The sequence below is a fragment of the Lycium barbarum genome, chromosome 4, assembly GCF_019175385.1.
Source record: "Lycium barbarum isolate Lr01 chromosome 4, ASM1917538v2, whole genome shotgun sequence".
Lineage (NCBI taxonomy): Eukaryota > Viridiplantae > Streptophyta > Magnoliopsida > Solanales > Solanaceae > Lycium > Lycium barbarum.
This window is the reverse complement of record NC_083340.1, coordinates 141,748,488-141,818,203: the sequence shown is the minus strand read 5'-3', so window position 1 is coordinate 141,818,203 and position 69,716 is coordinate 141,748,488. Positions and strand designations below refer to the sequence as shown.

The 69,716-nt window shown below is 34.8% G+C and overlaps 2 protein-coding genes and 3 pseudogenes across 2 annotated transcripts; 1 reads left to right on the top strand and 4 right to left on the bottom strand.

Annotated features, from left to right (window-relative positions):
- Positions 1–14,192: 14,192 nt before the first annotated feature.
- On the top strand, positions 14,193–19,156 carry LOC132637943 (F-box protein At2g40925-like; annotated as a pseudogene).
- Positions 19,157–19,958: 802 nt separating this feature from the next.
- LOC132638749 (UDP-glucose flavonoid 3-O-glucosyltransferase 6-like) lies at positions 19,959–28,679 on the bottom strand. The gene is made up of 5 exons (XM_060355526.1): positions 28,269–28,679; positions 27,145–27,634; positions 26,771–26,772; positions 21,048–21,247; positions 19,959–20,420 (listed from the first exon to the last, which is right to left on the bottom strand). The coding sequence occupies exons 1-5, from the start codon at positions 28,609–28,611 to the stop codon at positions 20,055–20,057; spliced, it is 1,401 nt and encodes a 466-aa protein (XP_060211509.1). The 5' UTR covers positions 28,612–28,679; the 3' UTR covers positions 19,959–20,054.
- Positions 28,680–31,806: 3,127 nt separating this feature from the next.
- LOC132637941 (UDP-glucose flavonoid 3-O-glucosyltransferase 6-like) lies at positions 31,807–32,829 on the bottom strand (annotated as a pseudogene).
- A 1,384-nt stretch (positions 32,830–34,213) lies between these two features.
- On the bottom strand, positions 34,214–37,119 carry LOC132636721 (anthocyanidin 3-O-glucosyltransferase 2-like; annotated as a pseudogene).
- A 14,788-nt stretch (positions 37,120–51,907) lies between these two features.
- Positions 51,908–55,002, bottom strand: LOC132636720 (UDP-glucose flavonoid 3-O-glucosyltransferase 6-like). The gene is made up of 3 exons (XM_060353722.1): positions 54,500–55,002; positions 53,121–53,815; positions 51,908–52,459 (listed from the first exon to the last, which is right to left on the bottom strand). The coding sequence occupies exons 1-3, from the start codon at positions 54,840–54,842 to the stop codon at positions 52,046–52,048; spliced, it is 1,452 nt and encodes a 483-aa protein (XP_060209705.1). The 5' UTR covers positions 54,843–55,002; the 3' UTR covers positions 51,908–52,045.
- Positions 55,003–69,716: the final 14,714 nt, after the last annotated feature.

Sequence of the window (69,716 nt, the reverse complement as noted above, 5' to 3'; positions counted from 1 at the left end):
TTTTATTTTAGAACGAACAAGTAGCAAAGTTTACGGTATTCCCCTATTGCTGAAAAATGTCTCTATAAGTGAAATTGTGTTGAACTTATATAAAATTCAGTTTGTTTATTTGATTATTGTAAGTGTTCATGTGGATGCCATTTTGTAAAGATCTAAACACAGTGTAAACTCAAAATTACATAACTCAATTACATTATTCGAGTTGCTTTACAAGTAGCTTTTACAACTTAGCGTGTAATATTTTGTGTAGTAGAAAGTGTTATTAACGAGCTAACTGAATTGAACATTAGAACAATAAATGTCTTCGCCAGAAGTTTTTGAATTTTATTAAAACTTATATGACAGTATACTAGTAAGTGCTAGCTTATGGGATCTCTACTTTTGGGAACATCTGTTACAAATTATTGATCGATTTTATGATTAAAAAACGAATTCTCTATAGATGTTTCACTATAAATATGTATAAAGAAAAGACTATTTGATCTTGACATGAAATAAGAGAGAATTTTTTAACATGAATTGAGAGACAAGTTTTTCTTACATTTTAATTAAAGATAATAAGTTTTCATGAATAAAAACTATTTTTCGCTATGTTAACCAATTAAAGTAAAAAATTATGTCCTTTGTTGTTACAAAAAAAAATGTCCTTTGTTGTTCATATTTCACACATATATATTTTAAAATATGGGAATTGAGTATTAATTCGAATTTCAGCATAAATTTTAGAATTAGGTTTACATCACTGACGTCGCAAAATTTTTATTATATAAATAATTAGTTTTCACATTTCACATTTCATAATTTATTATTTTAAATATATTAAGCGGTATGATAAAAAATATTATTAGATTCAATAAAATTAATACAATAATGTGTTGCTTTGTAATCTTAGCCTGGAATCTGTGAGTAACTTATGAACTCAACTCTTAAAAAATTACTCCCTCCGTCCCAATTTATGTGGCACTTTTTGCTTTTCGAGAGTCAATTTGACTAAACTTTGAAGCTAAATTGGATTAGATTAACTTAATATTTTAAGATTAAAATTTATATATTTGAAACTACATGAAAAGTACTATAATTTGTAACTTTTCTCATATCAATTTGGTGAAAAAATACATCTTAAAATGTTGGTCAAAGTTCGTACATTTGAATCTTGGGAAACGAAAAGTGCCATATAAATTGGGACAGAGGGAGTATAACGGTTCATCAATAAATTAAACCGCTGAATTTTATTGCACATAACATAAGATTACTATAATTTTAGATGCAGGAAGTAATTTTTTTCCTGTGGATCGAATAGTTTAACATTCGCAGTTAATCAACTAATAAAAATCAAATCTGAAAACTCTAGATATATTGTATCTGCTTTTCTGATTGCAATTTTGAACCTTTAAATATTTAATAATTTATACAATGTGCAGATTGATGAGTTATAGATTAAAAGAGAGGAAGTAACTTTGTCTAACAAGCAAGTAGGGGTACCTTTTCTTCATAGACATTGAATTAATTCTCTTTTGTTTTTCTCTTCTTGTGTTATAAAAGTGAAATGTAGGAATAGGAATAAATATTGTAAGGAGTACATACTAACTCTTTATATTATATTTAAAGAGGAGTGATAGGCAAGGACATAAGTGAAAAACAAATAAACAATCGTATGATAAAGTACTTAAAAATGCAAATGCAATAAATATGAAACAAGAAAAATAAGAAGTATAAAAATTATACTGTAGAAATATATATACAAGGATAAGGCATATTCTAATTTGAGAAGGGAAGGTCTTTGATTTATGATCAGAAATATCATACTCTATAGATAGGGCCACTAATTGAAATTTTAATAGATATTGAATAAAAACAAATACAATTTAAATTCATATGTAGGTAATATCAATAATTAAAACTAAAATTCAGTATCTCAAATTGAAAACTAAATATAAGTAATTCAAAATCATTATTTGAATTATGGGTAAAACACTAAATAAGAAAATAATGAAAAATATTATAGTAAACAAATGCATACAAGAGGATAATACGGATTGTGTGAGATATTTATGATTTTGGTTAATTTGTAAAATAAATAAAGTAAATAATTAAATAATGCTAAAAGTTATTATTAACAAATTTAAACAATAAACTAAACTTATAAATTAGTTTATTTTTCATAAGTATTAACTATTATAACCTGTCAAAGTGCTAAATATGCTAACATTCCCTCATGTAAGCTTTATAGTATTACTTTACAACAAGGTGCATCTTCAAATTGTTCAATAAATCTGTATATTCGTGATTACGTTTATCATTTTTGGACAAAAGTTAGTTAGTTAGGTAATAGTTAGTTACTTTAGTTGTTGTTAGTTACTTTAATTATTGTTTTGAATTTTAATTTAAAAATAATTGGAAAGTTACCAAGTGATAATGTTAAAAACTGCAAAAAGAAAAATAAAAAATGATAAACGCAGGGAAAATTTGGTTCCACCAGATCAGGATTTTAGTCTGGAACTTCTAAATTGTTACTTAGGATTATATAATTTTCATTTTATTTTTATTTGTATTTGTATCTTTAAAAAAGGAAGAAAAAAAAAAGAGAGAAAGAAAAGAGAAAGGGAAAAAGACAAAAAAAACAAGAAGAAAAAAAACTAACCTTAGTGCACGTCTCTCACAAACACACATGCACGGTTAAAACTTTAAAAAAATTTAAAACATGTTTTTTTATCCTCTTTTAAGAAAATTTAATTTTCAGAAAATATAAACAATAAAAACACGTCTTTTGGAACATGGACCATGGAAGTTAAAAGAGAGATCGAAAAGTTTGAAAGATTATATAACTTCTTTTGAGAATGAGATTGAATTTAAATTAAAAGATAAAGTTTTTAATTTTTACATTTAAAAGAAAAGACAAAAGAAGAGAATGAAAATTTACTAACTACATAATGCACGTATCCCATTTCCATCCCACGTTCTAGGCGCACAGGCATGCACATAACGGACACAAGTACACATAAATAATATCAGAAAGATTTTGTGAGCATTTTCATCTTCATCTTCCTCTGTTAGCATTCAAGTTTCACCAATTTAAAATGACGCAGATGTTTCCTCTTCTCCACAATTTCATTTAACAAATAACATCGTCACCACTACTCTTCTTCTTCTTCACCGTAATCCAACCTGCATTCCCTTTCTATTGCCCATGTTTGTTGAGGTTCATGACACTTTCTTTATGTAAATATATCGTATTGAGTCGATAATTTATCATTGCTTCTTGAAAATATATTACTGAATATTTACTCTTAATCTTTATATATATATTTATCATCATCTTTAATGGAGTATGTTGATATATTTTGTTTCATTTTGACGGATGGATTGATCTAATGTGTCTCAAATCACTTTCAATGGCACACAAGAGGAAGAATTATTTGGAGTATTATAGCAGGCTTGAACATAAGCAGGAAATGTATTTTACTCTTAATCTTTGTATATATTAAATATTTATATTTTTTTAAAGAAAACATATATGCCATTGAAACAACTACTCCATGTATGCACAATGAAATCCTAAAACAGTGCGGCCATTATTCAAGGCACATTGAGGATTCTCTCTCTCTCTCTCTCTTTTGTTGTTGTTGTTGGAAGGTATCATATTTTTTATATTAACTATTTAAACTAAAAAATAAATTTTAATTAAACTAATCATTGTTGAATTTAAGTTAAAAGATAAATATTGAATCCTAAAATCGTGCAACCACAATCAAAGCCACGTTTAGGACTCTTTTAAAACAAAAAAAAATTATCAGATTTTTTATATTAACTGTTTAAGATTAGTCTTGAAGAAATAGGAGCTAATATAAATTCAAATTGTTTGATTGTTGTAGCTGAATAATTAATCAAACTCATTGAGTTTCCAATTACGACTTACAAGAATTTATATGTTGAAATAAAGTTGTCAAATAATCATCCAACAAAAGACTTATGACTTTAGTAATATAAGGACACACGATCTTTACAATAGATAAAAAGATTATAGGTCATATATATCAAATATCTCTACACAATTGTCAAGGTATATTGTTCATGCTTAATTTAACTTCTTTTTTTAAAAAAATTATCTTTTTATTGTTTACAATTAATACTACATTTATCTTTTGTCGCAGATAAAATTAAGGAATTTGAAGTTTCCGTAGATCTGATGTAGACAAATAGCCCACAAATGCGAAAGGAATATTTGAAATATCAACAAGCACAATGAAGAACCGAAATATATAAAGAAGCTTTACTGAATCATTTGTGTATTTGCGGAAAGAATGACTCTGAATATATTATGTATGTACATGACTCTTAGATGAGTCCACCGTGTGATGTTGCATATATATATATATATATAAAGATGTAGTGTATCTTTTTCAGAATTTTTTCAATCACAATTTTTTCTTTTACTAAATTTTTTTGCATAAACAGAGTTCCATCTTCTAGAATAAGTGTTATATGAAAATTAGTTTTTTGAATGGTAATACAAAACTAATTAAAATAAGAGTCTTACGTATTTACTATATTTTACGAATAATATTTTCTACTTTATTCCAATGTTGTTTCTTCTTCCTCTTTTTTTGATCATTATTAGTTTTATTTATGATTATCAATTTTTTTTAAAAAAATATTGGAGCTTATATTTGCGTTGAATGAAATTATGAGGACGTAATAAAAGAATAATCACAATCATTGATATTATCTCTAATTCAATTTGCTTTGTAATTATTTATTTATTACGTCAATTGATATAAAGACTTTATACTGTTTGAAGAATTGGTCAGTAATGAAGTAATAGCAGCTACATATACATAGACAATGTTAGTCAATTGATATAAAAGACTTTATATTGTTTGAAGAAATGGTCAGTGATGAAGCAATAGCAGTTATATATACATAGAAAATATTAGTCTGTAATAATAGTGATACTAAAAAATGAGACATAAAATTTGCAATATCACACATGATTCATATACATCTGTTTCTATTATTTCTTCACACTTTTTTCTTTGAAATGGTCCGCGCATCGCGCCGGTACATATAGTAGTATATAATAACAAGCCTAAGGGTATTAATGTTGAGAAGCCATTTAAAGAGCATAGTTTTAGATACGATTTGATTTTATAGAATATATATTTGAGGAACTTTTTATGGGGAGAGCTTTTGGCTGGATGGTTTTAAATTTTTTACTCCGTTAAAATGCCGTACAAATATTTTTTGACCCAAATTTGTTGATCACTCGTTGCCTCCTTTTCAAAAGTTTCCACCCTAATTATCAGAGTATGTTTAACCAATTTATTGCCTGGAACTAATTATTTTTAAATTATCAATTTTAATTATTTTCCTCTTGTTTAGCTACTATATTTTCTAACATGCACGTGCTGAGTATTTAATACCATCCCAATACTAGTCCTAGTTTAAAATGCAATAAACGACATGCATGCTCGCTATAATTGGCAAATAAATAAAACGATAATGGTCAAAAACACACGTGAACTATAATTTTTTTACAAATTTCACACCTTAATTATCAGTTGTTCTCTTTTTCCTATCTGAACTATCACCATCTATGTATTACAACACACCTCGCTGAGTAGATGTATAGTGATAGTTCATGTAGAAAAAGGGAACAAGTGGTAGTTGGTCTAGTCAACTTCAAGGTGTGTTTTAATATATAGATGGAGATAGTTCAGGTAGCAAAGGGAACAACTGAAAGTGAGGGTGTGAAACTCGTGGAAAAATGATAGGTCATGTGTGTTTTTGATCATTAACTCATAAATAAATCAAGGAAAAGGGGTTATTAAAAAAAAAGAAGAATAATATGCTGGGATAGTTTTACTAGAAGATAACTATTAAAACTCCTGAAAACAGACTATAAAAATGAAGTAAAAAAAAGGACAAGCAATAAGAGAACCCACTAAAAAAAACCATAAAAGTTATAGTGTCAAAAACGCAATAAAGAAATCGAAGAATTACATGTAGAGAAAGAGCAAAAAGAAATTAAAATTACACACCTACTCAAAAGAAAAGAAGGTTAAAAAAAGGAAGAGCAGATCGTACGTCTTGTTCTGGAGAGGATTATATGTACAAGAGATCAGATTTTCTTACCTGGTGAAAACTAAGAATATGTAATGCTCACCTCTCCTATCGTATATATCAGAAAGTTAATGCATGGTCCCAAATTAACTGTTACACCAAGATAATGCAATCTACTGGCTTGACTAATTTCAATTCGCGTCATACGCCCGATCAGAAGCAAGCTTCTAATTTGTTGGGTTAATGGTCAAAAACACATCCGAACAATCACTTTCTTGTAAGTTTCACACCCCATGCAACTATCAGTTGTTCGTTTCTTTTCTTATTTGAAATATCACAATCTATGTATTAAACACACCTCGAAGCTGACTAAGCCAACTATCAGCGGTTCCTGTTTTCTACCTGATTATCACCATCTACTCAACTAGGTGTGTGAGATGGTGATTGTTCATGTAGTAAAAAAGAACAATTTATAGTTGGAGTGTGAAACACGCTAAAAACGATGGTCCAAGTGTGTTTTAATTTGACCATTATCTCTTCGTTATTCCAAAGTCTCAAACTCGAACTATCTGTTTCAAGACAGATGAATCTTTATCGATCCATTCCACCACATTCTTTGATGGTGTGTAAAGTTATTTTCAGTCCCGTCCCCGTTGATGCTGACGTGGCAACGGATTATTGATCCTATCATCCATGGCCGAATTCTCAAAAACCTCCATATTAGATCTAGAAGAACTAGTATTCCCTAGTCCATGAAAAAAATTAGTTTCATCAATTTGACCTTGAGGGGGAGGAATACTTGTGTAGGGCAAATTTTGTTGTACGTGCTGCTGATTTTGTTGTACTTGCTGCTGAAACTGTATATTGTATACACTAGGATTAATATTCCTGGGCCTGAAAAACTGAATGGGCCCTTGTGGTTGATCAAACAGCCCAGTTTGATTTCCAGTGAATTGTTGAACCATGGCCCGGAAATTTCTTGTATCCGTATTGAATACTGTTGTTGGGTTTCGTCGCGAAGTTCGGGATCTTCTCCTAATGGGCCTAGAACCACGGCCCAATGGGCCGTGGGACGGACTAGTGGAGAAGGAAGTAGTTGGTGTGGTGGTTCCGCCACCGGAGACGGTGGTTGACGGTGGCAGAGGAGGTGGTGATGGTGATCTAGAGAGGGTGTGTTGATAGATATGTACCCAGTCAGTGGGATTTGGCATGTTGTCACTCATGGATATACAGAATGTATTAATTAGTTGAAGAAAGAATTAAAGTGAGCTAATATATAGCCTTTGAACTTAGAGACTTTTGGTTTTAAAAACCAATAATAAGTAAGAGAGTAAAAGATTAGAAAAATCATCATGAGTTTATAGATAGGATTATGCAGTCAAACTAAATGACTTGTATTATGGGGCGTAGCACAATCAACTCCGCACCAACACTATATTCTCTTGAAGAGAAGACTTATAAACTGAGGTGGTAACTATTTTTTTCTTTTTCTCAATCGGTGTCTGATGTTCATATTGAGATCCCGATCAACTTGAATTTTTGTCACATAAGTTTCATTAAAGAAAAATGTTCACTATTTAGTAGAATTTTTTCCGTATGTAAGACTCGAACTCAAAGCATCTGGTTAAAGAGAAGTAGAAATATTTTTATAGAAATATTCTTTATAGTGACTATTCTTATATTGTTGATTTTGGTTTTTAAGAATATATAAATTGTTAGAGAAGTTTTTTTTTTTTTATGCACGTTAACCATTTTATCGGTTACTCGGTGCTTCCCATAATTACAAATACGTATCAGGTAAATCCATCATGAGAGACATCGCCTGATACATATATATATATATATATATCGGATATCATACTTCCGCACGCATGTCTTCATATACTAGAAAAAAAAAATTAGTACCTGTAAAATTAACAAAAAACAGTCCAGCGATCAAATAATCACAATTATAGTTGCCATGGTTGTATGATTAACTCATATTATTTTGTTTGAATCTTACTATCGTATGAAAATAATAAAATAGAAAACCCCACTATTTTGACTATTCAAGAATGGGATGTGAATGTGAATTAGTGATAGGCTGCCAAGCAAGTAAGGCTTCTGGAAGTACTACTCTGATCTGCCAGCTTATTAGTCAAAGCATTCGCATGTATTGTGATAAATATAATAAAGAATTAATGATCAAAATTACATGAACTATTACCATCTATGTATTAAAATATATTTTGAGTTTAGGTATGTACTAAAACATAGCTCGATATTTTCTATCTGAACTATCATCATCTACTCAGCTAGATATGTTTTAATATATAAATAGTGATAATTCAGATAGGAAAAGAGAACAGTGGATAATGAAAGTGTAAAATTTGCGAAAAAATGATCATTCGGATGTATTTATGACTATTATCTTTATAATAAAAAATAATAATGTTATTCTTGGAGGGACCTGGTTCCAGGAAACAACATGTCCGATAAGGTGAAGATGAAAGCAATGACGACATAAGTAACTTGAAACAGAACATTGGCATAAATGGGAATCCAAATTCTAGTAGTACTATGTTTTACTTCCCCTATCCCAATCAAGGCGGTTCAATAAACTCAAATTGACAACTTAAAGCAAATTTATTTTTGGTTTCTCATTCGATATTTATATTGGGGTCTAACTAAATTTGAATTCATGTGAAAAATAAAGTGTTTCCTAACAAAAACGACTTCATATTCAAAACTCGAACTCAATCGAGATCTTTGGTAAAGGATGAAAGAATACTTATCACTCTACTACAACCTTTGTTAGTAAACTCAAATTTTAGAGGCCTTGCGTCTTTTTAAAATACTTTGAAAAGTGTGAAGTTCATATTTCTAAATTTTTGAGATGCAAAATCGCTACGTAATATAATTTTGGGTAAAGGTGTAAATATATCTCTCAATTTTACAATTTAGAGCAGATATATCTCTTGTTAAGAAAATGATGCATATAGATCCTTTCCTTACACAAATGGTGCAAATGTACCCTTGTCGTTACACAAATGGTACAAATATATTTTTTCTTTTTGCCAGAGATTTTGGAAAAGTCATTTAGTTTATCTTTTAATTAAGAAAATGTCATGTGACTTTAAACAAATAAATCTACCCATTTTTTTTAGTAGACTTATGTTTTTAAAACCACGAGACAATCTTTTTTCCAGTGGGTTTTCTCATTTGTTTAAGAAATATATCTCATTGGCTTAAAAAAAAAATAAGTCTACTCATTTTTTTAAATGAATTAGATCCGATCCACCGGAAAAAAAGCTATCACGTGGCTTTAAAAAATAAGTCTACTAAAAAAAATAGGTAGACTTATTTTTTTAAAACCACGTGACATTTTTTTAATAAAAAACAAGCTAAATATTTTTTTCAAAAATGTTGTCAGCGAAAAGGGTATATTTGCACAATTTGTATAACAACAGAGATATATATAAACCACTTTTTAAACGAGGGTATATCTGCTCTAAATCACAAAATTGAGAGATATATTTGCACCTTTTCCCTATAATTTTATATTAAAACTTGGGAGCCTAAAGCTTTTGCTTTAGTAGCTTGCCCCTTCAGCCGACGTTGATCCCAATTTATACGATGACACTTTTTTTAATTTGTCTCAAAAAATAATTTAAATTTAATTTTTCATTTTATCTTTAATAAAATAATTTATACTTATATAAATATTTATAGTTTGTTTTCAAAAGTCTTAGAGGGAATATTTTTTAGTTCCTCGTCGTTGTCAATCACTATGAGTGCGTGGTTGGTGGTTACAAAGATGACTTTTAACTTGGTCCTCATGACTTTTGTGGTCCTCATGACTTAATATTTTTGTTTTGGTATCCAAACGAAAACCGACCGGAAGCAGCCTTGTTTGGCATGTTTAGTTTGAATATGATCGGGAAAAATAATGATTTTAAAACTTTTCTGCAAACCTAAAAGCAAGTTTGACTCTTCTCATTATATTTCAAAGCTATTACTACTACTGTTTAAAAACTATTTAAACATAAATGATATATCGAGAATTATAAATACAGAAACAATTTCCAAAAGCAAAAAAAAAAAACAGCAATCATTGACTCATTAAGTGAAGTTAAAAAGAAGCTGAATCAAGACTCAATGGTTCGCCTATCGGCTCAGAAACAAATAAAAATTTAATCCAAGTCTCATCAATCTTAAAAGTACATCGCATGCATCAAAAGAATTAAGGATGTAACTAATTATTGTTTGTTGGCAGTTGTATGTTTTGATGATTGACAAAGTGAATGAACCAGGTCTATGAACATGTTCCATCTCAGATTCAAATGTGAGACAAAATGAATGAACCAGGTGAATGAACATGTTCCATCTCAGAGTCCTGCTATGAGTAGAACTCTTGAATTAAAAGATTCCGAGATAAGGACTTGGCGGACAAGATATTGGAGTCTTTGGAAGAATTATCTGAGATAAGCTTCAGACTACTAAGGTGCATTTATGAAGCTGTGTGACAAGAAAGAGTTTAAAATCAACTCAAACACTATCTCTCATCTTGGCCCTTATCAAGTAGGTGTTTTTGTTCAGCCGAATTACTACTCATCCAAGCTAAGGCTATATATATGCAAGTTCTCTTTGGAAGAAAGTCATGCACTTATATAAAGAGAAGCAGAATTCGAGCAAATAAAGTAAAAACAATATTTATGAGTTCTGATTCCTGAAGTGCGACCTGATAAGGAGAACAAGATTGAAGAACATGTTTCATTGAGTAATGTGTTACAATATTCAAGTCTAGAATCTTGTATTAGGATTGTTTATCGACTTATACCTTTCCAGCTTTCCTAGAAGCATTTGTAATAGGTATAAACACTTGTCAAATTCAGCTTTAAGTTGAGGGCAACTTGAAGAAGGCTCAATAGGCTGGGGAGATTATTGAGATAGGAATTAGAGTTAGTTCCTAACTTGCAGAGTTTATAATCTGAATTCCTAACTTGCAGAGTTTATAATTTGAATTTGCTAAGGCTTACAGTTGTAGTGGAGTTTTGAGACAATCTTGAAGAGGTGTAGTTCGTGGTTTTTTCACTCTTGTGAGCCTTGTGGATTCCAAGTAGAAATATTGTGTCCTTATTTTTGTTCTTTATTATTCCGCAAATGTATCTTGGAACACACAGAGTAACCTGGTCTATTCTCTAGGTGAAAATCAAACGTAATGGAGGATAAATATTTGGTCATGCAAAATATCATTGTTAAATCACAACTGAATTTGGATCATAATCGTATGTGTAGCCATCTATGCATATTAGGGCACGATTATATATCAGAGTATTCATCCCATTTAGGGATATAGTAGTGGCAGGGATGGAGCTAAAGTGTTGGCTATCAGTTCGATCAAATTTAGTAGCTTTAGTTCAAATTCGGTATTTATCTTAAAAATTAACTGAATGTGTACATATTATTAATTTAGAATTCAGTAACTTAAAAAAATTAGAATCTAAAACTCATAAGCTTCGAATCTTGACTCCGCCTTTGAGTAATAGGCTGGAATTGAAAGCTACTTTTTCTGAGAAGAGAATGCTCGCTGTTTGCAAGAACTCTACCGTCTTGCTTTTCCTTTTTAAACTATGCGTCCAATCAAAAGTGCATTATACAAATTGGGTTAGGAAAGTATAAACTATCGTTATAGTGGCAAAAATTACATAATTACTATATTTTACAATATATATAATTTTAAATTCTAATCACGAAAAGAAGGTCCGCTAGCTCCATGACAACATTTTTTTTTGTATCTCGTCACCCTGTATGCACTACTTAGCATACTTTATAAAAGTGAAAATCAAAATCTTTTACAGAGGTACTTTTAAAACAAGGCACTGATTTTTTTCTTTCTTATTTTCTCTCTTCTAATTTATTTGATACTCTGGTCATATCTCTATAAAAAAATATTCCTATATTTAGTAACAATTTAATTTTAAAATATATATTTTATCCTTAAATAAATAATATCTAGCCACATAAATATCTATAACTAATTTTAAACCACAAATTATAAAAATCTTTCTTTCTTTCTTCATTGTCGTGCTTAGTAAATCACCATTGAAAAGAGTTATCTTTTTGAAAGGAAGTTTTTGCTAAAAAGCAAAGGCTAGTACCGATTGGCAAATTAGGCACAAATTTAGACGAGTCAAAGAAAGTGGCAGAAGTAAACAAATACTAGCAAACTTCTTTGGTTTAGCAGCAGTATTTATGATACGGAAAAAGGCCAAATATGCCCTGTACTATCGAAAAAGGATCAAATCTACCATTTGTTAGAGTCCGGAATCAAAATGCTCCCCAAAAAAATATTTTAAATCAAAATATCTCAATAAAAAAAAAAGTATGGAAAAAACACTAAGTTTTATCAAACAAAACTTACTTCGGGCACCTTTTCAACCCCTAAAATGACGATCCGAACGTCTACGTATCCTTGATGTATTGGGCCTACATTATTGTACGCAGAAAAAAATATCAGGTTCTATATAAAATATTGATGTTTCGGAGTCTTGACACACGACTAATCATTGGTCAAAGTATGGAAAAAACACTAAGTTTTATCAAACAAAACTTACTTCGGGCACCTTTTCAACCCCTAAAATGACGATCCGAACGTTTACGTATCCTTGATGTATTGAGCCTACATTATTGTACGTAGAAAAAAATATCAGGTTCTATATAAAATATTGACGTTTCGGAGTCTTGACACACGACTAATCATTGGTCAAAGTATGAAAAAAACACTAAGTTTTTTCAAACAAAACTTACTTCGGGCATCTTTTCAACCCCTACAATGACGATCCGAACGTTTACGTATCCTTGATGTATTGAGCCTACATTATTGTACGTAGAAAAAAATATCAGGTTCTATATAAAATATTGACGATTCGGAATCTTGACACACGACTAATTATTGGTCAAAGTATGAAAAATAACACTAAGTGTTGCAAAAAATAAAGTTGGCCAATTTTTTTTTTTGTATTGTTTATATAACGCAGTATTTTACTGCGTTATACAAAAAAAAAAAATTGGTACTTCTATAACGCAGTATTTTACTGCGTTATAGAAGTACCAAAAAAAAATAATTTTTTTCTATAACGCAGTAAAATACTGCGCTATAGCACTTAACGGCTCCGTCTCCGTTAGTGCTATAGCGCAGTATTTTACTGCGCTATGCGTACTTTGATAACTTTTTTTTTGTTGGGATATTTTGGTTCAAAATATTATTTTTGGGGGCATTTTAGTTCCGGACCCCCATTTGTTATACTTCTGATTTAAATATACCGCTCCACAGTTAACGTTAATCCAAATTCTACATAGCATTATTATTTTATTACGTGACATGTCACCTCACTTACAAACTCAATTTTATCTCTCCCTTTCCTATCTTCTTCCAGCCCACCTCCACTCTACGACTACCGTCCTTCTGCGCACTGTTAATTAAATACTAAATAATGACGATCAGAGTAATCAAATCAAAAGTCCATATCACCTTTAAAAATAGCACTATAATAAAAGGAAGTCATAAATATACTAATATTAAGATTTTTTTTAATAATCGTGTCAAGCTTTGTCCTTAATAAAATCAATCTAAAAAGATTGGCTCTCTATGAATAGATTGAGATAAAACATATGCTGTGGGTTAAAATTTAGCAGCACAAAGGTGAGTTTTTTGAGATCTTGAGTACCATTTTTTTGTAATTATTGGCAGTTAAAGTGAAAATTTGGATGCGGGATTTTAAGTTTTCACACATCTGTATTCACAGGAAGTGTAATTTTGTGCTTTTGGCTATTCAAGAACTGAAAAAGATTGCGTTTTTTGCCCTATAGATGGTGGGTTTTTTACATTTCTAGTAATTTTTACTTTTTTGAGGTGTTTCTGTTTCTGAAAAAGATTGAATCTTTTCTCCTGTACACATCCTTCATCATGTCAAAAAAATAATAAACAATCGCAATGAAAGAGATGCCAAATGCATTATAAATTGATAGAGGGACAACTAAGTCAAAATCCAATTGATTCAAAGCCAAGACTTTAGCATTAATGTTGTGCATTTGAATTTTCAATGACTTAAGAATGGAAGGTCTTCTTCAGTCCTTGGTATATTTAATTAATGGTGGTGGGCATAAGGAGGGTGGTAGTAGAGGAGGAGGAGGTGGTGGTGGTGGTGGAAGAAGATAGGGAGGGGTAAAATCGGGTTTGTAAGTAAGGTGGCGTGCCACATAATATTTATTTTATTAAAATAATAATGTCATGTAGGATTGAGTCAACTTTAACTGTGAAAGAGTATATTTGAACCCAAAGTATAATGACAGGAATATATTTGGACCCAAAGTATAACAAAGGGTATATTTAGCTCGTTTTCGATAGTACAGGGGTATATTTGGCCCTTTTCTGTTTATGTCATGATAACTAAAGCAGTACTCTACTGTCCCAAATGAACTAACATTTTAGCATATGAAAATTCTTCCAAAAAATTATTATCACTTTAGAAATTCAAGACCAAAGTTAATAACTATTTTCAACTATATCTTTAATATTAATACTTTTCAATTATCAAAAAAGAAATTTGATAGTCAAGTTTTCAAATAGAAAAAATTTAATTTGTTTTATTAAACTGGATAAATTTAATAAACTATATATATTATATTTACTATTTTCTTAATTGTGAAAAGAGCTAAAACAACAGTTAAAATAGGAAAGAGAAAGTACTACATACCAGTACCCTCTTCTCCAGTTTACGTAGACACAGTTGACACAAGAGCTTTAAACAAATGAAGAATTTTTTAACTTGCGGTCTTAAACATATCGTAACATGCGTAGCTATAAATTTTTTAAAATTTGTGGCCTTAAATATGTCATAATATTTGTGTGGTTATAAAAAAATTTAATTATAAATAAAATAAAAAGTACAAATTTATTTGTTTTTATATATAGAAACTAATCTATCATTTAATAAAGAAATAAAATCATATAAATTGAAATAAATGGAGTAGTATCTTTTGAATTTAGAAGGTAGTCCGTCTCACATTTCTTGGCCCTAATATCGGGTAATCTCTCTATATAATAAGGCTGGGAATATAGCACAGGCTGAGTTGGCACCTCTCTAAGGCCTGGATTCCTATTTATCTTTTTTGTAGTTTTTTTTTTTTTTTTTTTTTTTGGCATTTTCCCTTAATTATTCCATTCTACTTAATATACACAGAATGCCAAAAGTCACGACTAATTAAAGCCAACTAACAGTCGTGTCAATCCCCTAATCCCTCAATTGGAAAACTCAAAGGGGTCATTTGGGTATAAGCTGGAACATCTCAGTACTAATTTTTTATATCATGTTTGGTAGAATGTATAAATTTATTCTGAGATAAATTTATACCATGCACCAAATAAAGTATAAAATGCATCCCATAATATAAGCTGAGATATCCCTTCTTATCCCACTTATCCTGAGATTATTTTATGGGGATTTTACATAAATGATTACACTTTAGGGTTTTAAAATTTGTCATAGCTACATTTTCAATATTTACATGGCAGAGCTATTTTTTTTTTGCCATATTCTTTTTTTTCTGCTGTATATAATTTTTTTTTTTTTTTTGCTGTATTCATGAATACAGCTAATTTTTTTCTTTTTTCACTGTATTCATGGAATGATTATCTGTATTCATAAACGGGCTCATTGTATTCATGAATATGGGGAGTAAAACTGAATACATAACAACATAGATACTCCAAAAATTAACAAATACACCCTAAAAAAATGAATACAATTTAAAATATTAACAAAAAAAGCTCAAAAAAGTGAATATAGTCGGCTTAATCGTGAATACAAGAACACCAACCACTACTTCCGGACAGATCTGTTGACGATGTCCGATCAGATCTATCAGAAATTTCACAACAACAACAATAACAATAACAGAAGTAACTCCTTAGCATAAAAGACGTAAAAGTATTTAAAAACAGTGCCATAACATGCAAAGCCGTAATATTCACAAGAATTTAATAAGAGTTAGAAATAAATTTATATTTATTTTATTTTAAGTCACCAGCCCAAGTTTTATTATGGGCCATGTATTTTAGCCCTTGTCCGGATTAACCCGTATTATACATTGAAATTAGGTCACTTTCTTATCTTTTTTTTGCGCGGATTGTCCTTCATTTGGGGTGGTCTTTAATTTTTACCCTTCAAATTGGTGGTCTTTAAGTTTTGCCCTTCGCTTAAAATCCCGAGGTTATAGGTTCGAATCCAGGCAGAGTCTTGAAGGCACAACTCTGCCTTATGAATTCAAACTCTACCTTGTGATTTTTTAAAATTTTTGACAGAGCGGGAGTTCGAACCCAAGACCAAGAAATTTTTAGCGAAGGGTACAAGTTAAAGACCACCAATTTGGGGACAAAAATTAAAGACCACCACAGCGAAGTGCAATCCTACAAATTGCCCCATTCTTATTTCTTTTATTCAACTCAGTTGCCTCTTGATTGTTAGTTGACAAATTAGATTTGTTGTTGTGTTTAGATATCTGATTTTGTAATATTTAAGTGGTGAAGATCATATTAGAAAGGTAACCCACCATTGTTGCAAGCTTGACGAAATGAAGTCTGAATTTCAAATCTAATTTTGGTAAGAATTTTGAATTAGTTTGTCTAGACTGTTTGAAAATGGTCTAATGAGATTGTCTACAAAATTTGAAGTTGTTTGGTGGAGATTTGTAACACTTTTGAACAAGAATTGTAGCTGAAAAATCGCCCAAAAAAAAAAAAAGTCTATGTAGCTAGATACGTGTTATACACTGTTATTCAGTACTTTATACAAGGAAGAAGATTTTTCATACATTACTACACACTCTTATTAGTTTATACAAGGTATATACATTATTTATATAAGTGTATCAATACAATATAATAATGTATAATGATGTATAAACATTGTAGCAAAAAAAAAAAAAAAAGTTGACTATGCAGGTGTTAATTAAAAACGTGGCTATGTGGTGCGAAGTGTTGCATTCAGCGGTATATTCTACCATTACCAAAATATATTGCATGAATTACACATATAGGATCTTCGAGTGCCACCATTTTTTTTATTTATTTTTTTTAAAAACAAACAGTGCAATAATGATTGTTTCACCAGAACATGGGGCAAATTCTTGGTGGGTTGCCACGAGTTCTTGTTTGATATTGGGCAAGATTTATCTTAACAAAGTGACGGTGATCGTTAGGATTTTGGCCACAAATCCCGACAAATCGCTAGTAATTCATTACCAATACCTGCCTTTCCAGCAAGTTAGGATAATTTCAGAATTTCGTCACATATTCTAATGGATCACAAGGATCTTTTCAGTATTTGTGGTTGAAATCCTGGCGATTCGTTAGGATTTGTGGCTAAAATCCTGAAGAACACTATAACTTCTTGTTTAGAAATTTCAACAACACATTTTTGCTTCAAAATTGATTCGATCCAACTCTAAATTTGAAATATGAACAACTACACTAGTATATATATATATTTATATAACTTTTGCTAACATGACAAAAAATTAAACACCAGTCTTTCAAAAGCGCTCCTGTTAAAGTTCCTCAAGTATCTGTGTAATTTTCCCTTCTATAAAATCAAATCGTATAAATGACCTCTCTCCATTACCCTTTAGGCCTGTTATTATTTATTGTAGGCCCTGCGGCTAAACCTAGTCCAACTCCTTTAATACCACACTTCCTATTTATACATACATACATACATACATATATATATATATACTTCCTATTTATACATACATACATACATATATATATATATACACTTTTTATTCTTTGCTTTCGCTTTTCACATAAAGATGCTATGGTTGTCTGCCACATTCAAGTATACATGGGAAGAAGAAGAATATTATTCTTGCCATTGGTAATTCTTGCCTTCCGGCAATTCCGCCCGAGCTTGTCTTTGAAACTCTGAAACCGGTTCCTGCCAATCTTTAATGCATTTTAAGTGCGTTTCAAGATCCCTTGGCTCCGTTATAGCAGAACCCTTATTTGTTGAAGCACATCAAAAAAGTTCTGTGGCTCAATTCCTTGTGAGTTGCATAGGTTTGGGTCACAACGATGTCATCTACTATAGGCCTGCAAAGAGAAAAAAAATCATCAAGATCGCTTAGCTTGTGTTACTTGTTCCATCAAGTACTTGGATGAGCCATGTTTTCGAAATCTTGATTCTTTGCAATCTATCAATGGCCTAGTTTGTATGCGGAAAAATGGTCAAAATGTTGCTATTTGCAATCCTTTCACAAGAACATGTCTTTCTTCCTAAACAATCCGCAAAAAAATATTATAAGTTCAATTACTCATGCTGCTTATTAGGTTTTGATCCCACCACCAAGAAACACAAAGTATTGAAGGCAGATTTGCAATTTAATTATGAAACTAGGGATGATACATATAAAAGTGAGTAACTGGATTTTCACCATTCGGCTGGACAAATCGTGGAGAGAGGTAAATATTCCCAATTTTTGCCTTATAAGCCAAAATTGTGTTTGTATTGACGGGGTCATTTATTGTGTCACAGTCAAATTAAACAATGTGACATAGTCGTATTCAGTGTTGGAGAAGAAAAACTAATTCGATCCATCTAGTACCCCGATGGGGTAAAAGGATACCCACCAAAAACAGTAGAAATAAAGGGGCAAGTCGCACTTTTGGATCACTCAAATTTTCGAGGCGATGGAAACATACATTTATATGTTCTTCTAAATAGTACTGGCGAAACTGAAACATGGGTGAAGCACACGATTGAGCTACTATCAGAGTTACCAATAAACACATACCCCTTATCCCAAGGGAGAGATTGTATCATTTTTGACTCGTGGGGTTCCGCCTATGTTCTTATATGACATTGAAAGGAAAGAATGGAGAATAGTTTAGATACATGAAACTTACGAACGAGAATATAGCCATGGCAGTAAGATTTGTGTTGCGCTAAATCTTTGTGGAGACTATTTGGTCCTTGAGATAATTTCTACTAAGGTTGGATGGTTGAGGAGCCTCAGCCAGGGCGGAGCTAGGGATGCATTAGGTAGTCGGAAAACCACACCAGGTCAAAATTATTGTTTATGTATATATAGTAGACTTTGAATTTCCTTGGCTTCTTCGTATGTTTACTTTTTTATTACATTTTGAATTTCCTGAGTGAAAATCTTGACTTCGTCACTAGCTTCGGTCCTCTTTATGGTTCAGAATGTTTAAGAGAAATAAATAAGGAGTGATTTATTTTTACTAAAAATATTTTGTTGAACTTATAGATAGATTCTACACATAACGCATACAATTATTTAGACTAGTATCATGTTAGACATCTTCAAAGGAATACACAAGTTTACATGGATAACTGTATCTCAAACATTACTAGGTTTCCTTTAACTTCAGAATGACATTGTATAACTTCCAAAAGAACGTCTATATACTGCATGGGAGTACATACGTTCTGAACAAAATTAGTTGCATGCAAATTTGACTTACTTTAACTAGGGGCAGCCCAATTAAATATGTGGTGTAAAGTCAAAACTCAAAAGAAACCTTAATGTCAATTATTGTAAATTATAATAAAAAATTGAAGCATGTGAGACGTGACGAAAGAAAATTTAGAAAAAATGTTACGAGTTGGTCGTGTGTTATAGTTTATTGGAGAAATAATAGGAGCCTCTAGGTAATAAAGTTTGTTAGTGTCACCTTATTTGCCATCCTCGAAAAAACCTTCTTCACTCACTGGCTTGAAATATGTGTGTCATGTGAAACAAATTGAGATCAGTAAAGATATTACAGCCATCAACAAAAAATTTGGGCTCGTGCACAGCACGGGCAACCTTCACTAGTAACTTAATAAACGGGGGTACATAACCAACTAAATCAATCAAATTACAAAATACACGTATATTGTATTTTTGTATTGTCTTAAATCCAATGCTATTAGCCAGAATCATATGCCTAATTATCGAGTATTCCCCATGATACACCGGATGAAACCTCCAATACAAGTGTAAGAAGAGCCACCTTCCATTGTTGTCGCTCTGCTCTTCTCCTTCATCTCTTTCACTTTCATCCGGATTTTATTCTCCGGGTCCATAAGTTCCCTCATCGCTTTTGTAATCTCCTCTGCTTTCACTATAATCTCTTGGCCCATCACTTTCGGATCCTTCCTGTAATCCATCTTAATCTCGACTGACATTCCCAAATCCTTAACCAATTGAAACGCATTCGCTTGCTGCTCCGTGTACATTGGCCATCCACAGTGTGACACAAAGCCTCCCACTGCTTTATGAGACAAAATTGCCAATCGAGGTGCCCATCCTATCACCTGTTAGGAAATGGTAGAGATGGAAATAAGAACTCTTGATAAATAAATTAATAAGATACAATGATTAGTACTTAATAAAGGATGAAATACTTAAGAAAAATCTATTTGAGGTACAGTATTGAAGGTGACGTCTTCGGAGTAGATTTTCATTACTATCTAGATAACAAAATGAAGTCCTACTTGCAAAATACAATGCACCGTCAAAGAACTTTATACACTCAAATAGAAGCCTCAAACACTCTTAAATCTTTCACCTATTTTTATAGGAATTTGGAGTGAGGAAAGAAAGAAAAGAAACTTTGAGGAGAGACAAACGATAAAATTATGAAAAAAGTAGATACTTCTTTTAAAAACAATGTTGTGCTTTTAAGCACACTAAGTTTTAAACCACTTAAAATAAATCAACAACCAGTAAAGGCCGTGGTGTGGTAGTAAGTACCCCTCCGTCCTTAACCAAATATTCCGGATTCAAGCCTTGAAAATGAAGTCATCTTGGACAGGGTGCGGTTTTACCCCTTAAAGTGAAACTTCCTAAGACAAATCTAGATAAGTCAATTAGTAGAGACACGAACACCGTGTGAAAAAACGAAAAATAGAAAAGAAAGGAAAAAAATTTAGAAACATCACCTTTCCAATCCCTTGTGTTCTTTGCAAGAACCCTTCTGGCAAGACTTCTTCAAAATTTTCATAGTCACTTGGAAATGCATCTTTCTCTGGTGGTTGCCTGAATGACCACAAAAACCGACACCCACTATTCCCTAAAGCATAGGCTATTTCCTTAACTTGCTCTTTTTTAAAACTTCCACCACTACCAAAACAGAGGAACACTACAGATTGAAAGATTTGAAGAAGACTGATATGGGAAATTTTCTCTGTGTATTTCTCATTGCACCGTTCATGTATTTATATAATTGGACTTGTACAAAAAATAAAAGGAAAATAAAATAGCTATTAATCTAGACTGTACACTTGTTCTATTCTGATTGTGCATTTCCTAACAATATCAAAACCTTATCATCCCAAATATTCTCTCATGTGCACCACACGTGAGAAGTGTAACAAATTTTCCAGCTGTGCACAAAATCATCCAACAGCCCACAATAACTTAATCCAACGGTTGATAGAAAATCAAGACATATTCGGTGTGATGTTTTGTGATGAACCCACGTGGCATAATATTTTCTTATCCTTGGTTTCATCACCTAAAACCCTCTCTTCGAAATAATCTTTTCCCTCTTGTTTCATCTTCTTCTTCTTTTGTTTGTTACTAACAACAACAATATCAATGGTGTTTTTCATTCCAACATCCCCCCTCAAGATGGAGAGGAGTGTCATGACCCCCATCTTGTTGAGAATTTGTTTATGGGAAGCCCCAGATAAGGGTTTCGTAAATAGATCTGCAAGTTGGTGAGAAGACGGAAGAAATGACAATGTAATCATCCCGGCTAGAAATTGTTGACGCACAAAATGACAATTTTGTGCGCACAAAACATGTAATTCAACATGTTTTGTGCACTCATGGAAGACCGGGTTGCGTGCTATATGTATAGCCGCCTGACTGTCGGAATGCAAAGAAATAGGGAGAGAAATTGGTGCAGATAAATCCTCAAGGAGACGAATCAACCATGTGAGCTCGGCAGTGACCCGTCGCATGGATCTATACTCTGCTTCAGCAGAGGAGAGGGAGATCGAAATTTGCTTCTTCGATTTCCAAGAGATCGGAGCTCCACCGAGAGTAATAAAAAATTCGCTTACAGATCGGCGAGAATCCTTACACGCAGCCCAATCTGCGTCGCAGAATGCCAACAAGGTAAATGATGGATCAGAATTCAATAATATTCCTTGAGCTGGATCGATACTGAGATACCGCAAAATAATTAAAGCAGCGGAAAAATGTGTCACACAAGGATTCTGCATATATTGGCTTAATGCAAGCACCGCAAAGTTGAGATCTAGTTTGGTGTGTGTCAAATAGTTCAGTTTTCCGACCAAATGTCGGTAAAGAGTCCGATTTTCCATTAACGGACCATCATTTGCACAAAGTTTGGAATATGGATCCAAAGGCGAAGTAACCAGAGGTAGATGGGAAACGTCAAACTCCTTCAATAAATCCAAGGTAAATTTCCTTTGACTTACTATGAATCCTTGTCTTTCCTGCAAAATTTCCATGCCAGGAAAGTAGTGAATATTGCCCAAGTTCTTGACTTTGAACTCAGAATTAAGAAAACACTTAATGTCTTCGATCTCTGATAAATTGTTCCCAGTGATGAGGTTGTCATCGACATACACTGCTAGTATAGAAATGAGGTCCCCTGATTGTTTGAAAAACAAGGAGTAATCATTTAAAGATAATGAATAACCTTTGAAACTTAGAGCACTGGCTAATTTAGCATACCATTGGCGGGAAGCTCGTTTCAAACCATATAGGGACTTCCTTAGAAGACAAACATGTGTAGGACTAGGAGGTTCTAGACCTGGGGGAAACTTCATATATACCTCCTCTTGAAGGTCACTATGCAAAAATGCATTGTTGACATCAAGTTGTGAGACACACCACCCTCTCTTTGCAGCAATTGTAAGTAAACATCTAATGATGGTCATTTTGACCACTGGTGAAAAGGTTTCCCCATAGTCAGTGCCTTCCCTTTGTATATCCCCCCTTACCACAAGCCTTGCTTTAAGTCTTTCAACACTGCCATCTGAAAGATGTTTCACCTTGTAAACCCATTTACAATGAAGTGCTTTCCTTCCATGTGGCTACTCCACCACCTCCCAAGTCTGATTATCCTGTAGGCTTGAATTTCTATTTCCATAGTTGTAACCCAACCTGGATGTTGAATGGCTTAAGAAAAATTACTAGGTTCGCTAAGACTGGAAATAGAATGCAAAACATATTGGTTGTCAGTAGTTAGGGCATTGAAAGAGAAAGCACTTGGTTTGTCTGTTTCACCTATGCAGGCATTGTCTAAATCTGCAAACATAATGTTGTTATAGATGTAGTCCTTGAGAGAGCTTGGTTGGTTTGAAATTCTAGTTGTTTTTCTGGTAGGCAAAATGGGAACAACTCTAGGTGGTATAGATTGATTTGGATTATCTGGTGGTGGAGTAATGGGAAAATTTGTAGTGCTGGAAGAAGGAAGATTTGTAGTGCTGGTAGAAAGTGAATTAGAAGTGTCATAAGGATTGGGTGTATTTATAGACTGAGAAAAAGAGTGATCTGGAGAATGGCTAGGTGATGAAGGTTGAATATGTGAGATGTCTGATGTTGGAGGCATGTCATCAAGGAATGAAAAAGCATTATCTGATGATGAAGTGAAATTGGGAAACATGGGCACATGTGTAGGTTCTGTTTCTGCAAAAGGGATAGTTATCCTCATGAAATACCACATCCCTTGAAATAATAACCTTCTTTGTGTCCAATTCCAGCAATTTGTATCCCTTTTGTTGTATAGGATATATCCTAGAAGGACACATGTCTTAGCCCTTGCATTAAGTTTATACCTGCCCTGTGCCAAAGTGTATGCATAGCATAAACATCCAAAATTCCTTAAATGGTCATAACTAGGTTGATGATGAAACAACATCTCATATGGTGTTTTCCCTTGGAGAACACGAGATGGCAACCTATTTATGATATGTGTAGCAGTTAAAATGGATTCTCCCCGATAAGAAATATGCAGATGTGACTGAAACATTAAGCCTCTAGCAATTTCCAAGAGGTGTCTGTGCTTCCTCTCAACAATCCCATTTTGTTGAGGGGTAGCAACACAAGATACCTGATGTAGAATACCTTCTGATGCTAAATAGGAAGCTTCTTGTGTTCCTTTACCTAGCTCCAAAGCATTATCAGATCTGCTCATTTTCACTTTGACCTTAAACTGTCTTTCAACCATAGAAAAGAAACTCTTAAGTATTGGAAAAGCATTGCTCTTAGTGGTTAAAATAAAATTCCATGTTCCTCTACTATAGTCATCTACTATAGTGAGGAAATATTTATGACCATTGTATGTGTTTGATTTATAAGGGCCCCAAGTGTCCACATGAATAAGATAAAAAATTCCCTTAGACTCGATAGTACTGACTGGAAAAGGGAGCCTAGTTTGCTTCGTTTTAGGACACATATCACATATAAAATTAGAATTTGAAACACAATGAAGGAAATGTAAATGTTTCATTGCTGAAAATGAGAGATGTCCCAATCTTACATGCCAAGATTTTACATTAGGGATAGAGTTGACATGTACAGAACTAGGAACTGAAACAGACTCTTGAATGAAATTGCTTCCTTTTGGAATTGAAACAACATCAGTGGTAAATAAACATCTAGACTTAGGACTAGAAGGCTCCAATAAATAAATTCCTTCTCTTACTTCACCAAAAGCTTGTGGGCTCATCTTTGAAAGGCCCTGCAATATACAACTACTAGATGTAAATAAGATGTCACAGTGAACTGTACACAGAACTTATGCACAGACAAAAGATTATATTTAAAATCTGGGACATGGAGGACATTAGTTAAGACAAGACCTGGCAGAATGGATATGCTTCCTGTATGGGTAATACTAACCTTGAAAGAATTAGGTAAACTAATGTTTAAAGGTACAAGAAAAGGAATTAGAAACATGAAAGAATTAAGATTGTAGCACATGTGTTCTGAAGCACCTGAATCTATGATCCAGGTGCTTGATGTTAGACTAGCAAAACATGAACCTGAATATTTTAAAGCAGTACCAGCAATTGCATTTGCATTAATCCCCTTCTGTGCCTGCTTTGCCTGTTTATACATGTGCATCATCTCTGTCATTTCCTCTTTAGTATACTGTTGAGTGATATCAGTCTCCTTACTCTCAACATATTGTAAGGCCTTATCTCCCTCTCCTTCTGTTGATATTATCCCGTTTGCCCTAGGCTGATCTTGCCCTTTTGTGAACTCAAAATCTTGAGGAAATCCTATCAGTCTGTAACAGTCATCCATAACATGTCCTGTCTTTCCACAATAAGTACATGTGGCATTGGGATTATACTTCTTCTTTCCTTTGAACTTTTGTTGTGGTTTTACAAACCTTTGTCCTGAATTGTTAAATTTTTTATTCATGTCTCTTCCTCTTTGTGGCTGAAATTTGAACTTCTGAGCATTTCTAGCTTGCCCAGCTGCCATAAAAGCTGCAAACTCAACCATCAACTGATTGTTTACAAACTTACCTTGACCCATTGCCATGAAAGATGCAGAATCAGCAGAGAACTGTGCATTTGCACATACCTCTCTCTGATTCTCATCTTGTAACAATAAGGAATAAGCAACATTGATGCTAGGCAAGGGATTCATCATAAGAATGTTTCCCCTTGCCTGTGTGTACACATCATTTAACCCCATCAGAAATTGAATTAATCTCTGATCTTCCAAAGATTTTGTGAGTTTCTCTTTGCCTTTACAAGTGTACACACACGAGCAACACACAATGACATTTAGAGAGTCTAGTTCATCCCAGATTCTATTTATCTTAGTGAATTATCCAGCTATGTCCTTGTACTAAGACAGATAATTCTTTTTGCAGGTGATAAAGTTTGGCTCCATTAGATTTGTCAAACCTTTGCTCCAAGTTGTCCCATAAACCCTTAGCTGTTGTGGAGGACATCACACTATCAGCTATCTCTTTTGATAATGCATTCAGAATCCAGCTAATCACCATATCATTCCAGCAATTCCATTGTTAAAAAACTGCTGAAGTTGGATCTGGAGATTTGCAACCTCCATATATGAAGCCAAGCTTCTTCTTGGCTGAAAGTGATAGTAAAATGGACCTCCTCCAACCCAGATACCCTTTTCCATCAAACACTGTGTTAACAAGAGCCATTCCGGGTGAATCAGAGGATCCCAAGTAATAGGGATGAGTGTGATCAATGGTTATTGTTTTTCCATCATTGGATGCTGCAGTTACAACAGTTTCAGGCATTTTCTATCCCTGAGTAAGCTGCAACAGATGAATAAGAAGAGAAAAGGTTTAGATCAGGCCTAAAGCTCTGATACCATGAAAGATTTGAAGAAGACTGATATGGGAAATTTTCTCTGTGTATTTCTCATTGCACCGTTCATGTATTTATATAATTGGACTTGTACAAAGAATAAAAGGAAAATAAAATAGCTATTAATCTAGACTGTACACTTGTTCTATTCTGATTGTGCTATTAATCTAGACTGTACACTTGTTCTATTCTGATTGTGCATTTCCTAACAATATCAAAACCTTATCATCCCAAATATTCTCTCATGTGCACCACACGTGAGAAGTGTAACAAATTTTCCAGCTGTGCACAAAATCATCCAACAGCCCACAATAACTTAATCCAACGACTGATAGAAAATCAAGACATATTCGGCATGATGTTTTGTGATGAACCCACGTGGCATAATATTTTCTTATCCTTGGTTTCATCATCTAAAACCCTCTCTTTGAAATAATCTTTTCCCTCTTGTTTCATCATCATCATCCTCATCATCTTCTTCATCATCTAAAACCCTCTCTTTGAAATAATCTTTTCCCTCTTGTTTCATCATCATCATCATCATCATCATCTTCATCATCATCATCTTCTTCTTCTTCTTCTTCTTCTTCTTCTTCTTCTTCTTCTTCTTCTTCTTCTTCTTCTTCTTCTTCTTCTTCTTCTTTTGCTGTTGCTGTTTGTTACTAACAGCAACATCATCAATGGTGTTTTTCATTCCAACACAGATGCAGGGGATTGATCATCTATCCACTTCAAAACATTCTTGTCTGATTCACCCAAGTTGTCAGTTTCAACATTATTAAGGTTCAATATCGGTCCGACAGGATATAAAGGCGGTATATTCTTGTCTCGTGAGAGCGAGTTGATTGCGTGGGGCTCGATTTCCACAAATGTGTTTATCATAATACCTTTGGTTTCTCGAATCCTTCTCGTAAGATCGAGATACATGGTGGAACCTCCTCCTTCCTTGTCTAAGGCTACAGAGGGCAAACATTTTACTAGAAATGGATTGGCATATGTTGATAGAGAAAGTTCTGCTTCAGAGTCAAGTTTGTAATTGGTAATATCTATTTTAAATTCATCACTAAGGATCTGTAAATGGAACTGAAGACCAAGATTGGCTACATTAGGGGTGTAGAAAACATAGGTTGGCAGCTCAAATTCATTGGCCACATCTATCATGGAGGTACAAAACAAGTCGATGACGATACCTGCCAGTTAATTTTAGTGTCGTCAGTTAACTTTATCCACTATAACAATAAAGTCACAAAACTATATCTTGTAACGTTAAAGTAAGTAAAAATCACTAAACTTTACCCACTATAATAGTAAAGTCATTACAATTTTCTTTTGGTTGCATTAAAGTTGCTCGGTGTTATCCATTATAACAATAAAGCACTGAATATTGCCCAGCATAACGATAAAATTTACCCATCAAGGTGACTCTACTTTTGTAGTCGGTAAAGTTCAATTATATTTATGTAACAAAACGTAATTTATTAACTCCACTATTATAGTAGGTAAAGTTCACCATCAACCTAAATACCAATTTGTTTGTCTGCAGCAGATAGGGGCGGTCTACACCATAAGTTACGAGTTCGACAACACCCATCAACTTATGCCTAAATTTCTGTGTTTGGATTAAAAATCGCTTGTCATGAAACCAACTGTTAATCTTGTCCTAAATTTAGAACTCTCAAATTTAAAATTCTGAATTGGCGTCTGATAGCAGAGTTCGAGGACGAGATATGTGCCTAACTCACGCATCATGGGTTATGATCTTACCACTAGACCAAAACTTGGGCACTAAAGTTCAGTAATCATACGTGAAATTAATCTGAATACCTGCTAGTGTAATATTTGATTGGGACTTGAGAATTTCAGCAGTAGCATCTCTAACTGCAGACTTAAGACCAGGAATAAAAGAGGTGAAAATATTCCCCTTGAGTAGCTGCAAAACAGATTCATCTTGACGGAGTTGAATGAATTTCAAATTTGTGCTGAAATTGGAAACTGATTTGATATAAGAACTAAGCTTGTTGTCATTAGGTAATTGAATAATTAGGACTGTAATGAACATGTGTTTTTCTCTAGTTATGAGTAGCTTTGCCATTTCTACTGTGGATACTAAATGACCAATTCCTGGACAAGGAATGAAGATCAACTCTATGTTCTTGGTTCCTTTCATTTTTTTAAAGTTTTTTTGGCTCAAAGGTTTATGCCAACTTGAAGTTTGATATTGGTAGAAACTTGAAGGAAAATGGACTTTTGTTTTGTTTGATGATGACTCTTGTAATTAGGTATTTATAAGATGAAGATGTAAATGTTACTTGGAGTAAGACGAGTGATTTGTCTCGTCACTGAGAATGACAATAACCTCACATCTAAGCAGGAGCTAATCTAGAATTTAATTTTTATAGATTCAATCTTCAAGTTTTTTAGTATTGAACTCATTATATTTGAAGTTATGAATGCATAGTTATTATTCCATTACAAGTCAAACTAAAAAAATCTTTAAGCTTTTTAGCATTAAACTCATTTATTAAACTTCGTGACTAGTCAAACTAAGACAATCTTTTTGGAACGGAGGGAGTATAGTTTTACTATATTTTTATACACAATTTTATCATATGCGTAAAAAATATTGAGTTCAGATGAACCCTATATCGTAACTTTGGATCCGCCTTGCATACAAGGGTGTGGCCTATATAGGTTAATTAAATGCATGTAAATATTACAGATCTGGATTCAAATTTTGGTAGAAACAAAAAAAAAAAAACTTGGCGATTTCTCCTTATTTATCTAACTTTTGATAGATAGAGTTACACAATAATTGTGCTAGTAAAAGTAAATAGATACTCGACGAAATTGTTAAAAGGCGCTCAAGTTCGATCCAGATATGAGTGTTATCTTACAAAAATAAGGGATGACAATGATGTGGCGTAGGTGGAAAATATTTTATATGGAAATATCTGACTAAAGAGGAGTACGTGCTGAAAACTTGGTGATCAAGAATGGCAATGATGTCATGGCATTGCTGGTTTGTCTTTTAATACTTTGAAATCAATTCATGTTTTGGTGTAAAGGGAGCTGACGGTCTTGACCAAATCCTTAGTGATTTCCTTGATAAGATTTTTTTTTAAAAAAATTGTAACTTTGCAAATATTGCATATTACCTGCTAATCTCCTATAGTAGATTAGAGCCACCTGTATGAACTTGATTCACTGGGCCAGTCCAGATCAGCCCGTGATTTGACATTTTTTTGCACGGATTGCCCATCTTTTGGGGTGGTCTTTAAATTTTGCCCCTCATATTTGTGTTCTTTAAGTTTTGCCCTTCGCTTGGATACCTGAGGTTCTGAGTTCGAACCCCCGCTCAAGCATAAACTTTAGTTTTTCATTAAGAATTTTATGTCGGATTCGGCGTACACTCCCTCCAGCCCTGACTTCAAGTAAATATTGATATGGCTTCGGTATGAATGCAAATATTTTGGGTACAACTGAACAAAATAACGATCTTGTAGGACCAAACCTTCTGCAAACTGAATAACTTTTGACATTGTTAACGCTTAACATATTAATAATTAATATCACTCGAACCAAATGGAGATATTATTAGCAAACTAAACAGTTAATGAGTAGCAATACAACTAGCTAAATAGAAATATTAACCTACCTTTGTTCCAATAGATGTCAATAAAATGCAAAATAAAATGACAATATTTTATCCATAAAGTAAAAATAAACTTCGCAAAGAAACTTTCATGACTCTTATGGCATATCCAATAGCAACACATCATCTTCGTCAAGCACATATGAATATGCTGGTGACAAGGTTGTCTTAACATATTCACTTTCTTTATATTTTTTTATATTTAATTAATGTTTTTTATTTGGCCCACGGGCCGACCCAACCCACGCGCACTCAAGCCCACATGCCAGTGGGCTTATTCGGGCTGGACTAAAAAGCCTCATTCTTAAATGGCTCCAAAAATTCAAGCCCAAACTTATCAAATCACGGGCTGGGTTGGGTCGGCCCATGGGCCATAGCCCACCAGTAGATATGATCGAGATGTAACTATTTGCAGTCCTTTCACAGAACATGTCTTTCGTCCTTTTTTTTTTTTTGCACGGATTGCCCTTCAATTTGGGGTGGTCTTTAATTTTTGTCCTCTGCATTCAGAAGGCAAAAATGAAAGCAGAATTTGCATGGACAGATTTGCAAAATTCTGCCTTAAGGGCCAAGGCAGAATTTGCAAAGGCAGAGGACAAAAATTAAAGACCACCAATTTGAGGTACCAAAATTAAAGACGACCCCTAGCGAAGGGCAATCCTGCAAATTGCCCTCTTTCTTCCAAATCAATCCAAGGAAATAATTATAGGTTCAATTACTCGGTGCTCCTTATTAGGTTTTGATCCCACCACCAAGAAACACAAAGCATTGAAGGCGGATAGGATTACTTTTGAACCTTTGAATCGTACATATAAAGTGAGTAACTGGATTTTCACTACGGAGCTGGACAAATCTTGCAGGAAGCTAAATATTCCTCCCAAGTTTTACCCTATGAAGCACAATTGTGTTTGTGTTTGTATCGACGGGGTCATTTATTGTGTAAATTCATTCGGATGACAACGTGACATAGTTGAATTCAGTGTTGGAGAGGAGAAGTTAATTAGATCTATCTTGTTCCCTGATGGGGCACGGGTATGCATTGATAATTTCAAATACTCACCAAGAATAGTAGAAATAAAGGGACAAGTCGCACTTGTGGATCACTCACATTTTCAAGGCCATGGAAACATGTGTTTATATGTTCTTCTAAATGGTACCTGTGAAACTGAGACATGGATGAAGCACGCGATTGAGCTTCCATCAGAGTTACTATTAAACATATCTTTTAACCCTTTATTTACCGCTAATCCTAAGGAAGAGATACTATCAGTTCCAACTCGTGGTGTTTCGCCCGTGTTCATATGACATTGGAAGGAAAGAATAGAGAAAAGTTGAGATACATGAAATTTACGAACGAGAATATAGCCATGACAGTAAGATTTGTGTTGCGTTAAATCTTGTGGAGAGTAATTGGTCCTTAAGATAATTTCTACTACGGTTAGATGGTTGAGGAGACTCAGCCGGCGCGGAGCTAGGGGCACATCAGCTTGTCGGAAAATTACACCATTAGAAAGTCAAAATTATTTTTTATATATATATAGGAGACAGTTTAATAAAAAAATTAAAGTTTTTTTTTTAGTTTTTTACACCACCCAATCCTCGCCGCCCCCCTCCCCTCCCACCCCACCCCAATCCAAACTATACTCCCCACCACCAAAAGTTGCACTCCGAATTCAATAGTGATTTTGCTTTGAGTATATTCAAATACTCTTAAAATGACATTTTCCTACTTCCGTACCAAACACAAGAAAATGAGTAGGAAAACCACTTATTTTCCGAGAAAATATTTTCTTGGAAAACATTTTCCTTGATACCAAACACACCGTAAATTAAGGTTGTGGTGAGGTGGCAAGTACCTCTCCATCCTTAATAAAAAATTTCAAGTTTAAGTTTCTGAAAATGAAGCCACTTTGATAGAGAGCGTTTTATCCCATAAAGTGAAAATTTCTAAAGTGAATTCAAATTAGTCAGGTCCAATAACAGAGACGTGTGTAAAATGCAAAAAAAAAAAAAAAGAGGAAAAAGAGAAACATCACCTTTCCAATCCCTGGTGTTCCTTGCAAGAACCCTTCTGGCAAGACATCTTCAAAATTTTCATAGTCACTTGGAAACCTTGCTCATTCTCTGGTGGTTGCCTCAATGACCACAAAAACAGACACCCATTATTCTCCAAACCATAGGCTATTTCCCTAACTTGCTCTTTTTTAAAACTTCCTCCACTACCAAAACAGAAGAACACTACAGATGCAGGGGATTTATCATCTAGCCACTTCATAACATTCTTGTCTGATGAACCTAAGTTGTCACTTTCAACATTATTAAGGTTCAACACCAGTCAACCAGGGTATATGGGCGGTATATTCTTGTCTTGTGAGGGTGAGTTGATCGCGTGGGGCTCGATTTCAACAAATGTGATTATCGTAATACCTTTGGTTTCTCGAATCCTTCTCGTAAGATCAAGAAACATGGTGGAACCTCCTTCCTTGTCTAAGGCTATGGAGGGCAAACATTTTGCTGGAAATGGATTGAGATATGTTGATATAGAAAGTTCTGCTTCAGGGTTATTTTTGTAATTGGTAACATCTATATTAAATTCATCACTAAGGCTCTGCATATGGAGTTGAAGACCAAGAGAGGCTGCATTAGAGGTGTAGAAAACATAGGTTGGTAGCTCAAGTTCATTGCCATATCAACTATAGAGGTGCAGAACAAGTGAATGAGAATACCTGCCAGTTAATTTTAGTATCGTTAGTCAACTGAATCTACTGTAACACCAAAGTCACAAAACTGTATGTGAATTTTAACTATAACTGTACAAGTTACTAGACTTTAAGCACCATAATAGTGAGTAAATATCTCAAAAGGTCACCCAGTATGAGAAATTATGTAACAAAGTCATTGAACTTTATTTTGTATCAATAAAGTCACTATACTAAGAGATTTTTTCTTATAAAATCACTCAATCAAATTTGTTATTAAAAAACTCCACTTTGCCCCTTTAAAATTTTGGGTTTGGGAAATAATACCCCCTTCACATTTTGAATGGGATAATAATCTCCTTGATCTTAAATCAATGGCTAAAAATGAGTTAAATTATTGCAAAATCCTCAAATTGTATATGGGATGATAATCTCCCACCCCAAATATATATTTTTAACCCTCAACTTTTCATTTCCCGATTCACACCAAAAAAAACTCAACACAATGTGAATAATAAGAACACATCTTTTAGCCCTTTATTTACCGTTAATCCTAAGGTAGAGATTGTATCATTTTTGACTCGTGGGGTTTCGTCCATGTTCTTATATGACATTGAAAGGAAAGAATGGAGAATAGTTGAGATACATGAAACTTACAAATGAGAATATAGCCATGACAGTAAGATTTGTGTTGCGCTAAATCTTGTGGAGAGTATTTGGTCCTTGAGATAAGTTCTACTACGGTTGGATAGTTAAGGAGCCTCAGCCGGGGCGGAGCTAGGGGCGCATTAGGTTGTCGAAAAATTACACCATTACAAAGTCAAAATTATTTTTTATATACATATAGTAGACTTTTTGAATTACCTTGCTTCTTCGTGTGTTTACTTTTTTATTATATTTTGAATTTCCTGAGTGAAAATCCTGGCTTCCTCACTAGTCTCGGTCCTCTTTACGGTTCTGAATGTTTAAGAGCAATAAATAAGTATTTTTTTTTTTGTTTTGAGTGAATATTTTGTTGAACTTATAGATTAGATTATACACACAAATAGACATCTTCAAAAGAATACACAAGTTAACATGGATAACTGTATATCAAACATTACTAGGTTTCTTTAAATACAGAATGAAATTTTATTACTTAGTGCATGGGAGTACATAAGTTCTGTACAAATTAGTTGCATGCATATTTGACTTACTTTAACTATGGGGGGGGGGGGGGGGGGGGGTCCCATAAAATATGTGGTGTAAAGTCAAAACTCAAAAGAAACCTTAAGGTCGATTGTTTTAAATTATAACAAAATTTAAAGCATGTGACCAAAGAAAATTCAGAAAAAATCGTTACAAGTTCGTCTTGTGTTATAGTTTATTGGAGAACTAATAGGAGCCTCTAGGTAATAAAGTTTGTCAGTGTCACCATATTTGTCATCTTGGAAACATGTGTATGTCTGAAACAAACAGAGATCACCAAAGATATTACAACAACCAACAAAAAATTTGAGCTTGTGGTCAGCACGGGCAACCTTCACTAGTAACTTAATAAATGAGGGTACAAACCAACTAAATCGATCAAAATACAAAACACACGTATATTGTATTTTTGTACTGTTGTAAATCCAATGCTATTAGCTAGAATCAAATGGAAAATTACCGAGTATTCTCCATGATACTCTGGATGAAACCTCCAATACAATTATAAGAAGAGCCACCTTCCATTGTTGCCGCTCTGCCCTTCTCCTTCATATTTTTCACTTTCATCCAAATTTCATTCTCCGGGTCCATAAGTTCCCTTATCGCTTTCTCAATCTTCTCTGCTTTCACTATAATTTCTTGGCCCATCACTTTCGGATCCTTCCTGTAATCCATCTTAATCTCGACTGCCATTCCCAAATCCTTAACCAATTGAAATGAATCCCTTGTTGCTCTGCGTACATTGGCCAAGTAGCCATTGGCACTCCGAAATAAATGCTTTCCAAAGTCGAATTCCACCCACAGTGCGACACAAAGCCTCCCACAGCTTTATGAGACAAAATTGCCAATTGAGGTGCCCATCCCATCACCTGTTAGGAAATGTTAGAGATGGAAATAAAAACTCTTGATAAATGAATTTAATAAGATGCAATGATTAGTAATAAAATATAAAATAGAGTTAGGATGTGAAAATATCTATTTGATGTATAGTATAGAAGGTGATGTCCTCAGAATAAATTTTCGTTATTATCTAGATAACAAAATGACGTCCTACTTGCAAAATAAAATGCATGGTCAAAGGATTTTGTAATGTATACTCAAATAGAAGTTCCAGATAACTCTTATATTTTCAACTATTTTAATAGCAATTTGGAGTGAAACAGGAAATAAAACCAACTTTGAGAGTGAAAAAGATGAAGAGCCAAAAGAAAATTATGAAAAATTAGATACTACTTCTTTTTTAAAAAATGTTGTGCTTTTTAGCCCACTAAGTTTAAGCCACTTAAATCAAATCTACAACCAATAAAGGTTGTGATGTGGTGGTAAGTATTCATCCTTTATCAAATATTCCAGATTCAAGCCTTGAAAATGAAGTCAGGTTTGATAGGGAGTGTTTTATCCCATAAATTGAAACTTCATGACGCAAATCCGAATTAGTTACATCCAACGCGGAGACACAAACGCCGTGTGAAAAACACGCGCACACACAAAAAAAAAAAAAAAAAAAAAGGAAAAAGGAATCACCTTTCCAATCCTTTGTGTTCTTTGCAAGAACCCTTCTGGCAAGACTTCTTCAAAATTTTCATAGTCACTTGGAAACCTTGCATCTTTCTCTGGTGGTTGCCTCAGTGACCACAAAAACCGACACCCACTATTTTCTAGAGCGTAGGCTATTTCCTTAACTTGATCTTTTTTAAAACTTCCACCACTACCAAAACAGAGGAACACTACAGATGCAGGGGATTGATCATCTAGCCACTTCATAATATTCTTATCAGATTCACTCAATTTGTCACTTTCAACATTATTAAGGTTCAACACGGGTCCAACAGGGTATACAGGCGGTATATTCTTGTCTAGTAAGAGCGAGTTGATCGCATGGGGCTCGATTTCAACAAATGTGTTTATCATAATACCTTTGGTGTCTCGAATCCTTCTCGTAAGATCGAGATACATGGTGGAACCTCCTCCTTCCTTGTCTAAGGCTACAGAGGGCAAACATTTTGCTGGAAATGGATTGGCATATGTTGATATAGAAAGTTCTGCTTCAGAGTCAAGTTTGTAATTGGTAATATCTATTTTAAATTCATCACTAAGGATCTGTAAATGGAACTGAAGACCAAGATTGGCTGCATTAGGGGTGTAGAAAACATAGGTTGGCAGCTCAAATTCATTGGCCACATCTATCATGGAGGTACAAAACAAGTCGATGACGATACCTGCCAGTTAATTTTAGTATCGTCAGTTAACTTTATCCACTATAACACTAAAGTCACAAAACTATATCTTGTAACGTTAAAGTAAGTAAAAATCACTAAACTTTACCCACTATAATAGTAAAGTCATTACAATTTTCTTTTGGTTGCATTAAAGTTGCTCGGTGTTATCCATTGTAACAATAAAGCACTGAATATTGCCCACCATAACGATAAAATTTACCCATCAAGGTGACTCTACTTTTGTAGTCGGTAAAGTTCAATTATATTTATGTAACAAAACGTAATTTATTAACTCCACTATTATAGTAGGTAAAGTTCACCATCAACCTAAATACCAATTTTTTTGTCTGCAGCAGATAGGGACGGTCTACACCATAAGTTACGAGTTCGACAACACCCATCAACTTATGCCTAAATTTCTGTGTTTGGATTAAAAATCGCTTGTCATGAACCCAACTGTTAATCTTGTCCTAAATTTAGAACTCTCAAATTTAAAATTCTGAATTGGCCTCTGATAGCAGAGTTCGAGGACGCGATATGCGCCTAACTCACACATCGCGGGTTATGATCTTACCACTAGACCAAAACTTGGGCACTAAAGTTCAGTAATCATACGTGAAATTAATCTGAATACCTGCTAGTGTAATATTTGATTGGGACTTGAGAATTTCAGCAGTAGCATCTCTAACTGCAGACTTAAGACCAGGAATAAAAGAGGTGAAAATATTCCCCTTGTGTAGCTGCAAAACAGATTCATCTTGACGGAGTTGAATGAATTTCAAATTTGTGCTGAAATTGGAAACTGATTTGATATAAGAACTAAGCTTGTTGTCATTAGGTAATTGAATAATTAGGACTGTAATGAACATGTGCTTTTCTCTAGTTATGAGTAGCTTTGCCATTTCTACTGTGGATACTAAATGACCAATTCCTGGACAAGGAAAGAAGATCAACTCTATGTTCTTGGTTCCTTTCATTTTTTTTAAGTTTTTTTGGCTCGAAGGTTTATGACAACTTGAAGTTTGATATTGGTAGAAACTTGAAGGAAAATGGACTTTTGTTATGTTTGATGATGACTCTTGTAATTAGGTATTTATAAGATGAAGATGTAAATGTTACTTGGAGTGAAGACGAGTGATTTGTCTCGTCACTGAGAATGACAATAACCTCACATCTAAGCAGGAGCTAATCTAGAATTTAATTTTTATAGATTCAATCTTCAAGTTTCTTAGTATTGAACTCATTATATTTGAAGTTATGAATGCATAGTTATTATTCCATTACAAGTCAAACTAAAAAAGTCTTTAAGCCTTTTAGCATTAAACTCATTTATTAAACTTCGTGACTAGTAAAACTAAGGCAATCTTTTTGGAGCGGAGGGAGTATAGTTTTACTAGATTTTTATACACAATATTATTGTTGACACCCAATTTTGTCCCGCCTCTCCTCCGAAATACTTATTTACGCTTCTAATATTTTTGGCAAATTAAAAAATATATTTTATATTTTTACTATAATTATTAGCCTCTTATCAATACCGGCGTTTCATTATTCTATTACAGTTACTAGCTATTATTATCATTTATTATTATTTGTTATTATCACCAATACTATCATAATTTGCGTTTCAGCATTTTTTTTTACCAGCTCACGCACACGCATCGTATTTATCTTCACATAATTAAATAATAGCGTTTATTTACTGTGAACTTTCGAAATATTATTGCACGGCTATTACGACGGCATATAATTTTATTGTCTGAGCACTAATAATTGCATATTTTATATTAAGTAATATTTTAACACACTTTAGTATAGAGTTATTTAAATAGGTCTTTTATTTAAAATGTAGTAGCCCAATCAACCCATACTATTTTGGATCAATTCATATATATAAAAAAAAAAAAAAAGCAGCCCAATGTTTTCATCCGCCCAGCCCACATTTTCAGCCAATTCAGCCCAAATAATTACCCAAACGGACCAGCCCAACTTAAACACTACTCGACCCGATTGGCCCATTTCATTTTAACAAGAGATGAAACCCCTAGGGTTTCATCTCTTCTCCTTCACGCCGCAACCACCCCACCCGCTCTTTCCCTTCCTCTCGTCTCCTTCTCTCTCTCATCTCTCCTTCATCTCTCCACATTCTCTTGTCCCCCCACGCTTCTGCCACCCCCACTTCGCCCTATTCCCCACGCTCCTTTCTCTCTTCTTCACAAAAAACCCTAGATTTCGCCCTATAAATAATCGTTTCCAAGTCATTTGAAGGGGAGGATTTTTCGATTCATAAAATTCCCCAAGATCTAGGCTTTCTTTTTCAGTCGCAAAAATCCCCAAAATATTGAGTTCTTTAGCCGCTGAATTAGTTTTGTGTTTTAGCAGTCATAGTATCGAAACGTTTTTCCTTTTTTTTTTTACTGCTTCGAATCCGAGTGATACCAACTCAGGAGTTTGTGGTGTTTCGAGGCAGATCGGAGATTCGTAGCCTCACTTCGCTGCACCCGAAGCAGGTGATTCTTCTTTTCTTTTTTGGTGTCTTTCATGTTATTTTAGGATTAATGGTTCTGTGTTAGTTCATTTTACTGTTTCTATGTGATTTGTGTATGTAGTCTAAATATGTGTATATGTGTTAGAATAGTTGGTCCGTGTTGAATCATATTCGTGTTCAATCTTGATTTTAGTTTGAAAAGGAATAAAGATTATATAAATCAATTTGATTAGTAATTTAATTAGTGATTATGTGAACTAATTTAATAGTGGTGATTAGTTTGTTGTTGCATTCATTAGGAGATATACCATGTTTAGTCTGTTCATATAAACATGCTTTAGAAGCCATTTTGGTCTAGATTGTTTATGCTAAGTGTGCATTATATATTGGTTGTGTTCTAGTTAATCATGATTTACAGGTTGTTTTGTTAGAATTGATTAAGTAGGCAGATTTAGATGTTGTTTGATCAAGCGAGCTAGTAAGGATTTCAATGTGTTGTATTAAAAGCTCAGGCTGTTAACTATGCATTGTTCAGTCTGTTTGGTTCTTTTTTAGTTCAAGCTACTTATATGGTGGTCTTTGTGAGCTTGTTCATGTCAAATTAAACCAGCCAAGCATGATAGCTAGCTTACTTAGGTGTACTTAAGTGTTAGTTCAATTCGGTTAGCCAAATAGCTGCTTATCTAATTTGTCCCCCCTGTATAAGTGAACTGGCTCTGTTGTTTATATTCTTTTCTTCTCCCTCATTTTTGACTGAACGATTGAAACAACCAGTTCCTATTTATTAAAGATGTTTTAAGTCCAAATGGTTTCCCTTAGATGTACTATATTTAGCCTGATTCGGTTTTAATGAAGAAAATATACATCACTTGACTTGGTTGTGGAAACTGTGATCATAGTCTAAGCTAGAAATGACATGTCGAGTTTGGGAATCATTCCCTTTGCTAGAATGGGTTTTTCATACCCCCCACATTCTGAAATTTGTAGATGATGTTTTAGGTTTCAATAGTCACTAAGATGTTCCTTTAAATGTGCTTAAGTGTATGGCAACCTTGACAAGCAGTCACTTAGTTCAAATTTGTTAAGTATAATTCTATAATTGATCTTTGCTTATTGATTGGCTAGCTGTAAATAAAGAGAAATCTGTCTGAGTGTTCCCTTTCCCTTATGTGTTATGGAACTTAAAATGGGCCTTGTATATCATTGTTGTCCAAATGTAGTCATGTCCACCTGTTTTCTTGAGGATTAGCATGTATCTGATGTCTAAGAATGTCTAAACACCTACTTTACTGATATATGAGAGTTGTCATATGTTGGAGATGTTTACATGAACACTTGGGCTTTGAATTTCTATTTCATCTTAAGTGTTGTATCGGTTTAGTCCTAAAACATACTAGATAAGACCATATTTAATGACATCACCTGTGTACTTCTGTGTTAACCATTCCTGTGATTTGAATACTTGCCCTTGTCTAAGTTAAATAGGGATCTTATAGGCCTATATGCTATCAGTGCTAGCCTATAATTTGCCCCTTTGTGAAATCAGTATTCCTCATGCCTATTCTTGCTCTACATTATGCCAAAATGTTTCCAGGATATAGATGCTCCGTTACTGAACTTTGTCTTGAATGAACCACTATGTATAAAGTGTTCAGATGATAGCATATGTTAAACAGTTCATCAATCATGTTGCTTTACATATGGTTAACTTGTCACGACCCAGCTCCGTGGGCCGCGACTGATGTCCTATTTGGACACCCCAAACAGACTTACATACTGACTCGTCATATTTTTATCTAACTCAGACTTTCGTATTAATCATCTCAAACAGATTGAAAGCAAATATTATCTTAAGTGGTCGTACGTGCAAAAATTTTCATATCATAATCAGAAGGGGCGGCGGAATACACATCGCCGAATATATACACACATAAACAAACATACAGGCCATTTAGGCCGCATCAAAATTTGATAGATTGGCGGAATGTACATCGCCAGATCTGTCTCAGACACATTTCAAACACAACCATATATGTACATATATATCAGAAGCCGACTAGGCTATCAAATGGCACAACGGCCCAAAACATATACAAATGCACGCCGACGAGGCTGCCATGGCGAGTGGGTTCACACAAACACACCTGAACAGAAGTAGGCACAACCCACATATACGTCTACAGACCTCTAAACAGACCAACCGAATCATATGGCGGGACAGGGCCCCGCCGTACCCCTGAACAAATACATACATATGTAGCGAACGAAGATATATACCAAAATGTAGGCTCCGGAATAAGAGGAGCACTCCAAATAGCAAAAGAGGGTGTCCTAAACTGGTGGATCACCAAACTGTGCGTCTGTACCTGCGGGCATGAAACGCAGCCCCCCGAAGAAAGGGGGTCAGTACGAAAGATATACTGAGTATGTAAAGCATAAAGTACAGAAATCCAAACCATAACTGAAGTGAAGGGTACAGAGAGAAAATACCGGATCAATATATCAAAACCTGTACTGAAGACATATATACATAATGCAAACAGAAATCATGCATGAGGCTCAGGAACGTGGTCACCACTCCGACGTTGGTGCCACAACACAGCATAACTCCAGAAGGTTTCAAATCTCCGTACAACCCCGTACATAACACATCATCACAACATATCACAACATAACTCCATAAACGGAACCCGACCCTATGGCGAGGTCTCGGGAACCGTAACACAGCATACTGCCGAATATATCATAGTGCGCACGATCACAAAACCGGCCCGGGAACCGGCGAACGATATTATAGTCATAGGCACGAGCAGAGTAGTGCGGAAACCATATGCATATACACAATTTAATTCCAAGACTCGACAAATAAGTACACACACACACACACACACATATATATATATATATATATTGAGGTCAGAAGGTTCAAAATAAGTATCGAGTCTGTCAGAATTAGTATACAAAATATGAGCCTTTAAATTTACAAAACTTTCAAAAAATACTTCATAAGCCATTTTCTGAAAATTTAGAGTCATTCACATTTAGGAGTTTTCAAATAACTTATGGAGCAAATCAAACGGAGCCTTAAATTCATAGACAAAAGCCCTCTTTTTATATCATACCAAAATAGCTCAAGTAAGGCAAACAAAGAAAATCTCGGGGCTAGCGGGCCCGCCTCGGGTCAAGTCGAGGTGGCGGATGTAAATTACGAACATTAGACTCTATGGAGTCATCCAAGGAAGTTTCAAGGAGATTCGGTTACGCTTATGAATTTTACGAATGTTTGATCACTTTTCCAACTAAACATAAGAATTGTAATTCAATTACATTGAATGAATAGTACCCAAAATCTAGCTCGGGTTTCTAAGAACAGAATTATCCCCGAGGCTCAAATCTCAACCTAGTATAACTAGGACATGCCAAAAGAAGAAAAGGGATAGCTTTACACACTTTTTTCGCCCTTTACGCTAGTCCAAATTCAATTCCCGTTTCGTCAAAAATCTGCAATTGGTCACATTTACCAATTATCAATTTCAAGCCTTTAGAACTTGAATCTTAACTTATACTTTTCTACAAAAATTTGGGCAGCATCTCCCCTATACATATAACATCCCCGAGATTTAACTCAGCTCCAACATCAACAACCAAACCAACAACAATACCAACAACAATAACAATCACCACAAAACACAACATAGCATAACTAGTCCTCTTTCCAACATAGTACAATAACTTTCATTTCCAACGTCATATTTCCAAACCAACCTCAATGTTTTCACATTCATTACTAATCAAGATCATTACAATACGATTCGGAAGCATTTCATATCATTTCTACAAGCTATTCACACGATATACAAAATATACAAACTTTCCACCAAAACCATAATCCATCCAAAACTTCTAATCTTCAACATACATATTCATAACATATTTCCATCTTCCAATTTCATCAACCATAATCATAATCCACATCTTAACAACTTCATTTCCATAATATCACAAAATCATTCTAAAGTGACATAATCTTCTACATTCCAATTCAATACCAACTTAAACCATTTAACCTTCATTTACATTATAAGAATCACAACAACATAACTAACATATTAAACAAAATTAATTCATTCCCATTTCTTCATGAAGTACCACACGACCAACACCCCATTTCCAACTTCAACTAAATTCAATCAACTTTCATTTCCAATATGAATTTCACCATAACCACAACTAGAATACAACATAAAATTCAACTCATCTTAATTACACAACAAAGCACACACACGGCTACATATATACACACACACCCACCTTACAAACTTCCATATTACCATAATTTCTACTCATTTCTACATACCACAACATAGACCAACCTTCATAACATAATAAAAAGGGATTAATTCTTACCTTTTTTCTCCAATCTTCTTCACTTGACCAAGTTGTCAACTTGATGAAACAAGCTCTCTTTCTTCCAAAATAACTACACCAAGTTGTAAAGGACCCTTAATTTAGTAGGATTATCACAAGATAATAATTTTTGGATCAAGATTTGGAGGGGTGAAAATTTCTGGGACTTGGCCGAATGGCCTTCTAATTTTGCTCTTCTTGTTGCTTTGTTTTTCTCTTCTATGTTTCATGAACTTTGTAATGGATAAATGACCCTTATATTCATTTTAGCACATGGGAAATATTAGAATCATGGGTTGGGCCTTAGGCTTGGCCGGCCACCCTTCTCTCTTTGGGCCTAAGTTTTTCTTTTTCTTTTTTTTGGGCCAACCCGGTTGGTCCCGAGTTGGGCCTAGCCCACTGACCTTTCGACCTTAAAACGTCCATATCTCCTTGTACCGACGTCACCTGGGAACCCACGACCTATGGTTGGAAAGCTAATTCAATTATCTACAACTTCTACTTCTTGGTATGTTTCCAAATTCCAAACTTATAATACCGGTTTTTGCCCCTCAAAGTCAGGTCACCCGAAAACATTTTCTTAAAAATATTCGTTTGGAGGGCTTCCACTTTGATTTGGCCCAAGAGTCCTTCATGAGTTGTGTTTAACTTTACATATGTGATTCATATAACTTGTCACATGTTCCAAAAAAAATCTTGACGTGTGGGCCCCACCTCAGCTTACAAATAATCCGACGTTCAAAAATACGGGATATAACATAACTGTAGCGTATTCTTAACTCCTGTATAATTTTCCCCTTCTTCCCTTGCTGTTCAGCCTTATTTGAACGCAGTGTTTTGCATTTCCTGTCTGTTCCCAGTTTTGTTGCTATCTGGGCAGTTCTAATTAATTTTTCTGGTTAAATATCTAACCATGCCTTATGCTTGCTTGGAATGTTTGTTCTAGTCTAGAATATATGAGGCGCTCGCGAATTTCCTTCTCTCTTTCTGCATTTTAAATCTGCTCGTGTGGGTTTGTCCCCTCTGATTTTTTCTAACATGGTATACGTCAAAGTATACATGGTATACAAAACCTTAGTGTACGCCCAGCGTACACAAAGGTCGTATATTGGTGTATACCTTTCAAGTATACCAGGTATATTCTGAGTATTATGCGCTATTGTATCTGTCCGAACCTTGTACACATTTATGTATGACAAACATCAAATTGTGGATGTTGCCTATGTGGGAGGGTGGCCCTGTTTTTCTATGCCATAAGTATATAATGGCTGAATGGTGTATAAATACAAAATACACCCAAATATTCCCAGAATATACACAACTTATTGATTTCTTTTGAATTCATATTTTACATGTTTAACTTATTCATCGGTTAGATACTAATCTTTTCCTTTCGTTTCTTTGCATGACCATTGCATACGAGTCTGAGGAACTCGTCTTCTTATGCATTCGGCGTTGGGCTAAAAGCCCAACATGATTCTTCTCGTGCCCCGTCCTGTCCACAGCAGTACAATAAATTACTGGGTCAAGTCTAACAGCATCAGCCCATTCGCAGCAATATATTTAAAATTCACTGGGCCGAAGCCCAACTGCAAACAGATCTCAGCAGTCCCAAAATGGACTGAGCCCATTTAATATCACTTGCTCCTTTATTTCATTTTATGCATTTGATTTGTATTTGTGCAGCTAATACTTTACTTTGTTATTCCCTTAACTTAGATGAATCTTAGCAAAATTAGTGGGGTTAGTTTTTAGTAATGGGTAGTTAATCCAAGGAAACTAACAACTGATTCCATAAGTTTTATTCTCTTCTTTTCATATTAAAAATATTTATGATGTCTAATATTTATTTTATTTGGAATAACTGATTTGCAAAATAGCATGACTATATATTTTAAGTAAAGGGAATCATATTTTATTCTTACTATCATGGACAGTTCTAAAGTGTCACTAATACGCAAATATAAACTCAAGTATATTTTATAAACATTGTTTTCAAGATTCATCCAATTATACATATTTTTAGCCGAGCATAGTTAAATAAAGTTAAAAAGAGAAAGAAAACTCATTATCTTTTGCATTCCATTTATAAAATAAGTCTATGATTTTATACACCACTATACTCATATGATGTAACTTTATTCTAAGTTTAAATTGGCTAGTTCTTCTCTTAAAAGCTTCTATTTATATGTGAATCATTATGTTTTGCAAATCTCATTTTAAAATAGCATTTTTATGAAAGCCTCAGCATATTTTTTAAATCCTATTTTAAACAACGTTATTATATTTTTCTTTAAAACCTTAGTAACATTATAAGCCATGTTCTTAAAATTCAAGCATCTTATTTAACCTTAATTAATTAACCTAAGTTTGGCCGGATAACCGTAGTAACGGATCCTAAAGGATGCCTAACCCCTTCCCTTTAGGATAATATAGAACCCTTACCTAGAATCACACTGATTAAGCAGACTATTAACGGAGGTTTAGTTAGCTTTACCTTAATTAATAATTAGGTGCCCTAATTCACCTTAAAATCAATTAGGTGGCGACTCCTTAAAATAAAACAAATAGAAATCACCAAAATGTTGTACTCTAATTTAACCCGATTAAAACGGGGTACGACAATTATCATCTGCGATTTCTCCTTATTTATCTAACTTTTAATAGATAGAGTTACACAATAATTGTGCTAGTAAAAGTAAATAGATACTCGACGAAATTGTTAAAAGGCGCTCAAGTTGATCCAGATATGAGTGTTATCTTACAAAAATAAGGGATGACAATGATGTGGCGTAGGTGGAAAATATTTTATATGGAAATATCTGACTAAAGAGGAGTAAGTGCTGAAAACTTGGTGATCAAGAATGGCAATGATGTCATGGCATTGCTGGTTTGTCTTTTAATACTTTGAAATCAATTCATGTTTTGGGGTAAAGGGAGCTGACGGTCTTGACCAAATCCTTAGTGATTTCCTTGATAAGATTTAAAAAAAAAAAATTGTAACTTTGGAAACATTGCATATTACCTGCTAATCTCCTATAGTAGATTAGAGCCACCTGTATGAGCTTGATTCACTGGGCCAGTCCAGATCAGCCCATGATTTGACATTTTTTTGCACGAATTGCCCTTCTTTTGGGGCGATCTTTAAATTTTGCCCCTTATATTTGTGTTCTTTAAGTTTTGTCCTTCGCTTGGATACCTGAGGTTATGGGTTCGAACCCCCGCACAGGCATAAACTTTAGTTTTTCATTAAGAACTTTATGTCGGATTCGGCGTACACTCCCTCCAGCCCTGCCTTGCGAAATTATTTTTTTATTATATGCCTGAGCGGGGGTTCGAACACAGAGCCTCAGGTATCCAAGCTAAGGGCAAAACTTAAAGACCACAAATATGAGAGGCAAAATTTAAAGACCGCAAATATGAGGGGCAAAATTTAAAGACCACCCCAAAAGAAGGGCAATTATGCGAATTGCCCGTGATTTGATGAGGCTAAGAAAAATTTTTAGAGTCCATTTAAGAAAGATGCTTTTTTAGCCCGGCCTGTGTAATTCCGTCGGCCCATGAGTCTTGAGCGAAGTTGGGTTGTCTTAATAATAAATTATGGTGATCGTTAGAATTTTAGCCATAAATTCTGAAAAATTGCCAGTAATTCATTACCAATGCTTGCCTTACCAGCAAGTTATGGTAATTTCAGAATTTTGGCCACACATTCTAATGGATCACCCGGATCTTTTCAGTATTTGTGTTTGAAATCCTGGCGCTTCGTTAGGATTTGTGACCAAAATCCTAAAGATCACTATAGCTTCTTGGGAAGAAATTTCAGCAATACGTTTTTGCTTCAAAATTGATTCGATTCAACTCTAAATATGAAGCGCCGACAACTACACTAGTGTGTGTATATATAACTTTTGGTAACAGGATAAAAAGATAAACACCAGTCTTTCAAAAGCCCTCCGGTAATTTTCCCTTCTATAAAATCAAATCGGGTAAATGACCTCTCTCCATTACCCTTTAGCCTGCTTAAAGCTGTCAAAACAGACTAGCCCAGCTCATCCGGGCTAGCCCACATAGGCTTTGAAATTTGATGGGCCAGACCGGGCTGACCCACCATTTTGATGGGCCTTTAAACAGCAAGCCCAACCCATCACTATGTGTGGGCTGCGGGCCTAGCCGGGCCAGCCCACCTTTTTTAAGAAAATAGTTTTTATAGTTCTTTAATTTAAAATCTAATATAAAAATGCTAACATAAATATTTACAAGACAATATTTACATGGTGTTGCTACTTGCTAACCAAGTCTCAATCCACAAATAAAATGATTCTAATAGTGCTTATTAAGCTTGGCTTCAAGTAAAGATTGATATGGCTTCGGTATGAATGCAAATATTTTGGGTACAACTGAACAAAATAACGATCTTGTAGGACCAAACCTTCTGCAAACTGAATAACTTTTGACATTGTTAATGCTTAACATATTAATAATTAATATCACTCGAACCAAATAGAGATATTAATAGCAAACTAAACAGTTAATGAGTAGCAATACAACTAGCTAAATAGAAATATTAACCTACCTTTGTTCCAATAGATATCAATAAAATGCAAAAGAAAATGACAATATTTTATCCATAAAGTAAAAATAAACTTCTCAAAGAAACTTTCATGGCTCTTATGGCATATCCAACAACAACACATCATCTTCGTCAAGCACATATGAATATGCTTGTGACAAGGTTGTCTTAACATATTCACTTTCTTTATATTTTTTTATATTTAATTAATGTTTTTTATTTGGCCCACGGTCCGACCCAACCCATGCGCACTCAAGCTCACGGGCCAGTGGGCTTATTCGGGATGGACTAAAAAGCCTCATTCTTAATGGGCTCTAAAAATTCAAGCCCAACCTTATCAAATCACTGGCTGGGTTGGGTCGGCCCATGGGCCATAGCCCACCAGTAGATATGATCGAGATGTTGCTATTTGCAGTCCTTTCACAGAACATGTCTTTCTTCCTTTTTTTTTTTTTTTTTTTGCACGAATTGCCCTTCAATTTGGGATGGTCTTTAATTTTTGTCCTCTGCATTTGCAAAAAAAAAAAAAAGGCAAAGGCAAAAGGCAAAAATTAAAGCAGAATTTGCATGGATAGATTTGCAAAATTCTGCCCATGCAAATTCTGCCTTAAGGGCCAACACAGAATTTGCAAAGGCAGAGGACAAAAATTAAAGACCACCAATTTGAGGGACCAAAATTAAAGACGACCCCTAGCGAAGCGCAATCCTGCAAATTGCCCTCTTTCTTCCAAATCAATCCAAGGAAATAATTATAGGTTCAATTACTCGGTGCTCCTTATTAGGTTTTGATCCCACCACCAAGAAACACAAAGCATTGAAGGCGGATAGGATTACTTTTGAACCTTTTAATCGTACATATAAAGTGAGTAACTGGATTTTCACTACGGAGCTGGACAAATCGTGCAGGAAGCTAAATATTCCTCCCAAGTTTTACCCTATGAAGCACAATTGTGTTTGTGTTTGTATCGACGGGGTCATTTATTGTGTAAATTCATTCGGATGACAACGTGACATAGTTGAATTCAGTGTTGGAGAGGAGAAGTTAATTAGATCTATCTTGTTCCCTGATGGGGCACGGGTATGCATTGATAATTTCAAATACTCACCAAGAATAGTAGAAATAAAGGGACAAGTCGCACTTGTGGATCACTCAAATTGTCGTGGCCATGGAAACATACGTTTATATGTTCTTCTAAATGGTACCTCTAAAACTGAGACATGGGTGAAGCAAATGATTGAGCTACCATCAGAGTTACTATTAAACACATCTTTCAACCCTTTATTTACCGCTAATCCTAAGGGAGAGATACTATCAGTTCCAACTTGTGGTGTTTCGCCCGTGTTCATATGACATTGGAAGGAAAGAATAGAGAATAGTTGACATACATGAAATTTAAGAACGAGAATATAGCCATGACAGTAAGATTTGTGTTGCGTTAAATCTTGTGGAGAGTATTTGGTCCTTGAGATACTTTCTACTATGGTTAGATGGTTGAGGAGACTCAGCCGGCGCGGAGCTAGGGGCACATCAGCTTGTCAGAAAATTACACCATTAGAAAGTCAAAATTATTTTTTATGTATATATAGGAGACAGTTTAATAAAAAAATTAAAGTTTTTTTTTTTAGTTTTTTACACCACCCAATCCTCGCCGCCCCCCTCCCCTCCCACCCCACCCCAATCCCAACTATACTCCCCACCACCAAAAGTTGCACTCCGAATTCAATAGTGATTTTGCTTTGAGTATATTCAAATGCTCTTAAACTGACATTTTCCTACTTCCGTACCAAACACAAGAAAATGAGTAGGAAAACCACTTATTTTCCGAGAAAACATTTTCCTTGATACCAAACACACCTTAAATTAAGGTTGTGGTGAGGTGGCAAGTACCTTTCCATCCTCAATAAAAAATTTCTAAGTTTAAGTTTCTGAAAATGAAGTCACTTTGATAGAGACCTCTTTATCCCATAAAGTGAAAATTTCTAAAGTGAATTCAGATTAATCAGGTCCAGTGACAGAGACGTGTGTCAAACGCAAAAAAAAAAAAAAAAAAAAAAAAAAAAAAAAAAAAAAAACATCACCTTTCCAATCCCTGGTGTTCCTTGCAAGAACCCTTCTAGCAAGACATCTTCAAAATTTTCATAGTCACTTGGAAACCTTGCTCATTCTCTGGTGGTTGCCTCAATGACCACAAAAACAGACACCCACTATTCTCCAAAGCATAGGCTATTTCCCTAACTTGCTCTTTTTTAAAACTTCCTCCACTACCAAAACAGAGGAACACTATAGATGCAGGGGATTTATCATCTAGCCACTTCATAACATTCTTGTCTGATGAACCTAAGTTGTCACTTTCAACATTATTAAGGTTCAACAGCAGTCCAACAGGGTATACAAGCGGTATATTCTTGTCTCGTAAGAGCGAGTTGATCGCATGGGGCTCGATTTCAACAACTGTTTATCATAATACCTTTCGTTTCTCGAATCCTTCTCGTAAGATCAAGAAACATGGTGGAACCTCCTTCCTTGTCTAAGGCTATGGAGGGCAAACATTTTGCTGGAAATGGATTGAGATGTGTTGATATAGAAAGTTCTGCTTCAGGGTTATTTTTGTAATTGGCAACATCTATATTAAATTCATCACTAAGGCTCTGCATATGGAATTGAAGACCAAGAGAGGCTGCATTAGAGGTGTAGAAAACATAGGTTGGTAGCTCAAGTTCATTAGCCACATCAATTATAGAGGTGCAGAACAAATCGATGAGAATACCTGCCAGTTAATTTTAGTATCGTTAGTCAACTGAATCTACTGTAACACTGAAGTCATAAAACTGTAAGTGAATTTTAACTATAACTGTACAAGTTACTAGACTTTAAGCACCATAATAGTGAGTAAGTATCTCAAAAGGTCACCCAGTATGAGAAATTATGTAACAAAGTCATTGAACTTTGTTTTGTATCAATAAAGTCACTATACTAAGAGATTTTCTCTTATAAAATCACTCAACCAAATTTGTCATTAAAAAACTCCACTTTGCCCCTTTAACATTTTGGGTTTGGGAAATAATACCCCCTTCACATTTTGAATGGGATAATAATCTCCTTGATCTTAAATCAATGGCTAGAAATGAGTTAAATTATTGCAAAATCCTCAAATTGTATATGAGATAATAATCTCCCACCCCAAATATATATTTTTAACCCTCAGCTTTTCATTTCCCAATTCACACCAACAAAAACTCAACACAATGCGAATAATAAGAACACATCTTTTAATCCTTAGGTAGAGATTGTATCATTTTTGACTCGTGGGGTTCCGCCCATGTTCTTATATGACATTGAAAGGAAAGAATGGAGAATAGTTGAGATACATGAAACTTACAAACGAGAATATAGCCATGACAGTAAGATTTGTGTTGCGCTAAATCTTGTGGAGAGTATTTGATCCTTGAGATAAGTTCTACTATGGTTGGATGGTTAAGGAGCCTCAGTCGGGGCGGAGCTCGGGGCGCATTAGGTTGTCAGAAAATTACACCATTACAAAGTCAAAATTATTTTTTATATACATATAGTAGACTTTTTGAATTCCCTTGGCTTCTTCGTGTGTTTACTTTTTTATTATATTTTGAATTTTCTGAGTGAAAATCCTGACTTCGTCACTAGCCTCGGTCCTCTTTATGGTTCTGAATGTTTAAGAGCAATAAATAAGTAATTTTTTTTTTTGTTTTGAGTGAATATTTTGTTGAACTTATAGATTAGATTATACACACAACGCATGCAATAGACATCTTCAAAAGAATACACAAGTTAACATGGATAACTGTATATCAAACATTACTAGGTTTCTTTTAAATACAGAATGAAATTTTATTACTTAGTGCATGGGAGTACATAAGTTCTGTACAAATTAGTTGCATGCATATTTGACTTACTTTAACTATTGGGGGGGGGGGGGGGGGGGGTCCCATAAAATATGTGGTGTAAAGTCAAAACTCAAAAGAAACCTTAAGGTCGATTGTTTTAAATTATAACAAAATTTAAAGCATGTGACCAAAGAAAATTCAGAAAAAATCGTTACAAGTTCGTCTTGTGTTATAGTTTATTGGAGAACTAATAGGAGCCTCTAGGTAATAAAGTTTGTCAGTGTCACCTTATTTGTCATCTTGGAAACATGTGTATGTCTGAAACAAACAGAGATCACCAAAGATATTACAACAACCAACAAAAAATTTGGGCTTGTGGTCAGCACGGGCAACTTTCACTAGTAACTTAATAAATGAGGGTACAAACCAACTAAATCGATCAAAATACAAAACACACGTATATTGTATTTTTGTACTGTTGTAAATCCACTGCTATTAGCTAGAATCAAATGGAAAATTACCGAGTATTCTCCATGATACTCTGGATGAAACCTCCAATACAATTATAAGAAGAGCCACCTTCCATTGTTGCCGCTCTGCCCTTCTCCTTCATATTTTTCACTTTCATCCAAATTTCATTCTCCGGGTCCATAAGTTCCCTTATCGCTTTCTCAATCTTCTCTGCTTTCACTATAATTTCTTGGCCCATCACTTTCGGATCCTTCCTGTAATCCATCTTAATCTCGACTGCCATTCCCAAATCCTTAACCAATTGAAATGCATTCCCTTGTTGCTCTGCGTACATTGGCCAAGTAGCCATTGGCACTCCGAAATAAATGCTTTCCAAAGTCGAATTCCACCCACAGTGTGACACAAAGCCTCCCACAGCTTTATGAGACAAAATTGCCAATTGAGGTGCCCATCCCATCACCTGTTAGGAAATGTTAGAGATGGAAATAAGAACTCTTGATAAATGAATTTAATAAGATGCAATGATTAGTAATAAAATATAAAATAGAGTTAGGATGTGAAAATATCTATTTGATGTATAGTATAGAAGGTGATGTCCTCAGAATAAATTTTCGTTATTATCTAGATAACAAAATGACGTCCTACTTGCAAAATAAAATGCATGGTCAAAGGATTTTGTAATGTATACTCAAATAGAAGTTCCAGATAACTCTTATATTTTCAACTATTTTAATAGGAATTTGGAGTGAAACAGGAAATAAAAGCAACTTTGAGAGTGAAAAAGATGAAGAGCCAAAAGAAAATTATGAAAAATTAGATACTACTTCTTTTTTCAAAAATGTTGTGCTTTTTAGCCCACTAAGTTTAAGCCACTTAAATCAAATCTACAACCAATAAAGGTTGTGATGTGGTGGTAAGTATTCATCCTTAATCAAATATTCCAGATTCAAGCCTTGAAAATGAAGTCAAGTTTGATAGGGAGTGTTTTATCCCATAAATTGAAACTTCATGACGCAAATCCGAATTAGTTAGATCCAACGCGGAGACACAAACGCCGTGTGAAAAACACGCGCGCACACACACACAAAAAAACAAAAAAACAAAAAGGAAAAAGGTATCACCTTTCCAATCCTTTGTGTTCTTTGCAAGAACCCTTCTGGCAAGACTTCTTCAAAATTTTCATAGTCACTTGGAAACCTTGCATCTTTCTCTGGTGGTTGCCTCAGTGACCACAAAAACTGACACCCACTATTTTCTAGAGCGTAGGCTATTTCCTTAACTTGATCTTTTTTAAAACTTCCACCACTACCAAAACAGAGGAACACTACAGATGCAGGGGATTGATCATCTAGCCACTTCATAATATTCTTATCAGATTCACTCAATTTGTCACTTTCAACATTATTAAGGTTCAACACGGGTCCAACAGGGTATACAGGCGGTATATTCTTGTCTCGTAAGAGCGAGTTGATCGCATGGGGCTCGATTTCAACAAATGTGTTTATCATAATACCTTTCGTTTCTCGAATCCTTCTCGTAAGATCGAGATACATGGTGGAACCTCCTCCTTCCTTGTCTAAGGCTATGGAGGGCAAACATTTTGCTGGAAATGGATTGAGATATGTTGATATAGAAAGTTCTGCTTCAGGGTTATTTTTGTAATTGGTAATATCTATATTAAATTCATCACTAAGGCTCTGCATATGGAATTGAAGACCAAGAGAGGCTGCATTAGAGGTGTAGAAAACATAGGTTGGTAGCTCAAGTTCATTGGCCACATCAATCATAGAGGTGCAGAACAAGTCGATGACAATACCTGCCAGTTAATTTTAGTATCGTAAGTCAATTGAATCTACTATAACACTAAATTCAAAAAACTATAAGTGAATTTAAATATAACTGTACAAGTTACTAGACGTCTAACCACTATAATAGTAAAGTCATTACAATATTCATTTGGTTGCATTAAAGTTGCTCAGTGTTATCCATTATAAAAGTAAAGCACAAAATACTGCCCACTGTAAGGATAAAATATCAAGGTGACTTTACTGTTATTGTGGATAATGTTCAATTACTTTAATGTAACAAAAACTAAGTCCAATACTTTTTCTTGATAAAGAGAAATTCCCGAGGGCCGGTGGTGCAAGTGTTGAAACTTGGTAGATGATGGGTCTGCCCCTCCAAACTTTAACCTAAATACTTTTTTTTTTTCTGCAATAGATAGAGGCAGGTCTATGCCATATGTTACGGATTTCGAGAAAACTCGGTAACTTTGACTCAAATTCTATATTAGTATTAAGAGATCACTAATATGTGTAAATAATCCACCATGGACCCAATTGTTGTCCTGACCTAAATTTTAGAACTTACAAATTTAAAATCTTGAATCCGCCTCTGGCAGTAGAATTCAAATCCGCGAAATGCACATTATGTTCTTACCGCTAGACCATAACCCAAGCTAGTAATGTTCAATAATCATATGTGAAATTAATTTGAATACCTGCTAGTGTGATATCTGATTCTGACTTGAGAATTTCAGCCACAGCATCTCTAACTGCAGGCTTATGACCAGGAATAAAAGAACTGAAAATATTCCCTTTGAGTAGCTGCAAAACAGATTCATCTTGAGGGAGTTGAATGAACTTCAAATTTGAGCTGAAATTGGAAACTGATTTGATATAAGAACTAAGCTTGTTATCATTAGGCAATTGGATAATGAGGACTGTTATGGACATGTGTTTTTCTCTAGTTATGAGAAGTTTTGCCATTTCTACTGTGGATACTAAATGACCAATTCCTGGACAGGGAATGAAGATCAACTCTATGTTCTTGGTTTCTTTCATTATTTTTCTTTTTTTGGGCTCAAAGGTTTATGCCAACTTGAAGTTTGTTATTGTTTGGAATTTGAAGAGGAAACTGGAACTTTTGTTATGTTTGATGATGACTCTTGTAATTAGGTATTTATAAGATGAAGATGTAGAAAGTTACTTGGAGTCATGAAACACCTATTAAGCGGAGAGTTGGGATGAAAACAAGATTAATGACCTCACATCCAACAAGGGGCAGATCTATTTAATTTTTATTTGTTCAATGTTTTAGGTTCTTAGTAGTAAATATTTATATATTAATTTATCTTCCGCATTAAAAGTACTAGAGTTCAGAAAAATTCAATATCGTAATGTTGAATCCGCCCTTACATACAAGAGTGTGGCCTATATATGTTATTGAAATGAATGTACGTATTGCAAATCAGGGTTCAAATTTCTGTATAAACAAAAATGAATTAGGTAAGTTCTCCTTATTTATCTGAATTTTGATAGATAATAATAGTAGTGCTAGCAAAAGTGAATACGTACTTGATAAAATTGTTAAAAGACGCTCAAATTGATCTGAACATCAGTGTTATCAGATAAAAAGGATGACAATGATGTCATGGCATAGCTAAAAAATATTTTATATGGGAATATCTAACTAAGCGGAGCAAGCGCCGAAATAGAAATAGATTTGTCTTGGTGATCAAGAATGGGACTGATGTCATGGCATTGTTGGTTTGTCTTTTATAATAATTAAAATCTCATCGTGCTTTTGTGGTTGAGGTGGCTGACGGCGCTGATCGAATCCTTGGAATTAGTAATTTCCTCTGCTATGCATATTTTATAGGGAAAATAGCACTTTATATCTATTTGGAGAAAATATTTATTCAAAATGACCCATATTTCTAATATTATCCGAAATGATCCTTTTATACATTATTACTTTTATACGAGGTTGATACTTTGTCGATTGTAAGTGTATAATACTCTCTCTGTTTCAATTTGTTTGAACCTACTTTCTTTTTAGTCCGTGCCAAAATGAATGACTTATTTCCTAATTTGGAAACAAATTCACTTTATGAATGATTTACAGTCACACAAATTTTCAAGGATTATTTTGAACCACAAGTTTCAAAAGTCTTTCTTCTTTCTTAAATGTCGTGTCCAGTCAAATGGGTTCATATAAATTGAAACGGAGGGAGTATTGTATATCGCGTATATAAACACTGTTTCAAAAAAAAAATGTTGGCTATGCAGATGTAAATTATAAATATGATTACGTGGATATAATATTTTATGTTGGATTATATATTATTAAAATTATCCCTTTTACATACTCCCTCCGTCACTTTAGGTAGCATTTTTCATATCTCGAGATTCAAACAAATCTTTCTTTGACTGTCATTTTTTTTTCTATATCTTTTAAATATCTTAAATCAATTATTGTAACTTATTAGTACTTTTTACATAATTTTCAAATGAATATATATTTTATTTCAAAAAACTTAAAAATTTTATGCCCGAATTTACTATCAAAAGTAAAATATTTGAATCTCAAAATTCAAACTGTGCCATATAAATTGGGACTGAGAAATAGTAATCATTAAAGTTTTGTGCATCCTCAAATCAAGGGCATATTTATAGGTTGGGTCATGTTCACCTGAATTCATGTTCTTTTTCCTAAATTACTTATAAAAATGTCATTATTTTAAAAACCGAAAAGGTTGAAATATGCCATTAAACTATTGAAATGACTTATTTATGTCACTCATCAATAGTTTGGCTCATTTATGCCATCGTCGTTATCAAAATGACTCATCCATGCCATTTTTCATTAACGCCGGGTTTACAATACCATATATGATACGTATCATCCAATTATAGGTTCACGTCATTTAATTAAACCAGCACAAATTAAATTCTAAATTAAACTAAAACCCAATTCATACAGTCGACCCACCCAATTCCCCAAATCTCAATAACCTTCACTCCCAGATTCCTCAAGTCTCAACACATAGCTTTGGTAATCTGTTTTTATAAATTTGTTGGTTAGATTGTTTAATAATAATTATATCTCATTCTCAAATAAGTTGATCTCAGCTATATAGCTTCAGGGGTAATTAGAAAGAAAATAATCAGGAAGATAAAATCAAAGAAAAGTTGGGTCTTCCGTTACTAGTACTAGTTTTAAGTTCCGGAAACTTAATTAGTCGGGTGTATGGGTCGGGTTTTAGTTTAATTTAAGATTTAATTTATGTTGGTTTAATTAAATGATGTGGACCTCTAATTGGAGGTCACGTGTCATATTTGGTATTGTAAAATCGAAAAATTATATGGACGAGCCATTTTGGTAACGGCGATGGCATAAATGAGTCAAACTATTGACGAGTGACATAAATGAGTCATTTCCGATAGTTCGATGGCATATTTGAGCTTTTTCCGTTTTAACAATTATTAAATATACATATATATACAGTCAAGCTTAAAAATTTTATGGTGCAATATTTATTGGATGTACCTTTATAAATAAAAAATTGGGAGTTTTAAGTCTCACGTTTATCTTATTATTTTTTCTTGAATTGATCACGGTCTTGTTATTTTTCCCCTATTTTTCGTAAAATTGATCCCAAGGTTCAAATATTAAGTCATCTTGCTGTTATTGTTTTTTTTTTCTAGAATTGGGTCCACCCATGGGGATGGGCGTATCTTGTCTCCACTCTTACATTTTAATTAGGCCAAAGTCGGAGACAACTCAGACTTGTACCTATTTGACACTTACACTATTTTGAATTTGAACTAATTAGACACTTTTTTAATAATCTGTCAAAAATATAAAGTGTGTGAGTTACATTCTCCGGTAATGTAGCAAGTGACAAATTAACTGTGGACACATGGCATTTAAGTTCTATAATGATTAAAAAAAATTATGAGTGAATGAAAAATAATTATTTTATGCCAAAAAGAAAAGGACCCTACTCCCCCGGACCCACAACACGCTTCCCCTGCTACAGAACCCCGTCCCCTGCCACCCCCATTTCTTCTTTTCTTTCAATATGTTTTCTCTTCTTTTATCCATCTAAAAGAAGACTCCACTGATACAAAAACTTGCTTCCTCGACTAATTTCTCACTGATATAAGGAGTAAGAAAAGGAGGATGTGATACAAGTTAATGGATACAATCTTTCGATCTTCTGGTAATTCAAGAACGTAATTTTTTGAGTTTTTATTGATTTTTTTTTTGGGTTCTTTTCCTTCTTGTGCTGTGGATTCTTTAGAGATTTGAGTTTTTTATAATCTCAGAGAATTTTTTTTTTCAGAATCATTTCTACTTGCCGGAAAAAATGGAGATTCGCGAGAAAAGTTTTGAGACCCAAATTTGATATCTTTTTTTCTTGATGGCCAACTCAGATTTGAAAAAGAAAAAGAAATGAAATTGAAATGGTGGTAGTATTTTTAAATCTGAAGAAAGAAAAACAACGAGGCAGTGGCTGTAGTGGCAGAGATGGTGGTCATCATCCAAAAGAGGATGAAAAAATGGCGGGGTGGCAGCGGTGATGGAAATTAAAAATGACGATGGTGAAGTAGCCGGAGAAAAAAGAGGAAGGAGAAGAGTGGACGGCGGCAGCAGCGGGGTTGGTGGTCGATGGTGGCAAAGTAAAATGAAGAAGAAGATAAAATAAAAATTAAAAAGGAAATGCTTAATTAGATGACCCTCCTCAAGCGCTTCAATTAAGTGCATCACAAACACTATGCCAACTCAGCAAAAAGTGTTCAATAGGTATATGTTTTGAAGAGTTCGGATGTCAAATTGGAACAAGCTTAGGTTTAGGTGGCCATGAGAAATCTGTGGACAAGTTTAGGGGGCTGTCTATGACTTTGGCCTTTTAATTAAGTAGTTTTCTTTCTTTGGTTTATGCTTTCGAAATTTCCAAGTCTCACACGTTGAAATCTCCATTCTTCTTCTGTCATAATCGTTAAATTTTGTATAATTAAATAAAATATTTATATTAATTATCAGCAGTGAAGGATTTATCATATGTCAATGGGTTCAACTGATATCAATATTTTTTTTACGAAATATAGAACATATGTGAAAAATTACTAAAGTTATAAAAAATATTAAGACGGAATTTCAAAAGTGTAATGTCCATGCTAAGAAAGCTAGAAGTTGAACTAAGTCTGTCTAATGGGTAGAGTCAGTCTGTGTCCGGCCCGATAATAAACTCAAACCAGCAAGGCCCGCGTAAACCCTGAGGTGGTTTTGGCTAGTTTGGTTTGGGGGGGGGGGGGTGACCAGGGAGGGGCTGGACGAGGTCGTGAACCTAGTAGACCGGCACATGTTGCAACGCGAATCACGGCCCATCGGTGCACTGGCCCAGTTATTAAATTTTAGATTTTTCTAAAAAAAATCTGGCCAAACTAGGTTGCAAAAATAACCATTTGGACAGTGCCCAAAAGGTACAAAAACATCCCCCTAAACACCCTCCCCCCTCCTCCCACCCCAAATATATACTTTTAACCCTCAAATTTTCATTTCCCAATTCACACCAACAAAAACTCAACACAATGTGAATAATAAAAACACATCTTTTAGCCCTTTATTTACCGTTAATCCTAAGGGAGAGATTGTAATGATCTCAACTCAAATGACGCAATTAATCAATCAGAAATGAAGAATAATAATTTATTTGGGACAATTTTCTTTTATATAAAAAACTGGAAAAATGGAACTTAAACAATAGATCTGAAATTGCTTAATAAAACTATACTAAAGGATAACATCAATTCTCCATTGATGAGGATAGATCTGCAGAAAAAGAAGAGAAGAAGAATTAGAAGAAGAAGAAGAGAGGATTGGAGAAGAAGAGGAAGGAGTCGAGAAGAAGAAATTGCACCTGATTTTTCATGTCTTCCATTTTCTCTCTCCTCTGACACTTATAACAAACTTCTGATAACGTGACAATATCCTGGCCCTTGCAGCTCATTAATTCTCTTCTAATCTCAGCCATCCGTCTTAAAAGTTAGTTAATAATGCTCCTTGCTTACTTAATATCAAACCCGGCTAGCAACAACAATTATCCCTTACTAATCCTTCATTATTTCTACTATACTAATTTAATTAGCTAATATAGTGAGATCATGACATACTCTCCTCCATCTAAACATCCTTGACCTCAAGGATGGGAATCAAAACCTGGAAATTTAGCTTGAAAAAACTGATAGTCTTCCCAAGTGGCATCCTCAGGTGGTAAATTGGACCATTGCACCAGCACCTTAACCATAGCCACATTATTCTTCTTTACCAATTGCCTTTGGAGAATGGATACTGGATGAACAAGAAATTGACCATCATCACCAGTAGCAGGTAACTCAGACTGCAGCATCACTCTAGTGCCCACCTTCTTTTTTAGCAAGGAAAATGAAAAACTAGATGCACCTTAGAACTTGGAGGTAATGCAAACTTGTAAGAAACCTTCCCAATCCTTTCTAATACCTGGTAAGGCCCATAGTACTTAAAATTGAGTTTGAGATTCCTTCTTAATGCATTGGAAGTCTGTCTATAAGGTTACAACTTCAAGTAAACCATATCACCAACTGCAAACTCCCTGTTTGTCCTCCTTTGATCAGCGTAATACTTCATTCTTTCTTGAGCTTTACTCAAATGATCCTTAAGTAGTTGTTGCATCTGTTGCCTCAACATAATAGCATCCTCAGCTGCTGAAACTATGGTTTCAAGCAAAGGTCCCAAGATAGTCGAGATGGAGAGTAACCATTTAAGGATTCAAAGGGGGTGCGTTGCAGACTAGTATGAAAATTAGTGTTATACCACCATTCAACAGCTCACAACCACTGCTTCCACTTAGTTGGTCTATTAGAAGTCATACACCTCAAGTAATTTTCTAAGCATTTGTTTACTCTCTCAGTTTGACCATCACTTTGTGGGTGGTAAGTTGTGCTGTAGTGAAGCGAAGTACCCCAATAGTTTGAACATTGCTTGCCAAAAGTTGCTAAGAAATATCTTGTCTCTATCAGTGATAATTGACTCAAGTATTCTATGTAAGCTATGCACTTTTTTCCAAAAAAATTTAGCCACATCAACAGCAGTAAAAGGATAGGATAAGGCTATAAAATGTGCATACTTAGTCATTCTGTCTACTACCACTAAGATTACCTCTTTGTTCTTGGGTTTAGGCAACCCTTCAATGAAGTCCATGCTGATGTGACTCCAAGCCTGATTGGTAATAGGAAAGGGTTGCAACAGTCTTGGATAAGCTACATTGTCATCCTTGCTCCTTACACACACATCACATCTTGCTACAAATTCAATCACCATCTGCTTCATTTTAGGCCAATAAAATAGTTGAGACAGTCTTTTGAGAGTTCCTAGCTGACCAGAATGACCACCTAATGGAGAGTTATGAAATGTGTAGATCAGTTGTTGCCTAAGATTTCCAATATCACCAATATAAATCTTGCCCTTTCTCCTAAGAACACCAGATGTGTAATGCCACAAACTGGGTCCTTGTAAGTCCACAGTAAGTTGAGCAATCGATTCTCTAGCTTGTAGATCATTTGCATAACTTTCAGTAATCTTTCGCATCCAGGTTGGAATTGAAACACTAATAACCAACATTTTCCCTTAGTTCAAAAGAATCTTGTTCATCCCATCTTCATGTTGCCTAGAAAGGGCATCTGCTACTCTATTCTCTGCCCTTTTTCTTGTATTGGACTTCATAGTATAGTCCAAGCATTTTTGTAAGTCCCTTTTGTTGTATTGTTGAATTCACCTTCTGTTCCAACAAGTACTTCAAGCTGTAATGATCAGTCCTGACAATGAAGTGTTTGTACTGTAGATAGTGTCTCCATTTATCTACTGCACTGAGCAAATCCATGTATTCCTTTTCATAAATTGACTTACCCCTATGTTTTGGGGCCAAAACCTTGCTAAAGAATGCAACAGGTTTGTCTCCTTGCATTAGTACAACCCCAACTCCTCCATTTCTAGCATCAGTCTCCATTATAAACTCCTTAAAGTAGTATGGTACCAGACTAAAACTGGAGTAGTTGTCATTGCCTTTTTAAGAGCTATGAAAGCCAAGTCAGCTTCATCATTCCATCTAAAAGCATCCTTCTTCAAGAGATAAGTTAAGGGTCTACAGATGGTACCATAACTAGCAACATATTTTCTATAGTACCTAATCAATCCCAAGAATCCCCTCAGACTCTTGATTGAAACTGGTTTAGGCCAATCAACCATAGCATGTATCTTGGAAGGATCAGTAGAAACTCCTTCCTGGGTGATCACATGACCTAAATATTCAACTTGTTTCTGACCAGAGGAACACTTTGATTTCTTAGCTAAGAGTGAGTGAGCTCTTAGCAATTCAAATACAGCAACTAGGTGAGCAACATTTTCTTCTAATGACATACTGTATATGAGTATATCATCAAAGAAAACCAGCACAAACTTCCTCAGATAAGGCTGAAAAATTTGATTAATCAAGGCTTGAAATGTTGCAGGAGCATTTGTTAACCCAAATGGAATTACTCAAAACTCATAATGCCCTATGGGAGTTCTAAAAGTTGTTTTGTATACATCATCTTCCTTCATCCTGATCTGGTGGTAACCTGCCCTCAAGTCAACTTTAGAAAACATTGATGAACCATGGAGCTCATCCAATAAATCATCAACAATGGGTTTAGGATATTTATCCTTGATAGTAATCTCATTTAGTCCTTTATAATCCACACAGAACCTCCACGTTCCATCCTTCTTCTTGACAAGGAGAGCCGGGGATGAGAATGGTGATTGACTCTATTGAATAATACCATTAGTGAGAATTTCTTTGACTTGCCTTTCTAACTCATCTTTCTAATGGAAATTATATCTATATGGTCTCAAACTCACTGGCATAGCACCAACTTTGAGTGGAATAGCATGGTACAAGGTCTTGATAGGTGACAAGGACTTGGGTTCCATGAACACATCCTTGTAGTTTTCTAGGATTGTTTGTATGTTTTCATCAACTAGATCATACTTCTCAGTCACTATTGCATTTTACCATGAACAGATGTGCTATGAGGGCTTGACCTTTCTTCAATACTTTTCTCATGGTTTTGCTGGAGATCATATTCAGCTTGCCCTCTTCAGTAATACCATGCAGGACCAACTTATTTCCCTTTCTACCAATTATAACATAGTTTTTCTCATGATCAAACTTTGTGGGATTATGCTTCTTATTCAATCATTGCCTAGAATAATATCACATCCTCCAAGTGGAATGATAAGCAAATCTTCTTGGAAGGGCCTGCCCTGCATCTTCTATATGAACCCTTGACACTGAGTGGTGCACATGACATGGCTGCCATCTGCTACTATCACCCTCACAAGAGGACAATAACTAGCTTGGTAGCCAGTTTCCTTAACAGTGTTCTCATCAATGAAGTTATGAGTGCTATCAGAGTCAATCAATAAGGCAAGGTTCCTATTTTTTACAGAACCATTCACTAATATGGTGTTGACACCTCTATTACTGCTAGATAAAGCACTCATGCATATAGCTTTCTGTACCACCTGATCCATATCACCTTTAATGATCACATCTTCAACAGATGGATCTGCTATAATTCCCAGCTCATCTGTAGCTTCTACTTCCCCTATCAAACAATTGAATTGCTTCTTTTGACACTGGTGGCTAGGCGAGTCCTTTTCTCCATACCTAAAACACATATGGTTGCTCCTTTTGTACTCATATAATTCTGTTGTTAATCTAAACCCATTAGTCTTAGTTGCAGATGCAACAGGAGCCTTAGCAGGAATATGGTTATTAAACCTTACTGAGAGTTTAGCTACAACTCTAGCTTTCCTCTCAGCAACTTCAATTGCTCTTTCTTGTAGCTTAGCCTGTTCAATAGCAAGCCTAAAGCACCCACCTTGATATCCTCTTTCAAGGCACCTATGAAACTTGACAAAAAGTGTGACTCATCCAAATAAGGATTCCTCACTAACATCTGAGCTTTCTTCTTATCTTCAAACTTAGCTAGAGATTCATCAACAGTTCCAGTTTGGCTCTGTTTATTGAATTCTTCCACTATATATTCCATCACTTATTCACTAAACCTTACTATTAACTCCTCCTTAAATTCAGTCCAAACAATAGTGCCTCTACTACCAATGAATGATACCACATCTCAGCTATTCCATCCAAATAAAGTGCAACAGCTTCTACTTTTTAATTATCAGGAGTTCTATATAAATTGAAATACCTTTCACAGTTCCTAATCCATACCTTATTCATGACCTTCAAAAGTAGGCAAAATCTATTTGGGAATAGGATCATGAGCTGCACCTTGTGGCCTATTTTTTTCCCGAACCTGAGGCTTGTTTGCTCTCTTCTCTTGAGGAGGTATAGGCAATATTCCATCTCCTTGAGGTCCATTAGGCCTCTATAATGTTTTTAACCTCTCAAGTAGCAATTCCAATGTTCCTTGGACACGTCTCTGAGTCTGTTACAAAACCTGTTGACCTGCAGTCAACTCAGTTAACATCTCCTGATGTTGAGTTAGTTTAGCATCCATTGTTTGCTATCTAGTACCCTCAGCCATTTCTCAACCCACACTCTGTAGAATTGACTGCTCTTATACCAAATGTAATGATCTCAACTCAAATTACGCAATTAATCAATCAGAAATGAAGAACAACAATTTTTTTGGGACAATTTTCTCTTATATAAAAAACTGGAAAAATGGAACTTAAACAATAGATCTGAAATTGCTTAGTAAAACTATACTCAAGGATAACATCCATTCGCTATTGATGAGGATAGATTTGCAGAAGAAGAAGAGAAGAAGAATTAGAGGAAGAAGAAGAGATTGAAGAAGAAGAAGAAGAAGAAGAAGAAGAAGAAGAAGAAGAAGAAGAAGAAGAAGAAGAAGAAGGAGTCGAGAAGAAGAAATTGCACCTGATTTTTCATGCCTTCCATTTTCTCTCTCCTCTGACACTTATAACAAACTTCTGATGATGTGGCAATATCCTGGCCCTTGCAACTCGTTAATTCTATTCTAATCTCAGTCGTCCCTTTTAAAAGTTAGTTAATAATGTTCCTTGCTTACTCAATATCGAACCCAGCTAGCAACAACAATTATCTCTTACTAATACTTCATTATTTATACTAACTCTACTAATCTAATTAGCTAATATAGTGAGATCATGACAGGGATTGTATCATTTTTGACTCGTGGGGTTCTGCCCATGTTTTTATATGACATTGAAAGGAAAGCATGGAGAATAGTTGAGATACATGAAATTTTCGAATAAGAATATAGCCATGACAGTAAGATTTGTGTTGCGCTAAATCTTGTGGAGAGTATTTAGTCCTTGAGATAATTTCTACTACAGTTAGATGGTTAGGAGGGGCGGAGCTAAGGGCGCATTAGGTTGTCAGAAAATTACACCATTACAAAGTCAAAATTATTTTTTATGTATATATAATAGACTTTGAATTCCCTTGGCTTCTTCGTGTGTTTACTTCTTTATTATATTTTGAATTTCCTGAGTGAAAATCCTGGCTTTGTCACTAGCCTCGGTCCTCTTTATGGTTCTGAATGTTTAAGAGCAATAAATAAGTATTTTTTTTAGTGAATATTTTGTTGAACTTATAGATTAGATTATACACACAACGCATAGAATAGACATCTTCAAAAGAATAAACAAGTTTACATGGATAACTGTATATCAAACATTATTAAGTTTCCTTTAGTCTTAATGCATATGCGACCCCCTAAACTTGTCTCTTTTTTCCATTTTGACACCTCAACTAAGTATTGTTCCTATTGAACCCCTGAACTTGGCCTCAAGTGTGTTTATCAAATAAAATCCGACTTACGTAACATATATGGCGAGTTTCATTTTTTTTACTCAAGTATGGTTGGCACAAGACCCTACAAATCTCAATAACTGAAATTAAGACTAAAAATAACTGAAAATCAAAACATATTTTACAAAGAGAATTAAGAATTCATGTCACGACCCAACTAATGAGCCCCGACGAGTGCTTGACCTCTATTGACCAAGCACCCCTATACTCATACCTGAACATCACTGAATAACTGGGTGGCCCATATGACTTATAACTGAACCATGCTGACTCATACAAAAACAACCTCAAGAACTATCAACCGTCTGTGCGTATATATATGTACTGAAAAGAACAGTGCAAGCCGAATAGGCCGCTACGTATGTTGTACACAAAAGAATGGGAGCCGACAGGGCTACATCACATACCAGCTATCTACAACTATCTACAGCCCTCTAATGGAATAGAAAATTGTAGAAAGATGGGACAGGGCCCCGCCATACCCATATATGCATATACATCTCAAAATGTCATACCAAAATAGAATGCAGCTCCAGGTCAAATGGAGCGCACCGACTATCGCTGAGTGGAAGTCCTACTGAGCTGGTCCGCCTATCTATCTACCTGAACCTACGGGAATGAATGCAGCCACCCGAGCAATAGGGGAGTCAGTACTAACAATGTACCGAGTAAGTAAGTCATAAGAACATCAAGTACATCAGAATCATGAGAGACATCTGGAAAAAATGAAAGCTAATCTCAATATCTGAATGCATCTGTGGCTGAACATCTGTATAACTCTGTATAACATGAAAGTGCCTCGAAGGGCGTATGATATGCATAGGTCATAATATAACTATTAGTGTTGTGGAAAGTACAGCCCGATCCATATACCGTTAGTGCTGAGGAATATACGGCCTGATCCATATATCATATAATAGTGCCGAGAAACGTATGGCCCGATCCATATATATATCATCATCATCATCACTGTGCACCAGCTGATCAGGTGGTAATGCGTATATAACGGTTATCCCTTTATCTATACCCCATATACTTATAATATATGCGTATATAACACCTTCTGGTCAAGGGCCAATATGCATATGTAAAATGAATGCAAGTCAGGACCCGCCTGAAGAATGGGAACAAGTCAGGACCCGCCTGAAGAATGGGAAGCAAGTCAGGACCCGCCTGAAGAATGGGAACAAGTCAGGACCCGCCTGAAAAATGGGAAGCAAGCCAGGACCCACCTGAAGAATGGGAAACAAGTCAGGACCCGCCTGAAGAATGGGAAGCAAGTCAGGACCCGCCTGAAGTATGGGAAGCAAGTCAGGACCCGCCTGAAGAATGGGAAATAAGTCAGGACCCGCCTGAAGAATGGGAAGCAAGTCAGGACCCGCTTGAAGAATGGGAAGCAAGTCAGGACCCTCCTGAAGAATGGCAAGAAGTCAGGACCCGCCTGAAAAATGGGAAGCAAGTCAGGACCCGTCTGAAGAATGGGAAGAAGTCAGGACCCGCCTGAAGAATGGGAACAAGTCAGGACCCGCCTGAAAAATGGGAAGCACGTCAGGACCCGCCTGAAGAATGGGAAGCAAGTCAGGACCCGCCTGAAGAATGGGAACAAGTCAGGACCCGCCTGAAAAATGGGAAGCACGTCAGGACCCGCCTGAAGAATGAGAAGCAAGTCAGGACCTGCCTGAAGAATGGGAAACAAGTCAGGACCCGCCTGAAGAATGGGAAACAAGTCAGGACCCGCCTGAAAATGGGATGATCAGGTTAGGACCCGCCTGAAGAATGGGATGATCAGGAACCCGCCTGGAAAATAGGGCCACCTTTCAATTTCAAGTTCAGGAACCCACCTGGATAATAGGGACATCTTTCAATTTCATGTTTAGGAGCCCGCCTGAAGAATAGGGTGTACTTTCAGTTAGAAGTTGCAAGATCCCGCCTGAATAATAGGGTCAACATTCAACTGCTTTTCAATTTCAAGATCAGGACCCCGCCTGAAGCATGGAGTTTACTTTCAAGTTCAATTCGAGATCGAAGTGTTTATATCACACTTGGGAAAACATGAAGATTCGGGTCAAGATTCAAGAGAAGCTCCATAGCTAGGATCTTGTGCTTGTATTTTCTTTTTCACTTTTATCTTTCATTTGATGTAATAATAGGACCGCGTACCGGAGCCTCGACAGGATCTCGCTCGACTATTCACCTCAATATGTTTCATCTCCCTTCTTACTTTTGAACTACACGTGACCTGATTTCATTATAACCTGAGATATGTAGGATGCCCAAAACCAGGGCTCGGTTACATCATCTTTTTTCTTTCCCTTTCTTTTAGAACAACGGTAGGGTCAAACTAGTCTCTTTGTCTACTTGTTTGTTTGAAAACTATTCGTGTTCCCAATCAAACAGGGGCAGCTGTAGACACGTGATTTTCAACCCTCCCCGGAGTGTTTCACCTTCTAGTATCTAAATTTTCCTTTAAATATGGTTTGGACATTTTATGTGGTTTTATTTTTGTTTAGTAGGTCTTATTTGAATATTCGAAAATCACAAAAATAGAGTCACAGTATAGGATATATGTTTGGTTTCATTTTATTTTTATTAGTACAAAAAGAAAAAAAATGTCCGAAAATGTGTTATCTATTTTTAGTTTAATTTCTAAGTTAAAAGTTTTAATAAATAAATATAGAGTACAACAACAACAACATACCCAGTTAATCCCACAACGTGGGGTCTAGGGAGGGTAGAGTGTACGCAGACCTTACCCCCACCTTAGAGTGAGTACATATTTTAATCTTGCTATTTTAATTTAGTAGGAATAATATTTTGTATCCTCATTTGTTAATCATATGTTATTTCACGTATAGGAACAGATAAAAGGAAAAGGGATGGGACCACTCAATTTTAAATACCTCACCTACACACATATGCCACATGCACCCTTTATAGATATATGTTTTTTTTATTAAAATAACAAAAAAGAACAAAAAATAAATTCCCTTTACATTATAAAATCCTGTACCATTCCAAGGCCCATGGACCCAAAAAACCTTTTCATCATTTTTCAAACCCTACATATATAAAGACTATACCCTAAACCTAAGGAGAGATCATACTCAGCTGCCACTTCCATACCTGCACTACCGAGAATATATGAACCTACAGCTAAGCGATAGACACCTAGAAATGGAGCAACAAAAGTTTCTCTTTTTGGCTAAATTTTATGCAATGAATAGGAGTTATGTGAATTAAAAAAAACACTCATCATCTAACATTGTTCTTTCTGCTTCTATCATCAACATACACCCATCATCTACCAAAAAACCATTGTCAATGCTTCATCTTCCTCCATGTAGAACCACCTGAAAAAAACAAAGCAACAAAAACCAGCCACCAAACACCATTGAGAACTCCCCATAGACACTCACCACCTTCAAAACATCATGTAAGCAGCCACTAAAAACACCCCAAGGCCGTGTTATTTTTTGATAGAGTTAACCAACATTTCTGAGTCGGGTTCAAAGATTCGAGTCCGGCGAGGTTCTCCTGTCGTGGTGCTATTTCCGTGAGATGTTAAAAGTGTCGGATCTGTTAGTATTTTTCATCTTTCTAGACAACTGAAGGTTCTTCAATGTAAATGCACGGAGGTTGCTATCGTAAAGGTTCAATCTTGTTTCCATTCCAATAGTTATTTCATCAAATGTATGCGTATTCCCTTTTCTGTTAAGTATTTTGTTTTGTGTGGTTCTTATCACTACTGTTACTTGTTAGCTGAAATATTGAGGTAAGCTAATATATTTAAATGTCATTTATTTCAATTAAACTAGGATAAATAATGAGTACTAATTATAGTGAGGTTTACCTAAAGTTGTTGTTATTATAAGGCTCATTAACTGCTTTAGTTTGAGATATAAATGTTGTTTAATTTGGTTGTGTAACATGAGAATGGAATTAAATGATGAGGTTATAACATGGTTGCCTAACATACTTGGGATTAGTTTCTTTACGTTAAATGATCCACTGGTTTGGAGTTGTCGAT

Excerpts from the sequence above, each read along its gene's own strand:
- LOC132638749 (XM_060355526.1), bottom strand. The coding sequence starts at position 28,611 with ATGAAAGGAACCAAGAACATAGAGTTGATCTTCATTCCTTGTCCAGGA. Across the intron at positions 27,635-28,268 it reads ATCAAATATTACACTAGCAG|GTATCGTCATCGACTTGTTT; the intron begins GTATTCAGATTA and ends ATTAACTGGCAG. Across the intron at positions 20,421-21,047 it reads GAACACAAGGGATTGGAAAG|GTGATAGGATGGGCACCTCG; the intron begins GTGATGTTTCTA and ends ATTTCCTAACAG.
- LOC132636720 (XM_060353722.1), bottom strand. The coding sequence starts at position 54,842 with ATGAAAGAAACCAAGAACATAGAGTTGATCTTCATTCCCTGTCCAGGA. Across the intron at positions 53,816-54,499 it reads ATCAGATATCACACTAGCAG|GTATTGTCATCGACTTGTTC; the intron begins GTATTCAAATTA and ends ATTAACTGGCAG. Across the intron at positions 52,460-53,120 it reads GAACACAAAGGATTGGAAAG|GTGATGGGATGGGCACCTCA; the intron begins GTGATACCTTTT and ends ATTTCCTAACAG.